The 70,798-nt window shown below is 40.7% G+C and overlaps 4 protein-coding genes across 11 annotated transcripts in view; 3 read left to right on the top strand and 1 right to left on the bottom strand.

The window, feature by feature from the left end:
• The window catches only part of LOC108439795 (MTSS I-BAR domain containing 1), a 57,172-nt gene extending 32,898 nt beyond the window's left edge, over positions 1-24,274 (top strand). Inside the window, exons 7-15 of one of the 5 annotated variants that reach the window (XM_037542871.1) lie at positions 3,545-3,702; positions 6,490-6,597; positions 8,316-8,438; positions 8,549-8,643; positions 8,774-8,987; positions 13,649-13,720; positions 18,249-18,401; positions 21,344-21,482; positions 22,919-24,274. In XM_037542871.1, coding sequence (XP_037398768.1) covers positions 3,545-3,702; positions 6,490-6,597; positions 8,316-8,438; positions 8,549-8,643; positions 8,774-8,987; positions 13,649-13,720; positions 18,249-18,401; positions 21,344-21,482; positions 22,919-23,466 — 1,610 coding nt within the window. In that variant the 3' untranslated portion in view covers positions 23,467-24,274. The remainder of the gene's footprint in view (positions 1-3,544; positions 3,703-6,489; positions 6,598-8,315; positions 8,439-8,548; positions 8,644-8,773; positions 8,988-13,648; positions 13,721-18,248; positions 18,402-21,343; positions 21,483-22,918) is intronic. The other 4 variants (XM_037542872.1, XM_037542873.1, XM_017718391.2 and 1 more) reach the window with 4 other exon arrangements.
• A 6,673-nt stretch (positions 24,275-30,947) lies between these two features.
• ndufb9 (NADH:ubiquinone oxidoreductase subunit B9) lies at positions 30,948-38,716 on the bottom strand. The gene is made up of 5 exons (XM_017718395.2): positions 38,627-38,716; positions 38,095-38,203; positions 33,037-33,229; positions 32,710-32,823; positions 30,948-31,370 (listed from the first exon to the last, which is right to left on the bottom strand). The coding sequence occupies exons 2-5, from the start codon at positions 38,178-38,180 to the stop codon at positions 31,239-31,241; spliced, it is 525 nt and encodes a 174-aa protein (XP_017573884.1). The 5' UTR covers positions 38,181-38,203; positions 38,627-38,716; the 3' UTR covers positions 30,948-31,238.
• On the top strand, positions 38,544-52,789 carry tatdn1 (TatD DNase domain containing 1). 3 transcript variants are annotated; one of them, XM_017718394.2, is made up of 12 exons: positions 38,544-38,691; positions 41,154-41,219; positions 41,310-41,359; positions 41,448-41,511; positions 42,754-42,897; positions 44,827-44,869; positions 45,934-46,019; positions 46,614-46,654; positions 46,747-46,823; positions 49,701-49,771; positions 51,511-51,637; positions 52,482-52,789. In XM_017718394.2, the coding sequence occupies exons 1-12, from the start codon at positions 38,613-38,615 to the stop codon at positions 52,582-52,584; spliced, it is 951 nt and encodes a 316-aa protein (XP_017573883.1). In that variant the 5' UTR covers positions 38,544-38,612; the 3' UTR covers positions 52,585-52,789. The 3 variants fall into 3 exon arrangements, with proteins under 3 accessions (XP_017573883.1, XP_037398860.1, XP_037398861.1); XM_037542963.1 differs by having other exon boundaries at positions 38,623-38,683; XM_037542964.1 differs by lacking the exon at positions 38,544-38,691 and having other exon boundaries at positions 41,195-41,219; positions 42,754-42,913.
• Positions 52,790-54,687: 1,898 nt separating this feature from the next.
• Positions 54,688-67,021, top strand: rnf139 (ring finger protein 139). 2 transcript variants are annotated; one of them, XM_017718397.2, is made up of 5 exons: positions 54,688-55,020; positions 56,863-57,613; positions 62,680-63,289; positions 64,921-65,436; positions 65,546-67,021. In XM_017718397.2, the coding sequence occupies exons 1-4, from the start codon at positions 54,858-54,860 to the stop codon at positions 65,425-65,427; spliced, it is 2,031 nt and encodes a 676-aa protein (XP_017573886.1). In that variant the 5' UTR covers positions 54,688-54,857; the 3' UTR covers positions 65,428-65,436; positions 65,546-67,021. The 2 variants fall into 2 exon arrangements, with proteins under 2 accessions (XP_017573886.1, XP_017573885.1); XM_017718396.2 differs by having other exon boundaries at positions 64,921-67,021.
• The last annotated feature ends 3,777 nt before the right edge of the window (positions 67,022-70,798 follow it).

The raw sequence follows: 70,798 nt of genomic DNA, 5'->3' as shown, positions 1-70,798 counted from the left end.
TACATAGTTTGTACCGTGATGAGTGAAAAATGTACCTGCGTAGAACCTTCATTTCTAACAGTGCACATTTTAGCTCTGGTTCCTTTAGCGTTCACATCTATTTGGCGTGAATCAAAAAACTAAAAGCAAACGATACACGCAAACAAAGTAATCCGGCCAAAAAAATCACAACTGATTGGGACAATATTCCAGAGCAGTGGTTCCCAGCCTGGTTCTCATGTTCCCCAGACAGTTGAGATTTTGCTCTAACCCAACTCACCACACTGACTTTTTATTGTACTGTTCTGTTTTAAAACATTCAGTAATGAAAAGGTACAAATACAAACTTTTCACCTAAAAAACTTTAAGATTCATGATCAGACCTTAAACCCACTGCTGGACCTTTGAGGGAACATTTATACTGTTTGTACCTTGATGAACGAGAAATGTACCTTCACAGAGGCTTTGTTTATAACAGTATATATACATATGTGTCACAGAAATATGGAAATATTTTACAAATGGCACATAATTTGACGTTTAAATGAAGTGGTCACAATAAAGTAGGGGGATTATCTGAAACCCAGTATAAAATGTGTTGAAATATATATTAGTAAAGCTTTTTAAATCAGCTAAACAGTTGATTTAGTTAATGACCAATTACTGCAAATATAGAATCATAAGAACAGTTTGGTCATTCCTAAATGTTAGAATGTAAAAAGAAAAATGACTGTAAAAACATACAGACTGTGCCGTATACATTATTATATCCACTTAGAACTGATGAACAGATTGAGCTTCTTTCTGGTGACATCAGTCGCTCAACATCTGCTGTGCATCTAAATTTAAACCTGTTGTGGTGTTTATAAAAGATGGCACTTGGTAAACCTGCTAACTGCTGCTGTGCTCGAAGAGGAGGAAGAAGACTGGCTTCAGCAGGATTTCAGATTGCTGTACTTCCATGTTTCATGTGCAACTTGAGTTCCTGAGATCAATAAAAACAGGAACTAAAAGCTGAATCTATGATATGGTAACTGATTACATGGCTTTTCTTGAGTTGACTCAACTTGAGGTCACCAGAGGTCACACAACTCAAACTTCTTAGTTGAGTGAAAAGTTCTCCCAGCTGCTGTTTCTAGGTCTACAGCTCAGTTAGACAAACAACTGAATCTGTGTTTTTATTTTACTCAGTCTCTCCACCAGCTGGCGCTCCTTCTATCACACAGTTCTATCTGGTATATTTTCCTCTTGGGCTTTTGGAGATGGACAGCTGTGGCATTGCTGGGATTCAAACTCACAACCTTCTGATATTGGGATGAATTATTAGACAGCTGCACCACATCAGACAACTCCTGGCCTTAAAGCTAAAACAATATTTTCTCCAGTGTATTCAACTTTTATAGACACACACAATCTGAGCTGCTTCATGTGTTCCTGAGTGGTGCCGTGGGCGAAGCCATCAGCCCAACAGGACATTGTGAGTTTGAACCCCAGCGATGCCACAGCCATCCGTAAGTGAGTACCCAAGAGGAAAAATGTCTACTAAGATTGAATATTTACTAAACTGAGAAGCAGAACTAACTAAGAGAACGTTTGACTCAGTTAAGAAGTTTGAGTTGCGTGAACTCTTGTCTCCTCAAGTTGAATGAACTCAAGAAAAGCCATATAATCCTCTACTGTATCATTTTGAGTTGAGCTGGTCTCTAATTTTTAACAGTGTATCAACATTTCTGATCAAGAAACTTTACTTTCTGATTAAAAATGAAAATCATTTTTACCAAACTATTTACTATTATTTGTCCACATGTCTTCTTTTAATAGTAGCTTTTTGAGATTTTTTTTAAATTTTATTTTGCTAGGCATCCTGAGCTTCACTTGTCATTAATATGCATGAGCTCATTTCCATGTGGATTTTGATTGGCCCTTGCACAGAACAGTGGTGACAGTGCCACGTTGATAAAAAGACACCAAGGAGCTAATCACCACCTCAGCGACTTCATGAAAGGCTCACCGTGACACATTTTGCATGATGTAGTGCTGTTACTGCTGAGTTTTATGAACCTGGTCTATTGTGTGGCTTTAAAAATTAAATAAAATAATAAAATAATCAACTATCACAGAAAAATTCATGCATAATAATAGCCCAACAAAGCAGTAGTAGCCTTCTATACCAGGTTACGCTCACTGTTCAGCCTGCTTGTGCAGTTTATTTATTTTGCATAGAATGATTTCTCCACTGCATGTGTTGTATGAAGTGATGTGATGTGGCGTTCTTGCTCTCACAAACTGACTGCAGCTGTTTTCAGCTTTTCACACCATAGAAAAGCCGACACTTTCACACCAGCTAGAAGTCTGTAAAATGGTAACAGTCGCACTGTATTTGTATTTTTCAGGCTGTACTGAGTTGTGCGTGTTGTAGGGATGTAACCACGCATGAACAGATTCGTTCTAATGCATTCCAAAAAGATGACTTTTATACTGTTATTTCAGGAACACTTTTACTAGAAGGGCGTCTACATAACACATTCATAACTGCTTACATAAACATTTAATACTATGTTCATAATACTTAAATCAACATTTATAAAGTATAAATGTTGTACATGACATTAACATCGACTACTATGTAATGAGATTTTTTTTCGAAATAAAACCGTCATTTTTTATTTTGAAAATGATAGTATTTTCAGTCAAATGCCTCATTTCTGGACAGAAAATAAAAATGACATCGTTTTATCCCTTAAGCAGTCATAAGTGTTTTGACACTCAGGCATGTTTCATGTGTACTTTCGGCTTATTAGGTATTTGTTTTTTCTTACGCATTTGTTGCTTTGAATGTCACTTTACTGTGTGGACAGTGAATTGAGTAAATATGCTATGAACAATCATTCGACCGAATCTTAGTGTGAAAGTTAAAAGTATTGGCTGAGTGCCAAAGTACTTAATTACCAAAACAAGGTCATTTCTGCATTGGCTGTCGAGAAATGAGCTGTTTCACTGAAAATTATAGTTTTCCAAAGTAAGAAATGAGGGCTTTTATTTTGAAAAAAACAAAAGTTTCTCAGTAAAATGACATCAGTCGATATTAATGTCATGTAAAATGTGTATGCTTTATGAATGTTGATTTTAACATGCATGAACATGTTATAAAGTGTTTATGTAAGATGTCATGAATGTATTATGTAAACGCCTTTGTTACTGTTATTTCTTTGTTTTAACGACAGAGGTCCTTAAAAAATGAGCTGTATTATATTATTATATTGTATTATATACCTATGCCACTTACTTGCATTTTATACTTAATTTTACTTTTATATAGCAAAAAATATTTTTTAAATAATATTTTATTCAGCAAAAATGCTTCGAACAGGAATTCTCAGGTCTTAGGGGCCTTATGGTCCGTCTTGCAAGTGTCTGTATCTGCTGCAGCAGAGATGATGAAATGACCTGGTCAGAGTGGCTTTGGGAGTGATATTGATGTTGGTGTGGGAGACTGACGTGGGGCTGAGTTGTGGCGTTGAGTGGTGGTGATAATGATGCATTTGTAAATGTGCGTATGCTGCAGGTCGTGGTGATCTACAGCCGCAGGTAGACAGCGCTCTGCAGGGAGTGACCGATAAATACGCCTCGCTGCAGGAGACGGAGAGGCAGGCGGTCAGGAAGGCCCTGATAGAGGAGAGAGCGCGATTCTGCTCTTTCGTCTCCATGCTCAGACCTGCCATAGTAAGTCAGCCCCGCCAGCCCCTCTGTCCTCCGTCTGTCTGCGATCCCGCCATCTGTTTTCTCATTACACTTTCTGTTCAGTTTCTGTTTTGTGTGAGGACAGATTCTGTCTACACTCTCGAAGAGTACAGTTCCAACAGGGGGGACGGGGAGCAACGCCATAATGGAATGTCATTTCTCCCATGTTTTAGCCTGCCCAATTAAAATTATGGTTCTTCGAGGGTTCTTTAGTAAAGAAAATTTTTCTATAGAAAGCCCTGAATAGTAAAAGAACCCTTTGCCAAATTAAAGCATTCTTTGCATCGTGAAAGGGGTTGATGGAGAACGTGCTGTAGATGGTTCTGTATAGAACCTTTTTAAAACGGGTTTCCATATAGCGCCAAATAGTTCTTCTGTGGTGTCAAGCTTGTGCTCATGTCAATATAAGAACTCTTTTGCGTGCTATATCGAACCTTTTTCAAAAAAGTTCTATATAGAACCATCTACAGCACAATCTCCATTTATCAAAAGAACCCTTTCACGGTGCAGTGAAGCCTTTAATCATGCAAAGGGTTCTTTGAGTGTTCATGGTTCTATATAGAACCACTTACTAAACTTTTTACAAATTACATTATTATTACATTATTTGTTTAGGAATTCAAAATGTCCATTACGTAACATATTAATGTTGACTGATGAGCCGAAACATTATGACCATAGATGAAATGAATAATGTTAATTACCCTTTAATCTCAGTGCATGTCATGGTCTGAGATATATTAGACTGTAAGTGAACAGTCAGTTCTTGTAGTTGGCATGTTGGATGTGGGAGAAATGGTCAGGCATAAGACCTGAGTGACTTTGACAAGGTGAGAATTGTTATGGCCAGATGAGTGGGTCAGAGTATAACTGAAACGGCAAGGCTTGTTGAGTGCTCCCTGTCAGCAGTGGTGGCCTGAGGAGGCACAATCCATGACCCAGTGACAGGGTGTTGGGCGCCAAGGGCTCATCAATGCTTGAGAGCAATGAAGGCTATCACATCTGGTCAGAACTGACAGAACAGCTACTGGGGCACAAGGAATTTTAATGGGAGGAATGTGCCTCAACACACTGTGCATTGCGCACTGATTTGTATGGGGCCAGATGGGTCAGATTGCCCATGCTGACCCCTGTCTACCATCAAAAGTGCCTAAAATAGTTATACAAGCTTTGGAACTGGATCTTGAAGCAATAGAAGAAGGTCATCTGTTGTAATGAGTCCTATTTTCTTTGACACCACGTGAACGGCTGGGTACATGTGCATCGTTTACCTCAGGAAGTGATGGCACCAGGATGCACCGTGGTAAGAAGAAGACAAGCTCTTCAAGGAGTGTGATGCTCTGGATGATGTTCTGCTGAAACACCCTGGTTCCAGGCATTCATGTGGACGTCGGTTTGACGCATCTCACTTACCTAAACATTGTCGCAGACCAGGTACACCCTTCAGTGCAAAGGCCTCTTTTAGCAGGATAATGCATCTTCCTACACTGCTACACATTGTTTAGGAATGGTTTGAGGAACATGATGAAGAGTTGTCTGTGTTGTCCTGGCCTCCAGATTCCCAAGATCACAATAGGATTGAGCACCTGTGGAACATGTTGGAACTACATGTCCGGCTCTACCATGCAGCTGATAGAACTAAAAGGATCTGCTGCAAATGTCTTGGGGCCAGATACCACAGGGTCCCTTTACTGGTCTTGCAGAGCTGTTGGAGCTGTTTTGGCGGTATTTGGGGGACCAACAGCATAATAGGCAGGTCATAATGGTCATAATGTTTTGGTTCATATGTGCATATTTTGACGTTGGCTACCAGAAAGTGCTGGAAATGTACTTGTGTGTTTCATGTGTGCATTCAGCCCAACACATTCTAAGCTTTGGTTGAAAAATGCCAGTAAAATTTAAGAAATTGCAGTCAGCTTAAAAACAGTGCAGCTCAACCAATGTTGTAACTGAGTTATATGAGTGTGAAGAACCTTTTTACAGTTTACAGAGGTTATATAATAATGCAGAGGTTCTATACCTGTAAAGATTTTGCCTAGAACCATATATCCAAGCCAAGAGCTATTTAGTTTATTCTGGCTGATAAACTCTGTAGCCTTGTTTTTGTGTATAGTCTTGCAGAGTTCATGCTTTTGTGAGTCAGAGCCATTACAAAAAGCTCAAAAAATTAATGAACGATTCAGCTGTAGAAAGATGTAATTCTTTAAAGATCCATTGTTATAAATGAGTTATATGAGTGTGAAGAACCTTTTTACAGTTATATATCATAATGCAGAGGTTCAATACCTGTCAAGGATTTTCCCTAGAACCATATATCCAAGCCAAGAACCATTCAGGATCATTGATTTTGGCTGATAAACAAGTGTAATTCTGATTCTTCTCTCTTTCAGCATCCCTTATTCTCTTACTGTACTATTTTCAAGATTGCTTCTCAACTCTATCAGTCTTTTCTCTTTTTCCTCCTCCACTCTTCTCCTCTCCTCTCACTTGCACGTATCGACCTTTTAAAGCGTGCTTGAAGAGGACTTGCTTGAAGTTACTGACTCAGTGTTTCAACATTGCAGTCTTGATGAGTTTCTGGGTCACTGGGTTTCAGATGATACACCATCTGTGGATTCAGTCTGAGCTTATATACGGTAACAAGTCGGGGTTTAGTAGAGAGGTTAAAAACTCTGGATGAAACAGCACAGAATCCACCTGAGGACGAGTTCAGAATGAAGTAATTAAAGACATTATATTACTGTATGTGTTTACCTTTCTTCTCTTTAGGAAGAAGAAGTGTGTATGTTGGGTGAAATCACTCACCTGCAGTCAATCTCTGATGATCTGAGGTCGTTGACTATGGATCCCCACAAACTGCCTCCTTCAAGCGAGCAGGTATGAACACACGCCTGCCTAAATACATCAGAAACCCCTGTGTACTAACAGAAACCCACCCCCTCACACATCTGTTCATTGGCCGCTTTATTAGAAACACCTATGTTATTGGTGCACCATGTAGGTGTACAACCCCAATTCCAATGAAGTTGAGACGTTGTGTAAAACATAAATAAAAACAGAATAAGATGATTTGCAAATCCTTTTCAACCTATATTCAATTGAATACACTACATAGACAAGATATTTAATGTTGAAACGGATAAACTTTATTGTTTTTTGCAAATATTCACTCATTTTGAATTTGATGCCTGCAACACGTTCCAAAGAAGTTGGGGCAGGGGCAACAAAAGACTGGGAAAGTTGAGGAATGCTCAAAAAACACCTGTTTGGAACATTCCACAGGTGAACAGGTTAATTGGAAACAGGTGAGTGTCATGATTGGGTATAAAGGGAGCATCCCTGAAAGGCTCAGTCGTTCACAAGCAAGGACGGGCGAGGTTCACCACTTTGTGAACAACTGCGTGAGCAAACAGTCCAACAGTTTAAGAACAATGTTTCTCAACATGCAACTGCAAGGAATTTAGGGATTTCATCATCTACAGTCCATAATATCATCAAAAGATTCAGAGAATCTGGAGAAATCTCTGCAAGTAAGCGGCAAGGCAGAAAACCAACATTGAATGCCCGTGACCGTCGATCCCTCAGACGGCACTGCATTAAAAACTGACATCATTCTGTAACGGATATTCCCACATGGGCTCAGGAACACTTCAGAAAACCACTGTCAGTGAACTCAGTTCGTCGCTCCATCTACAAGTGCAAGTTAAAACTCTGCCATGCAAAGCGAAAGCCACATATCAACAACACCCAAAAACGCCGCCGGCTTCTCTGGGCCCGAGCTCATCTGAGATGGACTGACACAAAGTGGAAAAGTGTCCTGTGGTCTGACGCGTCCACATTTCACACTGTTTTTGGAAATCATAAACGTCGTGTCCTCCGGGCCAAAGAGGAAAAGTGTGGGCACATCTGTGAAGGCACCATTAATGCTGAAAGGTACATACAGGTTTTGGAGCAACATCTGCTGCCATCCAAGCAACGTCTTTTTCAGGGACGTCCTGCTTATTTCAGCAAGACGATGCCAAGCCACATTCTGCACGTGTTACAACAGCGTGGCTTCGTAGTAAAAGAGTGTGGGTACTAGACTGGCCTGCCTGCAGTCCAGACCTGCCTCCCACTGAAAATGTGTGGCGCATTATGAAGCACAAAACACAACAACAGAGACCCCGGACTGTTGAGCAGCTGAAGCAAGAATGGGAAAGAATTCCATCTACAAAGCTCCAACAATTAGTGTCCTCAGTTCCCAAACGCTTATTGAGTGTTGTTAAAGGAAAGGTGATGTAACACAGTGGTAAACATGGCCCTGTCCCAACTTCTTTGGAACATGTTGCAGGCATCAAATTCAAAATGAGTGAATATTTGCAATTTAAGTTTATCCGTTTCAACATTAAATATCTTGTCTTTGTAGTGTGTTCAATTGAATATAGGTTGAAAATTTGCAATTCATTGTATTTTGTTTTTATTTATGTTTTACACAATGTCCCAACATCATTGGAATTAGGGTTGTACAATTATAGACCACAGCCTGTCTGTTGACCAATATTATTTTGGGTGGTAGGCCATTCTCAGCAGAGCAGTGACACTGTCATGTGGTGCAGGTACGAGTGTGTCAGACACAGCGTTGTTGCTGGGCACATACTGTGCATAACAGATGGAGCCGCAGTCTCTGTGTACACCAGCAAGGTGGAGCTACGAGGGAGGAGTTTCTAATAAAGTGGCCAGTGAGAGTATATTATAATAAGTTATTTCTTATTTTGTTTATTGAGATATTGATTTATTGTATTGATGGTTTATACTATGTTTATATTCATATTCTATGTTGTCTGTGCAGGTGATTTCTGATTTGAAGGGGTCAGAGTGCAGCTGGTCATACCAGACTCCACCTTCTTCTCCCAGCACTACGTCAAGAAAGTCCAGCATGTGTAGGTGTGTAACTACAGCAACCAGCACAGCATACACCTGTAGTGTACTGCACTTGGGCTGCTTCTGTATTTAATCTAATGATCAATCTCTCTCTCTCTCTCTCTCTCTCTCTTTCTCTCTCTCTCTCTCTCAGCAGTAGTCTGAACAGCGTGAACAGCAGTGATTCCCGTTCAAGCAGCAGTCACTCTCACTCTCCCACGTCACACTTCCGTTACCGAGGCTCCGCCCTCCCCCAGCAAGGCTCTGTCCGCCTCCCCAGCGTTTCCTCACATGATTCTGGGTTCACCTCTCAGGACACTTGTCAGTCTAAGAGCCCATCCCCCATGCCTCCAGACACCAACACACAGGTGACCAAGAAATATTATTCTGCAACCATAGCAGAGTGAAAGTTGAGCCAGTTGCTTACAGCAGACTGAGCCACACTAGCGTTTACAGTACAGCATCCTCAGTCACACTAGTGTTTACAGTACAGCAGCCTCAGTCACACTAGTGTTTACAGTACAGTAGACTCAGTCACACTAGTGTTTACAGTACAGCAGACTGAGTCACAGTAGCGTTTACAGTACAGTAGACTCAGTCACACTAGTGTTTACAGTACAGCAGACTGAGTCACAGTAGCGTTTACAGTACAGCAGACTGAGCCACACTAGTGTTTACAGTACAGCAGACTGAGCCACATTAGCGTTTACAGTACAGCAGACTGAGTCACAGTAGTGTTTACAGTACAGCAGCCTCAGTCACACTAGTGTTTACAGTACAGCAGAGTGAGTCACAGTAGCTTTTACAGTACAGCAGACTCAGTCACACTAGCTTTTACAGTACAGCAGACTGAGTCACAGTAACTTTTACAGTACAGCAGCCTCAGTCACACTAGTGTTTACAGTACAGCAGACTGAGTCACAGTAGTGTTTACAGTACAGCAGACTGAGCCACAGTAGTGTTTACAGTACAGCAGCCTCAGTCACACTAGTGTTTACAGTACAGCAGAGTGAGTCACAGTAGCTTTTACAGTACAGCAGACTCAGTCACACTAGCTTTTACAGTACAGCAGCCTCAGTCACACTAGTGTTTACAGTACAGCAGACTGAGTCACAGTAGCGTTTACAGTACAGCAGACTGAGCCACAGTAGTGTTTACAGTACAGCAGACTGAGTCACAGTAGTGTTTACAGTACAGCAGAGTGAGTCACAGTAGCTTTTACAGTACAGCAGACTCAGTCACACTAGCTTTTACAGTACAGCAGACTGAGTCACAGTAACTTTTACAGTACAGCAGCCTCAGTCACACTAGTGTTTACAGTACAGCAGACTGAGTCACAGTAGCGTTTACAGTACAGCAGACTCAGTCACAGTAGTGTTTACAGTACAGCAGCCTCAGTCACACTAGCGTTTACAGTACAGCAGACTGAGTCACAGTAGCGTTTACAGTACAGCAGACTCAGTCACAGTAGTGTTTACAGTACAGCAGACTCAGTCACACTAATGTTTACAGTATAGTACACCTACTTGCACTAGCATTTACAGTATAGCAGATTCAGTCACACTGGTGTTCACAGTACAGCGGACCCAGTCACACTAGCGTTTACAGTACAGTAGACTCAGTCACACTAGTGTTTACAGTACAGCGGACCCAGTCACACTAGCGTTTACAGTACAGTAGACTCATTCACACTAGCCTTTACAGTTAGCTAATTGGTTAACCAGTGTTTTGTTTGTTGTTGTCTTGTTTGTGTTTATAGTTAGTGAATTAGCTAGCTTGGTAAGTGAACAAACATGGAGGATTTTTTATTGCCAATCTTCTGGTCCAGTCTTGGTCAAGACTGATTATTTTGTAAGGTAATATGAATTGTAAATATCTAATGTAACAGTAGTTTGCAAAATAAATGCACATAATGGCAGCAAAGTGAAAGGAACCAGCAGAAATTGAGTCGCCAAATAATCAAATAATAGGCAGTGGAGTATAGAAATAATTAATTATTTCAACACAATAATAAAACAACTGTACTCAGACATATCCAGGTGTGGCATAATAGAGCGTTTATGTATGAGGAAGGAAGTGTGTATGCTGAGAATGTACAGAAAGGTACTGAAAAGGGGAGAAAATATCAAAATCTTTCTGTTCACTCTACTATCCTTGTGATCTGCTCCTGCTCTTATTTGATATAGAAGGTATCTGTCGCTGTAGTAAATGGCTAGGAATGAAATGGGAGGTTGAAAAAAGGTTAAATCACATCTGCTTTACATAATAAGAGTCATCACTGAGGGTCCTTGACATGTGCACAGTTAAGTCATGTTCTTGTGAATATGGATATTACTGTATGATATCCCTCATGTTTATTGCATCAGGGGCAGAGAGACCATGTCTGTATGCAGTAATGAATATGTATTATTACGGAACTCTGCCCAGACCTGCTACCATAGGAACCGTCTCCTGTTGCTAGGGAACGTTCACCATCAAGTTAGAGAGCCACACTGCTAGAGACAGTGATGAGTCATTCTGACCTGTCACAACACACACACACACACACACACACACACACACACACACACACATCCTTTTTTCTGGCTCTATTCCTCTTTCTTTCTTTAGCCTTATATCTTTGTCTTTCTTTCTTTCTTTTTGTGTCTCTTTCTCTTTTTTCTCTGTACCTCTCTTTCTCATATCTTCACTCTGCATGTTCCCATGTCCTCTCTCCGTTATGAGCAGTAGAATGTTAGTTCTAGGCTGATGTGCAGTTTAAGTGTTTAGTAATTAGGGATTTGTACTTAGTGGTTAGTGATTGGTATTTAGTGATTTGGGATTAGTGTTTAAATTGTATGATTAATGTTTAGTTTTGGGATTGTTTAGTGTTTAGGGTTTACTGTGTTTAGTGTTTAGGGTTTACTGTGTTTAGTGTTTAGGGTTTGCTGGGTTTAGTGTTTACTTTGTTTAGGGTTTACGGTGTTTTTTGTTTAGGGTTTACTGTGTTTAGTGTTTAGGGTTTACTGTGTTTAGTGTTTAGAGTTTACTGTGTTCAGTGTTTAGAGTTTACTGTGTTTAGTGTTTAGGGTTTACTGTGTTTAGTGTTTAGGGTTTACTGTGTTTAGTGTTTAAGGTTTACTGTGTTTAGTGTTTAGGGTTTACTGAGTTTAGTGTTTAGGGTTTACTGTGTTTAGTGTTTAGAGTTTACTGTGTTTAGTGTTTACTGTGTTTAGTGTTTAGAGTTTACTGAGTTTAGTGTTTAGAGTTTACTGTGTTTAGTGTTTAGGGTTTACTGTGTTTAGTGTTTACTGTGTTTAGTGTTTAGAGTTTACTGAGTTTAGTGTTTAGAGTTTACTGTGTTCAGTGTTTAGAGTTTACTGTGTTTAGAGTTTACTGTGTTTAGTGTTTAGAGTTTACTGAGTTTAGTGTTTAGAGTTTACTGTGTTCAGTGTTTAGAGTTTACTGTGTTTAGAGTTTACTGTGTTCAGTGTTTAGAGTTTACTGTGTTTAGAGTTTACTGAGTTTAGTGTTTAGAGTTTACTGTGTTTAGTGTTTAGAGTTTACTGTGTTTAGTGTTTACTGTGTTTAGTGTTTAGGGTTTACTGTGTTTAGTGTTTAGGGTTTACTGGGTTTAGTGTTTACTGTGTTTAGGGTTTACTGTGTTTAGTGTTTAGGGTTTACTGTGTTTAGGGTTTAGAGTTTACTGTGTTCAGTGTTTAGGGTTTACTGTGTTTAGTGTTTAGAGTTTACTGTGTTTAGTGTTTAGGGTTTACTGGGTTTAGTGTTTACTGTGTTTAGGGTTTACAGTGTTTAGTGTTTACTGGGTTTAGTGTTTAGGGTTTACTGGGTTTAGTGTTTACTGTGTTTAGGGTTTACAGTGTTTAGTGTTTACTGGGTTTAGTGTTTAGGGTTTACTGTGTTTAGGGTTTAGAGTTTACTGTGTTTAGTGTTTAGGGTTTACTGTGTTTAGTGTTTAGGGTTTACTGGGTTTAGTGTTTACTGTGTTTAGGGTTTAGAGTTTACTGTGTTTAGTGTTTAGGGTTTACTGTGTTTAGTGTTTAGGGTTTACTGGGTTTAGTGTTTACTATGTTTAGGGTTTACTGTGTTTAGTGTTTAGGGTTTACTGGGTTTAGTGTTTAGAGTTTACTGGGTTTAGTGTTTAGTGTTTACTGTGTTTAGGGTTTACTGTGTTTAGTGTTTAGGGTTTACTGGGTTTAGTGTTTAGTGTTTACTGTGTTTAGGGTTTACTGTGTTTAGTGTTTAGGGTTTACTGGGTTTAGTGTTTAGTGAATAAAGTTTAGTGATTAGTGACACGTTTAGGGATTATGGGTTAGTATTTTGTGATTAATATACAGTGATTCAAATGGAATGTTTAGGGATTAGGGGTTTGTGTTCAGTGATTATTGTTTATTGATTAGTGACTTATGTTTAGGGATTATGAGTTACTGTTTATTGATGAATGTTTAGTGATTTATGTTTAGAGATTATGGGTTATTGTTTAGTGATTAATATTTAATGATTAGTGATTCATGTTTAGGGATTCGTGAACTATGGTTAGGGATTATGACTTAGTGGTTAGTGATTATTGTTTAATGATTAGTGATTTATACTTAGGAATTATGGGTTAGTGTTTACTGACTGGTGATTAGTGTTTAGTGATTAATGTTTATGGATTATGTCTTAGATTATGGGTTATTCTTTAGTGATTGATGTTAAGTGATTAACATTTAGTGATTAGTATTTAGCGATTACTCTTAAGTGATTAGAGTTTAGTTTTCAGTCATGAGAGATTAGTAGCTCATGGGTAATGTGTAGTGATTAGTGATAATATAGTGATTTGTGCTTAGTGTTCATAGCTTCTCTCATATCCTCTGCTTTTCCTTTGCAAAATTCTAATATTTTGATTTCTCTGTGTTTATATGTGGTGTCCTATGGCTTTTTTGTGTCTGTGCACGGCATATACACTGCTCTGCATGGCTGTGTGTGTGCGTGTGTGTGTGTGTGTGTGTGTGTGTGTGTGTGTGTGTGTGTGTGTGTGTGTGTTTAGTGCTCTGCATCCTCCTGCCCTGATGAGTCCACTCCCACATTACCTGACTGCAACACCAACACTGAAGACAAGGTGACATACATACACACCCACACACCCATACACACACAACCAGTAGCAGTCACACATCTGATTGAATATAAATATAAATTGTGAAGATAATGCCTATATTTGAACATACTTCCAAAAAAATCGTACGTGTTGTTTTCAGCTGCCAACAAGGTCTCGACACAATGTTAGATTTTCACAGTATATTGATGATTATGCAGTTTTTTCACTGAGCTCCAGCTTCGTCAGTGCTGGACTGTAAAATAAAAGACCAAGGCTAAAGCTAAACAGTGAAGACTGATCCAGACCCAGCGATGCCATTTGACCTTCACATTTTCTTATGTAGTTGTCATGTTTTGTTGTATTTATTGCACCATGATTTATGTTATTTCTTTCACACATTATTTCTAGGGGTGTAAAATCTCTGACCTAACAATGATCCCGTTACGATTTTTTAGGAAACAATTGCATCATGAATTCTCAAATTTCACCACAATTGAATTCAGTTTGGTGAATATAATCTTAGTATTCAAATCATTTTTAATACATTGTGTACACAGACTTGACTGGACAAACTGCAGTACCTTTCAAAAGTTTGGAATCGTCATTAATGACTGTTGTCAGTAATAAAAAGACAGTTATTAAAGGTGCATTTAATGAATTATTCTAATATGACAAAAACGCTCAACAACTCCGTAGGTTTCAGCTAAATTGGAGGACACTGTAAATAATGAAGTAATGTAAGATGTGTAAGGTTTAATAAAATGAACATCCGGAATGCTGCATATTTGAAAAATGCTAAATCTCATATAGTTACTATAATTTTTTTTGCACTTATTTTGTAAAGTATTTTTATCATTGCTTATGATTGATTCCAGTGTTCTAACATACCAGTGCAGTTGATTTGTCACCTTCAACCGTATTTTAACTGTATTTTACACCCCTCGCCCATGATTCCTCGTCCATCCTGTTATTTGTTTGTTTGCTTGTTTTTATTTACCCGCTGGTTCAGTTGTTAAATGGGTGTGAATCGCTCGGCCCGTGTGCAGAGAGTTCAGTGGACTCTTCCCTCTTCATCCCTCCATCTCCTCCTCCCTCATCCCCCTCTCATGGTCATCAGTGGGCGTGGTCACACCACGGCCACGCCCTCTCGCTGGCAGATTTTGGGCTGTGTTTTCCTCTCAGCCCCAGCGCCTTCCCTCTCTCCCACAGAGTGCCCAGCTGGAAGGTCAGTGCTACTCCTTCACCATTCCACTCATCTGTTCTTTACCGCTCCTTCCATTCCTCGCCCACTGCTTAGCCTTTCTTTTCATAGATTTGCTCCCTTTTTTTATTACAATTTTTTTGTCACCCTGCATCTTTCAAAAATGAATAAATGGGCAAACGTAGGAAAAAAGACTGAAGGATAGAAAGAGCTGTAGAGTGATGACATCAGTCCATCAGTCCGCATTAGAGTCTGTATATGGTCTAATATAATTCTTACTAATCTTACTAATAATTCTTGGTAGTGTCTGAACATTTAATCGTAGTTTCTGAATATTTTATAGTATTATAATATAATTTATAATTGTCATTGAATAATTTGTAGTAGTTACTGAATAATTTATGCTAGTTACTTAATTCATAGTAGTTACTGAAAAATGTATAGTAGTTACAAAATAACATATACTAGTTCCTGAATAATTCATAGTAGTTATAATTTATAGTAGTTACTAAATAATTTTGGGTAGTAACTGAATAATTTATGGTAGTTACAGAATAGTTTAAGGTAGTTACTTAAATCATAGTAGCTACTAAATAACTTTGAGTAGTTACTGAATAATTTTGAGTAGTTACTGAATATTTTAAAGTATTTCCTGAATATTTTGTAGTACTTACAGAATGGTTTATAGTAGTTAATATATAGTAGTATAATAATTTCTATTACATTATATATATATATATATATATATAAAATTTATGGTAGTTACTAATTTTGAGTAGTCACTAAATAATTGATTTTAGTTACTGAATAATTAATGGTAGTTACTGAATCGTTTAGTTACTTAAATCATAGTAGGTACTAAATAATTTTGAGTAGTTACTGAATAATTTATAGTAGTTATTGGATCATTTGTAGTAGTTTCTTAATAAATTATAGTAGTTACTGAATAATTTATGGTAGCTACTGAATAATTTATAGTAGTTACTAAATCATTTGTAGTAGTTGAACATTTCATAGCAGTTACTAATAATTTATAGTATTTAATAAATACTGTGTAGTAGTTAATAAATAATTTATAGTAATTACTGGATATTTCACAGAGTTGACTAAATTCTAGTAGTTACTGAATAATTTATAGTAGTTACTGCATATTATATGGTATAAATATAAATATAATATACATTGTATACAAATAATTGTAGTAGCTATGTTATATTTTATAGTAGCCGTAATAGTCAATAATAATTCATAGCTGTAAATGAAAACTTGATACTATTATTTAATAAATCAAGACTCAAGAGTTTGTCATATACACAGAGAAATGGTACAATGAAATTTAAAGTAGTTCATAAATCATTACAGTGGTAACTGAATGATTAGGCCAAAATACAAAGTGTATTATTTGATTATACCAATGTTTTTTCTGTATTTTTCTTATTGCTTTTCTGAGATAGTGACAACACAAATAATTGCATAAAGTTACAGTTTAAATTCCATTAAACAGTCTTCATGCTGGTTGCTGTTGCGGTGCAATCATACAACCCCAATTCCAATGAAGTTGGGACGTTGTGTAAAACATAAATAAAAACACAATACGATGATTTGCAAATCCTTTTCAACCTATATTCAATTGAATACACTACATAGACAAGATATTTAATGTTCAAACGGACAAACTTTATTTTTTTTTGCAAATATTCACTCATTTTGAATTTGATGCCTGCAACACGTTCCAAAGATGCTGGGACGGTGGCAACAAAAGACTGGGAAAGTTGAGGAATGCTCAAAAAACCTGTTGGATGTTTGGAACATTCCACAGGTGAACAGGTTAATTGGAAACAGGTGAGTGTCATGATTGGGCATAAAGGGAGCATCCCTGAAAGGCTCAGTCGTTCACAAGCAATGACGGGGCGAGGTTCACCACTTAGTGAACAACTGCGTGAACAAATAGTCCAACAGTTTAAGAACAACGTTTCTCAACGTGCAATTGCAAGGAATTTAGGGATTTCATCATCTACAGTCCATAATATCATCAAAAGATTCAGAGAATCTGGAGAAATCTCTGCAAGTAAGCGGCAAGGCAGAAAACCAACATTGAATGCCCGTGACCTTCGATCCCTCAGGCGGCACTGCATTAAAAACCGACATCATTCTGTAACGGATATTCCCACATGGGCTCAGGAACACTTCAGAAAACCACTGTCAGTGAACTCAGTTCGTCGCTCCATCTACAAGTGCAAGTTAAAACTCTGCCATGCAAAGCGAAGCCACATATCAACACCACCCAGAAACGCCGCCGGCTTCTCTGGGCCGAGCTCATCTGAGATGGACTGACGCAAAGTGGAAAAGTGTCCTGTGGTCTGACGAGTCCACATTTCAGATTGTTTTTGGAAATCATGGACGTCGTGTCCACTGGGCCAAAGAGGAAAAGGACTGTCTGGATTGTTATCAGGGCAAAGTTCAAAAGCCAGCATCTCTGATGGTGTGGGGGTGTGTTAGTGCCCATGGCAGGGGTAACTTGCACATCTGTGAAGGCACCATTAACGCTGAAAGGTACATACAGGTTTTGGAGCAACATCTGCTGCCATCCAAGCAACGTCTTTTTCAGGGACGTCCTGCTTATTTCAGCAAGACGATGCCAAGCCACATTCTGCACGTGTTACAACAGCGTGGCTTCGTAGTAAAAGAGTGCGGGTACTAGACTGGCCTGCCTGCAGTCCAGACCTGTCTCCCATTGAAAATGTGTGGCGCATTATGAAGCACAAAATACGACAGCGGAGACCCCGGACTGTTGAGCAACTGAAGTTGTACATCAAGCAAGAATGGGAAAGAATTCCACCTACAAAGCTTCAACAATTAGTGTCCTCAGTTCCCAAACTCTTATTGAGTGTTGTTAAAAGGAAAGGTGATGTAACACAGTGGGAAACACGCCCCTGTCCCAACTTCTTTGGAATGTGTTGCAGGCATTAAATTCAAAAAGACGTGAATTTTTGCAAAAAACAATAAAGTTTATCCGTTTGAACATTAAATATCTCGTCTTTGTAGTGTATTCAATTGAATATCGGTTGAAAAGGATTTGCAAATCATCGTATTCTGCTTTTAGTTATGTTTTACACAACGTCCCAACTTCATTGGAATTGGGGTTGTAGAATCCCTATCAGCCAATCACAGTGCGAGGTTGGGACTAACTGTGGGACGGTTCATTGGCATGAAAAATAAGTGTTTGGATTAATAACTGATTAATAAGCCTGCAGTTTAAGAGGTTAACCCCTAATTTACTGAATACATATTTCAGATTCTCTGTTTTTGTCTCATTTTGTGCATCTCTCTCTCATTCTCTCCCTGAAGGACTGGGCCAGGCCGGGCCCATACGACCAGCCGATGGTGAACACTCTGCGCAGGATAAAGGAGAGAGAGAGGGTGAGAGAGAGCTGTGAGTCCAGCAGCTCCAGAGATGAAGTGCACAAAACCAGCCCCAACTCAGAGCACAGCAAATCCAGGGTGAGGAGCACAACACCTGTATTAGGGTGTACAAGACAATGAAACCGGGTTCATCTCACCCACTTCACAACAACTCTCTAGAACAAGTAGAACACAAGAAACAACAGATGATCATATACATACCTTACTAGAGGAGCAATTTTCTGAGCAGGCCACTTTTCTCTGCAACCTCATCGATGATTGTTTCTGCATCTAAGGACATCAAAATGTCTCTCTCTGTGGCCATCAGCATAAAAGCCTCCAAATGATCTTGCGACAACTTGCTCCTGAGTCTGTTCTTGATGAACTTGAGTGTTGAAAATGTGCGTTCACAGGCCACTAGAGATATAGAAAGTGTGAGCAGAAACTTGTATGCCAGGCCAGGAATATGGTAGGCATCTGTCAGCAAGCTAAACCTTCTCAGGACCTGATAACAACAAAGTGGGCAATTTTTGCAGGAGGAATTGTTCACAATTTCAGCATCCCCTTCTTTAACTCCTACAACTTCCTCCACTGTTCTGGACTTGTATTCGTTCACTGGAGACAGTTTCAACCTATCCCACTGAACAGCCAGAGTTTTCAGTTCACTCTGCAGGTTTTCAACAGTTGCCTGTGTGTTAAAAGGGAGTAAACACTTGCTGAGTTCCTGTAGGGCTGATTCCAGAAGAGGAGTGGAAGTGACCTGGGAAAAATTCCCAGAGTGTAGGAGAGAGGTCAACATAAAACGTTCCATGTGTGAGAAATCTTCTCTGGATTGCTTCAACTACTGTGTCCATGATTTAATTATGCACCATAACCTCATACTCTTTGTGTGGATCTCTCACTCTCTCATCGTCAGTCATTTCTCCAGACATTTTTGTTCTCTTTCTTGCTCTCTTCTGTGGCAGTGCAATTTCTGCTACAACATCAGTCTCGTTGTCCTCCTGTTGTATCTTATCATTTGCGCACTGGACAAATCTGTCTGTAGCTGCTTTGAAAGGAGCGAAATCTCTGGCCATACCTTGCAGGTTTTTCTGTGTTGCCACAACCATTCTGTGGACTGACAGAATGTCCATGCCTTCTGTTTGCAGGTATTTTGACAATGGTGAGGTCTGCTCAAAAATCCTGAGGTAAACTTGAGCAGTTATTGTTGTTTCATACATCAGCAATGCCTCTCCGAATGATCTCGCTCTTACTCGAACTCTGGTCTTCATGCTGGCCCGATCTTGGATGACAGACAATGCAAGAAGAAGATCAACATACAGACCCTTTTCAGGGTGGCCGAATGATCCATAGACCTTCTTAAGAGCATCATGTTTAGCCCACCAGCATGTCTCTCCAATGGGAGATGTCTGATTTGGTAGTCTGTAAAAAAAATGCTTCAGCACAGTTTTTATGTGAGAAGCTTTTTTCATGCTCTTCTATGCGCTGATGTACATCACTGTTGTCGGAAGAAAACCTTGTATCTCCAAAACTGTAACTTTACAGGAGAAGGAAAAAACATACTTTATTTTTAACGTAATTACATGGAACCAGAATATTTTCCAAGTCATTTTGGGCTGTTTCTTTTAGTCTATTCATCATGAACTTTACAGACAATATAAAGAACAACAGGCACTTTCAAAATATCTCCAAAACTGAAAAATGTCAAAAATAAGAGATTTAAGGTTTTCTTCCGACAACTGCGACATGTTTCCAATCTGTCACACCAGTAATGGATGAGCTGTTGTCAGTGGACTTTCAAAATGCCATGCAAACAAAGCAATACAGCGCATGCTTCTGTGGGCAAGCTGCTTTTTGTTGAGGATGATACCTAATGAACAACTTCAAATTATCCAGTGTGGGTCGAGTATAGTAGTTAATCTCTTTTTCACTCTCATGTACACTGTCATGTGTATCATCTTTTTCCTTCTCACTGACTGGCTCTTCTGTTGCCCTCTCCGCTTGTGTATCTCTCTCCTCAACCTCACTAACTGGCTCCTCTCCTGCAGTTCTCTCTTCACTTTGCCTGTGAGAGCTGATTCCTCTGAACTGTCCTGAACCTAAGGAACAATGTAGATGTCAACATATTATATTTCAATATTTTTTTCTGTTGATAGTTTCCATGTAACTTATTACTGAAGTTAATTAGAATAACCATCCAACCAACCAACCAACAAATAAGCCTGCCATCAGTTACTATGGACAAATATTTCTGAACGACAATAAGCACTGCTTAATCTCCTAAATGAGCTTTCTGCGCAGGGTCGCCGGGCTCTCTCTTAGAGATAGGGTGAGAAGCTTGGCAATTTGGGAGAGGCTTGGAGTAGAGCTGCTGCTCCTCCATGTTGAGAGAAGCCATTTGAGGTGGTTGGGCATCTAGTAAGGATGGCCTATGGATGCCTCCCTAGGGAGGTGTTCCAGACATGTCCGACGGGGAGGAGACCCCGGGGAAGACCCAGGACACGTTGGAGGGATTATATCTCTCGACTGTCTTAGGAACACCTCGGTATCCCTCCAGAAGAGCTGGAGGAGGTGGCAGGGGAGAAGGAGGCCTGGGCCTCTTTGCTTAATCTCCTAAATTAAACTCTCCGTGTCCACCTTGAGGATCAGAGACTAATGGTACCGTCTCAAACGATTTCCTTCGCCCTATGAAGTGAACAATGTTGGACATGAAATGGCAGAATCTCCACCCAAACAGTGCCAAATGCGTCTGATCAAAAGCCACTTACATTCAGGAATAGTTTATATAACCCCTTATTTCACATTTAATGATGGTTTATTGAGACGTTTTTTATTTTTAAGTAGTGCTCTAGGTAGGGTACAGGCGTCATTTGAGACAGGACCTTCTCATGCGTGACCAATGCACAGTTCAATATTAGAATACTTAAATCGGGTTCTATTTTTAGCTCTCCACACACAGAGCGGCCCACCGGGAATTGTCCCGGTACTCCCTATGGCCAGTCCATCCCTGAGAGTCACAGATGTGTTTGTTTGTGAGGCAGGATGAAGCTCATGAGGAGCTGGCCGTGTGTCTGTCTCGTGGTCTGTCGTTGGAGATCCCACGCAGCAGAGACTCTGTTCAAGGTTCCAGCGGCTACAGTACTCAGACCAACACACCGTGCTGCAGCGAGGACGCTCACGGTAAGGAGCGAGTCAGTTTCACTCTGCTTGATGCATTGTTTTCATGTTTGTACAAAATCCTCATGATTTAAGGACATTTATACTCAAATCTTACATATCTAGAACTCGTATGCGTGTAGGGCTCGGGCTGAACACGCATAAAACAGATGGTTCTTCACGGGTTCTTCAGTCAAGAAAATGATGTTTTTGGGGTGATTACATAATTGGTAAATTATTCTAATATTAGGTTCTACGCTCTTAAAAAGATGGTACTTTAAGGGTTATATCATAGAAGATGGTTATATATAAAATAATGAACACTCCAATAACATTTTACATGATGAAAGGTTCTTCAGATGGATTGAGAATGTGCTGTAGACGGTTCTATTCAGAACTTATTTGAAGGGTTCTGTATAGCACCTAAAAGTGTTCTTGTGTTAAAACGTTCATACATTCTTAAAAATATGGTGCTTCCATGGTTCTTTAGTAAAGAAAATGGTTCCATATAAAACCATGAACACTCAAAGCACCCTTGGCATAATTAAAGGTTTCTTTGCGTCATGAAATGGTTCTTCAGACTGATGGAGAACGGGCTGTATATGGAACCTTTTTGAAAATTAAACCATATTATACCAAATTATACCTTTAATCATGCAAAAGGTTCTTTGAGTATTCATGGTTCTATATAGAACCACTTTCTTTACTAAACAACCCTTGAAGGACTATCTCTTTTGTAAGTGTAGTAATAGAAAAACACTTATTGGTGCTATGTAGAACCATTTTCAAAAAAGGTTCTGTATAGAACCATCTACAGCACATTCTCCATCAATCTGAAGAACAATTTCATGATGCAAAGAACCCTTTTATCATGCAAACAGTTCTTGAGTATTCATGGTTCTATAAAGATCCATTTTCTTTACTAAAGAATCCTTGAAGAACCATCTTTTTAAGAGAACCCAGTATTGCAAGGACTTACCAATAATGTAATAACCCCAATAAAAATTGCACTTACAAATGTCATAAAACCCAATAATGTAATAACAAATGTCATAAAACCCAGTAATGTAATAACAACTGTAATAAAACCCAATAATGTAATAACAAATGTCATAAAACCCAGTAATGTAATAACAACTGTAATAAAACCCAATAATGTAATAACAACTGTAATAAAACCCAATAATGTAATGCAGTCTCTTCACAATAATTTATAAACACCATCTAATCATTGTTCAAAGAAAGAATTTAGCTCCATAACAGTAACTTTAAAGGAGAAAACAAACACATTCTTAAATTTTAATGTACATTAATATAAAGACACATTTCTGTTGGTCCATTCATCATAAAATCACAGACATATTAGGAGGAACTATTCAGTTTACCACACTTACAAGCTACTTATAAGCTGGGTGTTCAGTATAAAACTGTATGAAGTTGTATTCTTCCTCTCTCTGCAGTATTTGATTATGACTATTTGCCAGTGAGTGGAGACCACGATGTGGAGCATCCCGACTGCGATGGGACCACTTCTGTTCCGCGGAACACAGAAATCAGCCAATCGTATCGCCGCATGTTACCAGCCAAGCGCCCCACCTCCACCCCTGGACTGCCCTGCAGCTCCGTTATCCCCACACCTGGCATAGCCACCATCCGCCGTGCTCCCTCATCAAAGCCCAGTCTGTGGCGCGGTTCCAGTGGTCAGGGCCCGATCCCGATCAGAACCCCCGTAATCCCTGTTAAGACCCCCACCGTCCCGGAGCCGCCGGCTACCACAGACAGCGAAACTCCACAGAGTCCTACATCTTCCAGCACAGGAAACAGCAGCAATGCTTCACCTTCAGCCTCCCAAGAGACGCCCACCTCCATCGGGCAATCAGATGCTCTGCAGGAGGAGGATGAAGAAGAGCTGGACGTGCAGGAAGATGATGTGCTGCTGGCCATTCGGCGTGGCGTGAGGCTCAAAAAGACGATGACCAATGACCGGTCCGCCCCACTCTTCGAATAAGAGGGCATTCCTGAGCTCAAGTGTAGCAGGAATGCTTCAGTTAGCGACACTGCTAACATGCTGTCAGGTGTAGGATGGGTGAAGGAGTGTGGTGTCATGGTGTGTTCAGATGGTCCTCATGAACTCGGAACATTGTCATGTGACCAAATTACATTGTTATGTGACCACTTGTTTTTCGTTGGGGTGATCATGGGCATCTAGAAAATGCATCACATGATCAATATGGAAACCTGCTCAGACGGACCAATAATAAACGTGAAGTTATATCGATTTTTAAAAATAATCTCAAAGGGCTTAACAATAGTGTTGTAGTCAAGACCAAGGCCCAATCCCATTTCACCCCTACCACCTAGCCCTTAGCACGTTCACGCCTAGGGGGTAGGGTGTCCCGATTTTTTTAGTTGAGATAGGGCGAAGTGGATAGGGCGAGGTATTAGGGCTACATGGCCCTCCATATGGAGGTTTTTCAGACTCCAAACAGAGTTTTATGTGAAAAGAAGAAAAATCGGCAAGATGGCTATACAAACGACCAAAGAACCCCAAAAATGTGAGAATTTTCTCAATTAAAAAATTACGATAAATATTGTATTACCTACGTTTAATGTCATTTCAATGTATTATGCTCCTTTGCTTCATAACAAGCACAAAAATGCTGATGTTTCAGAAGCTAGCCAGCAAAATTTAATTTCACCTTAAATAGTCCAGCAGTTCTGGTGCCTGAAGTGCCAGAATGTAACTGCTGCTCAGTTTAAGGTGGAATGGGAGAATTTGAACAAGAATTCAGCTTCATATCACTGAAGAATTAGGGGTGGGCAAAAGTAACTAATTGTTGTATCCCCCTCTTTGAAGGCATATGATTCCCTAAATGCCCAGCAGTGAGCAGCTGAACTTTACCCTCCTCTGCTGTCACTGCAGACTGGCAGGGTCGCCTACAGAGCAGCGCTAGTAGCTGCTAATGAAGTGATGTTCTTCTTTATTTGAGGGTCCCGTTTCTCATTCAACCACTGAGCCTTCTAACTCAGATCCAAGGAACCAGGTGACCCTCAAAAACAAGAGGTAAAAATAAGAAATGGGATTGGGCCCAAGTCAAGACCGAGACTTTGTAGTAGTGAGTCCGAGTCAACAGCGAGACCAGATTAAGATTAAGAAAGAGAAAGAAGGTTTGTAGAAGGTCCCATCTCCTCTAAAATTTATTCAGAATCAGCACCTAAGAGCAAGCGGCCAGGAGCATGTTGCAGTAGTCTGGTCTGAATGCATGAACTAACCTCGCAGCATCTTTTAGGGTTAGCGTGTCTTATTTTCGACATGTTTGGGTCTTATATGGTTATGGATAATAGAGAATGTTCTGGCCAGGGATATGTCACTACTCATGAAGCTGCCCAAGTTTACCACTTGCATTTATGACTTTGTCAATGGTTCATGTGCAACACGTGGAAAATTCCCAAGTTTACGACTGTCTGAACACACCATTATTATATATAGTGGCATCTACTGTGGAGATAAATTATTAATGCTATAATTTTCTGTTCTGTTGTACCTGTAATACCTTTTGTTTGACATGATTCTCTTTGACTGTTGATGCTGTCAGTTTTTTCTCTCCTACCAGCCCATCCTTTTATAGGTGCCAAAACTTTGTGCCTCATTGTGTATTTCCTTTGTAGTTTTATCTCAGTGAAATCAGGAATTGCAGAAGCGCAATCATGGCTGACCCAGGACAAGCTCAAAGAGGGAAGAGTGCATTGTGCATTTTGTTGGGTTTAGCCTTGAAGTAACGGTGGTGAAGAGAGTGCAATAGTTGACATTTCTTTCCATGCTGGTTACCATTTCGTTCAAGTTCAGACGAGTTGTTTTTTACTCTGAAACAGTTGTAGACGTAACAACTGTCTGAGACCTGTTTAACCTGCAGGTGGACCTGCAGGTGTGGGGTCAATGTTCATGAACTAGGCTACGATTCATGCTTAAACTAGAATGTATTATCAGCTTAAAAAGAGAGTTCCCGTTTCCACTGCCCAGAAAATCTTCTGTTTTATGTTCTTGTCAATTGATCCATTGAAACCAATGGTTTGAAAGTGTTCTGCTTGATGTGATCACATGATGTGCTATTGCCATTGTAATTGGCTTGTTTTACAAAGTTGACACTGTTACCCCTCTCTTAGTTTCAAATGAGCTTTATGCTTTACATCATGCGACTCAAGTGCAATTTCATTTCATGTAGGTTTCAAGCAACGAAAGCAGCTGAACCCTCCCAACATCTTGGTGTTCCACGTGTGAAAAACCTGAGGGCCAGAGTCCTGCATAGTTTGCTGTTTTCCCTGTTCAAACACCAATGAGTTGAATCAGGTGGTTGAGCAGAAACATCACCAAACTGTGCTGGAATCTGGCCTCCCAAGACAGTAGTTCCCCACCCCTGCTGCATGCTAAATTCAAGGCCATTGTTTAATGCAGCCCTGGAGGCCCACTGCTTAGTGCTTTCCCTCCTTCAACATGCCAAATTGCACTTGGATCATGTGTGATGGGAGCAGGGAAAGCAGGTAAATGTGGAGAGCAGTGGGCCTCTGGGATCAGAGCTGGGAAACTGATTTAATACAGGAGGTTCAGTCCATGTTTCTGTTGTATTCCTGATTCACTTTTCAGGTAGGAAACTGGGTGGCACTTTATTTTGAGTGGTCCTTTTAGAAACAAACACTCAGTGACATCAAAAACATATGAGGTTTAAGATTAGGAGCAGGGTTATGATTAGGGCCAGGGTTAGGGTTAGGTTTTGGGCAGGCTTGAGTGAGGTTAGGTTTTGTGTAATTAACAGATTGACAGCACATGTACTTAATGTAAGTAATGTTTCAACAGAACATCTACAGCCGGCTTTCTCAACCACAGAGTTAAGGACCACAAGTGGGCCGCGAAACACCCCTTGGTGGACCCCTTTTGGACCTAAGTGGTCTGTAATGGGCCTGTGATGGCACTTTGTCATAATTATCAGTCAAAGAATCAAAGAATTCACTTAACAATAAGAAAGAAATACGCTTAACAGTTAACAACATTGATACAAGCCGGACAATAAAGAAGCTTTGTCAGGTTTTTTTTAGCCCTTAGCCCCAAGAATCACCTGAACTTAGTTGTCCACACACAACAATATTCTGCTGAAATTTCATGTTCACCGAAACACATCACATATCACTGTGTGAACATTTTCCCAAAAATGACACTGTGGGCCTTTTTGCTTTCTAGTGATAAACGGGTGGGCCCTGAGGTGGAAAAGGTTGAGAACCACTGATCTACAAGATATTCATTTCAGCGTATTCTGATGCTTTTACAACTGCTACTTCACCGACATCTTGTTGATGTATTACTGATAATCTATTAAGAGTTTATTACTCATCTACAAAGGACCACTCCAAATCAAGTGTTACTCTAACTAGCAGCCCTTTGACTATTTGGAGTTACAACAGAATATACTGTGGTCTGGTTGAGGCTCCACAAGGACTTTAATGCTGCAGATGTTGCTGTTGGATTTTACCAGGTGTCACCAGCTTTAGCACCTGCCAGGTTTCTTTCCAATCACCCAGACACACACACACACACACACACACACACCTGATTTCACTTGTTTAATCAGTTTAATTATCTGGTCTTCAAAGCGTTTAGTTATATGAGGTGTCCTCGTGCTGGTTGGAATGAAAACCTGGAGCCTCACCAGCCCAATGTAGGTAAGACAGGTGACCCATGGACTGGAGTGATATTCAATATGGTGTCATCTCTGAAGGGAACCATTTTAAAATAAGACGACCCTTATAAAGTGTTTATAAATAGTTTAAAATGTGTTTGTCCACGGTTATTAGTTAGGTCATAAACGATTTATAAAGCATTAATAAGTGGCTATAGCACATTAATTAAAGTGAGCTGTTATACCTGATGAATGTAAATGTGATTACGCTGACAGGTTTAATGCTGACTGTACAAAGTAAGACAAAGTAAGATCAGTAAACATCATAATCTTAAGTTTAACAGGATAAATTAATGAAGGTTCACTATTAACCAAACAACAGGCCACTGTGGCCCTTTTTATTTTGGGTTGTAAAAGCTTATTAATGATTTTAAGGTCTTCCTGACATAATTACAAGCCATTAATAAACTTATTTTAAACCAATCATGAGCATTTATGATAGCAGTCTTATGATACATTTATGATCGTGGCGCCAAAGGAAAAAACACTCTTAAACTCAATGTACATCAATGTAATGAGATTTTAATCCAGGTCATTTTGGACCCTGTATATTGGCCAAGTCATCGTGGCATGTAAAGGGCAACTGCTGCTTTCAGAAGATGGAAAGGAGGGATACATAATTGGGGGGAAAAGCAGCTTTTGATATGACTGCCGTGATCTGGAGCCCAATATTTCTGCCGTTTAAATTACAGTAAACAGAAACAGGTGCCCGGGTCTGCCTCACAAAGGCCCTGCGAAGGGAATTCACATCCCTAAAAAACAGTGGGAACAACACACTCATTCTTGGGGGTCCTGCTTCTGTTCCACCCCTCTGAAGATGTCAGAATTCCCCTTTCCTTAGCAAAAAACTGTTTGCTCATCTTTAAAAAACTGCAAGAGTTTCACTTTTATTTGTTCTCTGTATGAACTTCAGTAACATTCATCAACATGTAAGGACAGGAAACTCCTGCAGTACTGGTGACTGTTTATTCCTCCCTGCCTGTATCTCTGAGTCTGACTCTCTTCTCTCCTTTATCACTGGTGGTTTAATACATGCTGTGTGCTCTGTACTCTATGGTGACTTTAGGCCTGTGTGAAGCTCAGGCAGAAAGGGTCTAATACATCCTAGAAGGTTCCTCTTAGCTGATGCTACATGCATATGACGCTGACCGTGTGTGTAGTTGAACATGTGTCTGCTGACCTGCTATCCTGCGTCTTCTCCAATGATTTTGCTACTAAAGAGGAACGTAGCTGCTCTGATACTGTTAAGGAGAAGTTGCTGAAACGTATGAATGTAAAGAGTAGTGCAGGAGTTTGGGTGGAGGAGCATAAGTTGATAAAGCTAAACTTGTATGTGTGAAGACCACAGCTTTCCTGAGTGCTTTACCTCTGTTTATTTCCTGTGTCAAAGTGCTGTTTTCACTAATAAAAATATGAACTGAAATACCTCAGGCTTTGAGCATGTATATTTATATACATGTATGTTTATATGAATGCGTACATTGTGTGTGTGTGTATATATATACACTGCTCAAAAAAATAAAGGGAACACTCAAATAACACATCCTAGATCTGAATGAATGAAATATTCTCATTGAATACTTTGTTCTGTACAAAGTTGAATGTGCTGACAACAAAATCACACAAAAATCATCAATGGAAATCAGTTATTAACCAGTGGAGGCCTGGATTTGGAGTCACACACAAAATTAAAGTGGAAAAACACACGACAGGCTGATCCAACTTTGATGTAATGTCCTTAAAACAAGTCAAAATGAGGCTCAGTATTGTGTGTGGCCTCCACGTGCCTGTATGACCTCCCTACAACGCCTGGGCAGCTCCTGATGAGGTGGCGGATGGTCTCCTGAGGGATCTCCTCCCAGACCTGGACTAAAGCATCCGCCAACTCCTGGACAGTCTGTGGTGTAACATGACGTTGGTGGATGGAGCGAGACATGATGTCCCAGATGTGCTCAATCAGATTCAGGTCTGGGGAACGGACGGGCCAGTCCATAGCTTCAGTGCCTTCATCTTGCAGGAACTGCTGACACACTCCAGCCACATGAGGTCTAGCACTGTCCTGCATTAGGAGGAACCCAGGGCCAACCGCACCAGCATATGGTCTCACAAGGGGTCTGAGGATCTCATCTCGGTACCTAATGGCAGTCAGGCTACCTCTGGCGAGCACATGGAGGGCTGTGCGGCCCTCCAAAGAAATGCCACCCCACACCATTACTGACCCACTGCCAAACCGGTCATGCTGAAGGATGTTGCAGGCAGCAGATCGCTCTCCACGGCGTCTCCAGACTCTGTCACGTCTGTCACATGTGCTCAGTGTGAACCTGCTTTCATCTGTGAAGATCACAGGGCGCCAGTGGTGAATTTGCCAATCCTGATGTTCTCTGGCAAATGCCAAGCATCCTGCACGGTGTTGGGCTGTGAGCACAAACCCCCATCTGTGGACGTTGGGCCCTCATACCATCCTCATGGAGTCGGTTTCTAACCGTTTGTGCAGACACATGCACATTTGTGGCCTGCTGGAGGTCATTCTGCAGGGCTCTGGCAGCTCCTCCTGTTCCTCCTTGCACAAAGGCAGAGGTAGCGGTCCTGTTGCTGGGTTGTTGCCCTCCTACGGCCTCCTCCACGTCTCCTGGTGTACTGGCCTGTCTCCTGGTAGTGCCTCCAGTCTCTGGACTCTACGCTGACAGACACAGCAAACCTTCTTGCCACAGCTCGCATTGATGTGCCATCCTGGATGAGCTGCACTACCTGAGCCACTTGTGTGGATTGTAGAGTCCGTCTTCTGCTACCACGAGTGTGAAAGACCACCAACATTCAAAAGTGACCAAAACATCAGCCAGCAGAAAGGTACTGAGAAGTGGTCTGTGGTCCCACCTGCAGAACCACTCCTTTATTGAGTGTGTCTTGCTAATTGCCAATAATTTCCACCTGTTGTCTGTTCCATTTGCACAACAGCTGTGAAATTGATTGTCAATCAGTGTTGCTTCCTGTGGACAGTTTGATTTCACAGAAGTTTGATTTACTTGGAGTTATATTGTGTTGTTTAAGTGTTCCCTTTATTTTTTTGAGCAGTGTACATTGTAAGATCACCAAGATGCAGTTCAATCTTCATCCACAAGATGGTGCTGTTTCTCTCTTATGAAACAGGTTCCTGCCAGTGGAGTCATTGGTTTAAGTATATATGAAAAGATTTTTACCAATCTGGCTACATTCCGATTACAGATGAAGACTGAGGTGTTTATACGTTCACTCTACTCAACAATCGGATGGAAAACCTCCACGTACATGCGCACTACAGTAAATGGATCCAAAGTCACACGTATTCATCAGTTTTCAAATTCTGTACATGTAATGCAATTTTTCCAACCAAAAAAGCAAACATAGCAGATTTAAGATCACAATATAGAACACGGTGGGGCCTCATCTCACTCCTATTAGGCAGTATGGGATTTCTGCAAAGCGTCTCCAATCCAGCAACACTTGCTAGGAAAGAAACAATTTGTGAACCAGCCTGTGCGCTCACCCATTAGTCCAATGGTTCTCAACCCTCACTTAGCCCTGCAGTACACCTCCCTGCACATTTTAGAGTGTCCTCAGCTCCCAACACTCACTGATCTGACTAATAAACTAAACAAACCCTTCCTGAGGTGAACTGGGTGCGTCACTGCAGGGAGAGCCTAAGGACATAGAACCACTACACTAATCCATTCCACTGATTTAGTCCGTTTTAATTGAGAGCCATGAAAGAAAGACAAGCAAATCAATGATTTACATCAAACATTTATTAGTTATTTATCTCTGTACAGTTATAGTTCAGCCACACACTGACACGTACCTCAATCACACATGACTACTTCACTCAGCGTCTAAGACTAACATACTAAGCTGATTTCTTCATGACTGATGTTGTGCACCCACTCTCACACTCAGAGGACACGAGTACAAGGTTTCAGGTGAGAGGACTGAGGAGTAGACAGTGTACAGTAATGCAGTGTGTGTCTGTGTGGTTTGCAATGCATCCATCTGATGTGCTGGTGCACCGCAAGGTCGCTCACATGGGGCGCTCTCTAGGGCGGGTAACGTACTGCCACCACAGTGGGGGAAGGTCGCCCTCCTTCCGGGCTGGGGGAAGAGCCTCCGTTTTGGGCCCATCGGCTGGAGTCTCCTCTTGCAGCTGCTGGACCTACAGCACAAACCAATCCATGTTAGAGCACAGACACAAACTGAGGGCTGCTGCACATCAGCCAAGAAGAGACGCGCAACAAAGAAAAGGGACAAAGCAGATATACCACACAGAAAATGTCAACAATGAATAACCTATACAAGTCATTTTACACGGAGCTGTAGTCCCACAGATTTAATTAACTAAAAAGTTTTTAAATTAAAAAAGGAAATGAAATAAGTTATTACGTAACTAGGCTAGTACCTAAAAGTTAGCTCAGGTGTCGGCAACCCAAATGTCAAGAAGGGCCATTTTGTCCTTTTAACAGAAACCAAACCACCTTGGGAGCCACAACCGTTTATTTTCATTTTACCATCTTGGCTGTAAACATGTCTCAGTATGTGCTGATGTCCTAGCATAGGCTAAAAAAAATATTAACCAACATTTTTTGCTCTGCTTTAAGCTTTAGCTCAGATATAACTGCTTTTCTCACATCTCTGGAAGGAAACTTTTCCTCAAAAGTAGAAAAGTTGGTTGTAAAATGTCTTGGCTTTTTATTCATTCTCCCGCTTCTTGCTCAAATTTTCCCGTTCCACCTTAAATGGTGCTTGAGGCGCCAGAACGTAACTGCCTCACCATTTAAGTTGGATGGGAGAATCAAAGGAGTCGCTGACAACAGCTTTGCAACGGTTTAGTGTTCGACAGTTTCTCGATGCAGATTAACCGTATCAGGAAACCAGCTGGAGTGACTAAACGCAAATAGGTCTCCAAATTATTGGTGCTTGTCTTAAATCTTTCTTTATGTTGTTCTATTAGCTAGCCAGGCGAAATTGAAGTCGTTGCTATGGTGCTCAGCACTCTGCTCAGGGTTGAACGGTGAATTAGCAGTTATGCATTAACTGCAGTGTTGAAGACCGTGGCACTCTCCAGACCCACTCATCCATGTTCAAAGCAGTCTCAAGCAATTTGGGTATGAATCCATCTCTGAAGATCACATAAACCCATACGTGCCGACTGTCTTCCAGCAAGATAATGCAACACGGCACAAGGCTAGAAATGTCCGACACTGGTTGGAAGAGCATGACCAAGGCTTCCAAGTATTACGCTGGAGCCCCGATTCCCTAGACTTGAACCCAATTGAGCATCTGTGGGACCACCTCGACCACCGCGTTCACTCTATTTATCCTCCCCCTCACGCCCTCCAGCAGCCGTGGGATGCACCTTACCGAGTCACTGCCAGCCTGTCTAGCTGCTGCCCGTGCTGCATACGGCGGTTACTCTGGATATCAGCTGGTGGTCATAGTAATGTGACTCGACTGTTTACAAGCAATCAAAATCCCCGTTAAGAGCACATACACACCTCCCTGTCCCAGCTCTGGGCTCTCAGCTTCTTCCACTGCTCTCTCTTGGAGAAGTAATCAGGGAACATGGCCTTCTCAGAGGGGTGCCAATGATCCAGGCACCACTCAGGAACCTGACAAAACAAGCAAACACGGTCAAAGACCTGCATTTAACCACCATTAACTGCATTAACACCATTAAAGTGCTGTCTCCTGTGTCCGGTCCTCTTTGAAGGGAGCTTCCATTCTGCTTTATAGCAAATGAAGTGGCATTGCTAGACAGGAATGAAATCACGGTGTGATCTAATGTTTACGTCACTCATGCAGGAGCAGTCTGGTGTTTGTACCTTGTAGCACTCGTATCTCTCATAGGAGGTTCCACCAGGTGAATCAGGGAAGAGGTAGGGCTGGGGATGCTGGTTAGCCCAGAACTCCTCTTCTGCAGCTCTGAGTAGCTTGGTGGCCTTCACCATGTCCTTCTCATTCTTATTCTCGTCAAACCGTGCCCTCAGCAGGCAGGCGTAGAAACGATACTTATCCCTGTAACAAGAAGAACAGATATGGGGGATACAGAAAGTGCCTTTCAGAGCAGCTCAAACCTTTTTTCATGTTCGTGTAATGATAAGCAGCAGAACAATATCATTATAAATGTTTACATTAGGCTGTTATTTGATGACGTGTTTACTGAAAACTGGAAAAGCAGGACATTTAGCGAATGATGGACTGAATTGCTACAACATCAGCATTTTAAACCCCTAAAGACATCAATGTGATATTTTGCCGTAATGCTAATCCAAGTAGATGTAGTCTCAAATTCTACAACTCAGAAATGGTTTTGTGTCAGCATGTATCTATACATGCATTAAAAATACTGTATATTGTCACTGGCCTTCAGCTCCCATATAAGTCCATCCGTAGAACTACATTATTCTTCTAGAAGAGCCACACACTTAACTCTAAAGTTTCTGAAGAGGGGCAGATCCAACAAAAAGGGATTTATTGAAAAATTCAATTTATAATTTTAGTCTATTTTAGGTTCACAAGCACCAAACGTCTCACTGTTGAGTATGACCTGGACATCTTCGAAAAATGACCAATAACACATTAACTCTCTTTTATACATCTAAACTGAAAACTACTGCAGGCAACAAGTGCTCAATATCTAATTGTGATATCTTATTATTATGCTGATATCTTATCAGCCCCACTTCATAAGCTTCAGCAATGGATTTATTAAATAAAACACACACACACACACACACACACACACACACACTTAAATTCCCATTTAGACTTACGTTTGCTCGATGTTTGTTTTGGCAATAATAAATATGTTTATTCTCTCAACATTCTGGAAAAAAATAATCAGCTATACATACGAAATTTCATGTGTGTAACAGATTTGACTGAACAAATGTGGACACTAAATGTCTTTTTCTACTATCTTATTAAGTCAAAATCTAAAGTTTATGAAATGGGGCTGATCTGTAAAACAGTCTTAAAGCTGTAAAACAGTCTTAAAGCTGTAAAACAGTCTTAAAGCTGTAAAACAGTCTTAAAGCTGTAAAACAGTACTAAAGCTGTATTAAAGCTGTAAAACAGTATTAAAGCTGTATTAAAGCTGTAAAACAGTACTAAAGCTGTATTAAAGCTGTAAAACAGTATTAAAGCTGTATTAGAGCTGTAAAACAGTATTAAAGCTGTACTAAAGCTGTAAAACAGTACTAAAGCTGTATTAAAGCTGTAAAACAGTATTAAAGCTGTATTAAAGCTGTAAAACAGTACTAAAGCTGTATTAAAGCTGTAAAACAGTATTAAAGCTGTATTAGAGCTGTAAAACAGTATTAAGGCTGTAAAACAGTATTAAAGCTGTACTAAAGCTGTAAAACAGTATTAAAGCTGTACTAAAGCTGTAAAACAGTATTAAAGCTGTATTAAAGCTGTAAAACAGTACTAAAGCTGTAAAACAGTATTAAAGCTGTACTAAAGCTGTAAAACAGTATTAAAGCTGTATTAAAGCTGTAAAACAGTATTAAAGCTGTATTAAAGCTGTAAAACAGTACTAAAGCTGTACTAAAGCTGTAAAACAGTATTAAAGCTGTACTAAAGCTGTAAAACAGTATTAAGGCTGTAAAACAGTATTAAAGCTGTACTAAAGCTGTAAAACAGTATTAAAGCTGTACTAAAGCTGTAAAACAGTATTAAAGCTGTATTAAAGCTGTAAAACAGTATTAAAGCTGTACTAAAGCTGTAAAACAGTATTAAGGCTGTATTAAAGCTGTCAAACAGTATTAAAGCTGTACTAAAGCTGTCAAACAGTATTAAAGCTGTATTAAAGCTGTAAAACAGTATTAAAGCTGTACTAAAGCTGTAAAACAGTATTAAAGCTGTACTAAAGCTGTAAAACAGTATTAAAGCCGTACTAAAGCTGTAAAACAGTATTAAAGCCGTACTAAAGCTGTAAAACAGTATTAAAGCTGTATTAGAGCTGTAAAACAGTATTAAAGCTGTACTAAAGCTGTAAAACAGTATTAAAGCCGTATTAAAGCTGTAAAACAGTATTAAAGCTGTATTAAAGCTGTAAAACAGTATTAAAGCTGTACTAAAGCTGTAAAACAGTATTAAAGCTGTATTAGAGCTGTAAAACAGTATTAAAGCTGTACTAAAGCTGTAAAACAGTATTAAAGCTGTATTAAAGCTGTAAAACAGTATTAAAGCTGTATTAAAGCTGTAAAACAGTATTAAAGCTGTATTAAAGCTGTAAAACAGTATTAAAGCTGTATTAAAGCTGTAAAACAGTATTAAAGCTGTATTAAAGCTGTAAAACAGTATTAAAGCTGTACTAAAGCTGTAAAACAGTATTAAGGCTGTATTAAAGCTGTAAAACAGTATTAAAGCTGTACTAAAGCTATCAAACAGTATTAAAGCTGTATTAAAGCTGTAAAACAGTATTAAAGCTGTACTAAAGCTGTAAAACAGTATTAAAGCTGTATTAAAGCTGTAAAACAGTATTAAAGCTGTACTAAAGCTGTAAAACAGTATTAAGGCTGTATTAAAGCTGTAAAACAGTATTAAAGCTGTACTAAAGCTATCAAACAGTATTAAAGCTGTATTAAAGCTGTAAAACAGTATTAAAGCTGTACTAAAGCTGTAAAACAGTATTAAAGCTGTATTAAAGCTGTAAAACAGTATTAAAGCTGTACTAAAGCTATCAAACAGTATTAAAGCTGTATTAAAGCTGTAAAACAGTATTAAAGCTGTATTAAAGCTGTAAAACAGTATTAAAGCTGTATTAAAGCTGTAAAACAGTATTAAAGCTGTACTAAAGCTGTAAAACAGTATTAAGGCTGTATTAAAGCTGTAAAACAGTATTAAAGCTGTACTAAACCTATCAAACAGTATTAAAGCTGTATTAAAGCTGTAAAACAGTATTAAAGCTGTACTAAAGCTGTAAAACAGTATTAAAGCTGTATTAAAGCTGTAAAACAGTATTAAAGCTGTACTAAAGCTGTAAAACAGTATTAAGGCTGTATTAAAGCTGTAAAACAGTATTAAATCTGTATTAAAGCTGTAAAACAGTATTAAAGCTGTATTAAAGCTGTAAAACAGTACTAAAGCTGTAAAACAGTATTAAAGCTGTACTACTAAAGCTGTAAAACAGTATTAAAGCTGTATTAAAGCTGTAAAACAGTATTAAAGCTGTACTAAAGCTGTAAAACAGTATTAAAGCTGTACTAAAGCTGTAAAACAGTATTAAGGCTGTATTAAAGCTGTAAAACAGTATTAAAGCTGTATTAAAGCTGTAAAACAGTATTAAAGCTGTATTAAAGCTGTAAAACAGTATTAAAGCTGTATTAAAGCTGTAAAACAGTATTAAAGCTGTATTAAAGCTGTAAAACAGTATTAAAGCTGTATTAAAGCTGTAAAACAGTACTAAAGCTGTACTAAAGCTGTAAAACAGTATTAAAGCTGTACTAAAGCTGTAAAACAGTATTAAAGCTGTAAAACAGTATTAAAGCTGTACTAAAGCTGTAAAACAGTATTAAAGCTGTACTAAAGCTGTAAAACAGTATTAAAGCTGTACTAAAGCTGTAAAACAGTATTAAAGCTGTACTAAAGCTGTAAAACAGTATTAAAGCTGTATTAAAGCTGTAAAACAGTATTAAAGCTGTATTAAAGCTGTAAAACAGTACTAAAGCTGTACTAAAGCTGTAAAACAGTATTAAAGCTGTACTAAAGCTGTAAAACAGTATTAAAGCTGTAAAACAGTATTAAAGCTGTACTAAAGCTGTAAAACAGTATTAAAGCTGTACTAAAGCTGTAAAACAGTATTAAAGCTGTAAAACAGTATTAAAGCTGTACTAAAGCTGTAAAACAGTATTAAAGCTGTACTAAAGCTGTAAAACAGTATTAAAGCTGTATTAAAGCTGTAAAACAGTATTAAAGCTGTACTAAAGCTGTAAAACAGTATTAAAGCTGTATTAAAGCTGTAAAACAGTATTAAAGCTGTACTAAAGCTGTAAAACAGTATTAAAGCTGTACTAAAGCTGTAAAACAGTATTAAGGCTGTATTAAAGCTGTCAAACAGTATTAAAGATGTACTAAAGCTGTCAAACAGTATTAAAGCTGTATTAAAGCTGTAAAACAGTATTAAAGCTGTACTAAAGCTGTAAAACAGTATTAAAGCTGTATTAAAGCTGTAAAACAGTATTAAAGCTGTATTAAAGCTGTAAAACAGTATTAAAGCTGTACTAAAGCTGTAAAACAGTATTAAGGCTGTATTAAAGCTGTAAAACAGTATTAAAGCTGTACTAAAGCTATCAAACAGTATTAAAGCTGTATTAAAGCTGTAAAACAGTATTAAAGCTGTACTAAAGCTGTCAAACAGTATTAAAGCTGTATTAAAGCTGTAAAACAGTATTAAAGCTGTATTAAAGCTGTAAAACATTATTAAAGCTGTACTAAAGCTGTAAAACAGTATTAAGGCTGTATTAAAGCTGTAAAACAGTATTAAGGCTGTATTAAAGCTGTAAAACAGTATTAAAGCTTTATTAAAGCTGTAAACAGGTGAATGTCATTGCTGTGATGTTATGCAGGTTAGCTTAGCTACCCAGGCTAACCTGCTAACGCTGCCCAGCTAACCTGTCCAGCACCCTTATCCAGCTGGCCGAGCGGGCCGAGCGTTATGGTGGCCGTTGTGGCCGCAGCGGTTAAATCTCCTGTCCAGAGCTGAAACCGATCGTTGGTATAAATGTGTCTGTGAGCGCCGGCCGTCCAGCTCGGGGAGGTTTAGCGGGCACAGCTAACGCTGACAGCGAATGACCTGAACGTCCGGACGGTCCGGGTTCACACCACAATCACCTGAGGATCACTTTCACACCGAACCAGGCTGAAAACAGAAGTACCTGAAAATGCACCACGACTCCAGGTGCCTCAGAGACTTCTTATAGAGCCGCAGGACTTTCTGTTGGTGAGTTAGAAAAGCAGCCATGATCCCCGCGCTGGAGGGCCTGACTGTAGCAGGCAGGCAGCAGCGGGCGATGTAGCGGGCCGCAGTAATAACGGTAGAAAAGGAGAAAGAGAAAAAGATGAGCCGCTCTAATCTCAGCTCCAGTCCACAGCCTGACACTGGGCTCGTTTTAACAATAGGATATATTAATTTGTGGCCTCAATATAGTCGTTTGTGCCTAATTCATAGTCTCAATGAAGTTATTCATGGCCTCAGTATAGTTTGTGGCCTCATAATAGTAACTTCTGCCCTGAATTTATTATTTTTTGGCGCTAATGTATAAATGTGTGACTAAGTCATAGCATCAGTGTAGTAGCTCTCTTGCCTTTACAACGCGCGGTGTGTGTGCGCGCTGATGGTCCTCGGGACTGTCGTGCTTGTCATTTAGGGTTATTACGGTAGCGCCTTGTGGAAATGGTGAGACTCACTGCTGCCTTCAGGTTCGGTGTCCGTGCTGCTGCTCCCTCCACCATGTCTAAGTTCAGGTTCGTAGGTAAGTTCTGCTCCAGGGATTCGCCTCTACCTTCATTCACGGGTTTATAAAAGGCCCTAAACCCGAACCAGGAGGCGCAGAGACTCTCAGCTGCGTCCATTCATTCACAAGAGGGAAACACATTAAACCACGACAGCTTCGTGTCCTGTTCCACCTTAAATGGTGCAGCATTAACATTCTCAGGCCTCGGGGGCCAGACTGTAGCTGCTGGACCATTTAAGGTGGACCGGGAAAATTCGAAAAAGTAGCGAGTATGAAGCCAATATTAGCCTCGTTCACTCTTCTGCATTTAAAGGGGAATTCAGGCCTAAAACGAGCACGCAGTGTGGTGTTAGTCGTGCTTTGCTGTGTCCTGTGGAGCAGCAGCCTCGGCGCTTTGGTATACTTACTGTTTTCATCATCGAGGGTCTGGAACTACAATACCCAGCATGCACCGCGAAGATTCGTCGCAAGATTTGTTCCGAGTATTTTTCCAAATACAGTATAGATATGAAACTTAAATCTGTGATTGTTGGCTTTTATACAACGGTTAGCTCCGGCCACGCCACCTGACTGGTTGAGAGACTGTCTAACTGCGCTGTTATTTCACCATAACGTCGCGGGTTTTCCACAAACGTTGCATCACTCCGCTGAGACGCCGTTGCTAAGCAACGAGTTTGCCAGTTGTAGGAGACGCTCAAGCCATTTGAGCGTTTTTACGTTTTACTTTGCCACTGTTAAGATCACATTTGACCGACAGCCGATTTGGTCCGACTCTGAAGATGAAGCGACACTAAATTCCCAAACTGTCGTCACCACTGAGCAGCTTTTCCGTCGGCAGCTGTGACAGAAGAACAGCTGAACAACCTGGAATCAGCCAGAATTGAACCCAACACCATTCGCCAAACGTGTGGTCTGATCTTCAGTGTCTGACCAAATCAGACTGAGCCATAAAACCGACGGGATAAAACACATAAAAGCCGCTCAGTGGTGACGACAGTTTGGGACTTTGGTGTAAGGAGCTGGAGAACGAACTGCCGGCTGAGCAGCGAGTGGGCGGAGCTCATTACTCTGACGTATCAAGCTGCTTGTTAAGGAGCTATAATCTGGAAAAGGAACTGAACATTAAAACCTTAAACGCCGCGTTCGCGGCCCGGTTTATTCCTTTCTTACTGTATTTATTTAACTGCTGTATTAAAGCAGTAGAAACACTCAAGGTCGTGTGTTATCGCTATAACATCACGGCTGTGATGACCCACAGTGACTGAATCACAGCCATGATGTTATTTCGTCATAACACTCCCTCACATGTTCTGCTGCTTAAACATCGTCGTCTGTGTTCGGTAAATGTTATTTTAAATCTGATTATCTTTTTTGGGACGTACTGCTTACACAGGGTAAAGTATGGTAAATGTAAGCCACGCCTCCGGACCCTTTTGGTCAATTAGTTTATTTAGTCTCTTAATGTCTTCGCACTACGCAGCTATGTCTGCTTTTAGGTGTACGAAGGATTTAAGTTTTCTGGAAGATTGAATTTTTGAATTTTTTTTTTTGTTGATGTTGATGACATATCTGTAGTTCTGTCTGGAGATATATACATGTCACTGTTGTCAGAACAAAACCTTGTATCTCCAAAATGATAACTTTATATATTTAATGATAATGACTTTTAATGTAAGTCAATGGAAGCTGAATTTTTTTCCAAGTCATTTTGGGCCGGTTCTTTTGGTCCAATCATCATGAAATTTATACACAATATAAAGGCAACAAGCATTTTCAAATATATGTCAAAAACTGAAAAGCGTCTAATTTTTTTTGTCTGTGTGTGTGTGTGTGTGTGTGTGTGTATTTGAGTATTTATAAAGGCTGATAAATACTTCCTAGCAGTAATGTTTTCTCTCTGGCTTTAAGTATTCTTACACATAAAAGGACAAAAATATACCAATAAACAAGGTATGAGTGTATTTTTTCACTAAAATAATTCAAAAACACAATTTAAAAGGAAAATATGAAAGTAAAACAAATATGATCGATATAAAGACAGACAGACAGACAGATACTTTATTGATCCCAAAGGAAATATATAAAGAACATAAAAAGAAGAATAAATACAAAAAAAAACTATCTACAGCTACCGCTAACCGCTGAAGATAAAAGACAATAAGATCGAAAATAAGGGGTTAAAAGAAATATAAACAGTGCTGAGTTAAAGTGCAGTGCTAAACAAAGGCACAAGAAAATGAGAATGTCTTTAAACCGGGTTTAAAATGCCTAATTTGGTTAATCGGGCCGTTTTCAGCCGTTTGTAGCAGTAGTTGTATTTCTCACTTTGGGTGGAGTGGCCCTTTAGGAGACCTTATAGTTTCAGTTTATTTACACACAAAAGTTTCTATCAGACCTGCTCCACATGTGCGGTTAAATGCTGTTCAGAGGCTGCCGACTGAGATATTCCACAGTTACTTCCACTCTTCTCCTCTCTGCAGATATAGGCATAAACCTCACTGACCCCATGTTCAGGGGCGTGTACAGAGGAAATCAAAAGCACGAAGGTAATGACCCATCAGCTCGTTGTACTTCAATGATCACTCCAGGTCAGAATGACATCCAGAACTTCCTAAAGTGTCCCTTTTATTTCCTAGATGACTTCCATCAAATCATCGAGAGAGCTCTTAATGTTGGGGTTCAGAAGGTACAGTTCCCCTTAATCATTATTGCCAGGTATTCTTGCCCTGTGTGACCCTAAAACTTTCTAAATAAGGTCCTGTGTGTTTCTCCAGTTCATGATCACTGGAGGAAACCTGGAGGACAGCGCAGAAGCTCTGAAACTGGCACACACCAGAGGTAAGGAACAATGCATGCTGCATACTAAGATTAATAATTGACTTATTTTGATCATAGAATCAGTACCCAGAGTGACGAGCAGCGCTGGAAATGATAATAAAATGACTTTGAGAGAGGTTGTTTTTGATCGTTAGTTGTTTGGTTAGAGGCTTTGCACGTCTGAGTCCCTGCTTCAGAAGTGAAGTTGTAGTAGGTTTTATTGGCCAGATGTAAATAGTCTAATTCAATATAAATAAAATAATAAAATCCCCGTGTCTGCGTGGGTTTCCTCCGGGTTCTCCGGTTTCCTCCCACAGTCCAAAGACATGCAGTCAGGCCAATTGGACATGCTACATTACCCCTGGGTGTGAATGTGTGAGTGACTGTCTGTGTCTGTCTGTCTGCCCTGCGATGGACTGGCGACCTGTCCAGGGTGTATCCTGCCTTCCGCCCGAAGACTGCTGGGATAGGCTCCAGCATCCCCCCGCGACCCTGACGGAGAAGCGGCTTAGAAGATGGATGGATGGATGGATGGATGGATGGATAAAATAATAAAATATATCTAATAAAAATATTATGTATGGAAGGAGATTGAGACCCCTGAGCAGAAAGCGTATGACTTATTTTACTTATTACTGACTTATTTTATATTGATATATAGATAGATAAATAGCAATAGAACATCCACATTTGTGATATTAATAAGAAAAATATATAGTAATATGAAAATCGCATGTAACCAAAAAGAGCAGGGTGATTCAAAAAGTTTCATCCAGTTTCAAAATGATTCATTTCACATGTAAATCATTACAGAACAGTGCAGTAAACTGTAAACTGGTTTAAATGAGCATAAAGTTTATTATGTAATTGTTTAAGTGCTCAGGATGAACCTCCTCCAGCTGTACGGACGACATCAACACCAGAGTCAAACTCATCCCATGCTGGATTGAGCATGTCGGGTGTCGCTGCACTCGCAGCTCTTTCAGTGCGATTTTGGAGATCATCCAGTTTATGTAACCAACAACAAACACTCTTGAGTTATTCACTCTTATTGAAGTGGAGAACGTAGAATGCTTTCTTCTCAGGGGTCTCCCATGGCAGCCGTCTTCCACTGAGTCAGAAACTCTATGACCCCCTCTTCAAGCTGGTTCCTCAGCACCTAACAGTTGTAAAAACATGTTGTTTTGAAATCAGATGAACCTTTTTTGAATCACTCTGTACTTCATGTTCCTAAATATGCATGCATGCTGTCTGTCTCTCTAGATGAGTTCTACAGCACTGTTGGCTGCCATCCGACGCGCTGTGCCGAGTTTGAACATAAGGGGGCAGAAGAGTACTTGTCTGCGCTCAGAGAGCTGGCCGTCAACAACAGAGGAAAAGTGGTGGCTATCGGAGAGTGTGGCCTGGGTAAAGCACACGACACGTCAGTTCACTTACAGTCACTGGACAGACCTTTATACACATATGAGACTGATGTGTGTATTCATACACATTAAAAAAGGTGGTTCTTCAGTAAAGAAAGTGGTTCTTTAAAGAACCATGAGCACTCAAAGAACCCTTTCCATAATGAAATGGTTTTTTTGCATTGTGAAAGGGTTCTTCAGACTGATGGAGAATATGCTGTAGATGGTCCTATGAAGAACCTTGTTGAAAATGGTTCTGTATAGCACTGAAACGTGTTTTTCTGTTGTTACACGTTCGACATTGAAACACTAGCAGAACCATTTCACAATGCAAAGAATCATTTAATCATGCAAAGGGGTCTTTTGAGTGTTCATGGTTCTATCTATAACCATTTTCTTTGCAAAAGAACCCTCGAAGAACCATCTTTTGTAGAGTGTAGAGAATTTTATTTTAAGTTTATTACGCTGTCAAATGGGAAATTCCACCAATTTTTTCAACGTTTATGCATCATTTCACAATTGAGATGTAAACAGAGCCATTGAGAGCGGTTTGGTGTGAAATGGTTCACTAGAGAAACTTTCTGACTCAGTTTTCTTTACAGTGGTGCTGATAGGAACCAGACGTCACAATGTCCACGACACAAATACAGCCATTTTATTTACTGTCCAAAATGACCAGTAAACCTCTAAATGTCTTTTGAGATGTAATATGTTACGCTGTTTATTTTAAAATGGTGGTAAATGTGAAAATATCAGCTTCCTTGAAGGCTTCCTATTGAAAAAAGGTGCTCATGCTGGTTGACCAGCACCCAAAACACTCGTTTTGGTGGTGACCTGTATAACAGCCTCGATTGTTGCTCCTGACCAGGAAACTAGCATCCAAAACACAATGTATGGTGGTTTGTTGGGGTCCAGCTATGCTGGTCTGTGCTGTTTTCTTTAGCATTGTCTTAAAGCAGTGGCCTATATTACCTTACAATGATCTGCATGTATCTGTCTGTCATGAATTCATTTTGAATGTACATTTTAGACCAAATAAACATAAAGCTAAGCTTTAATACCGTGTCTCAGACATCAGGCAGTGCATTCATAACCATTTCATATCATATATATATAATAAAAAAAATATAATAGCTTTCTGTGAGGGAACTCTTCAGACATTTGGTGCCTGTCACCATCATTGTGAACGATTCTGACTTCATAATGTTCACATTACCAGGTTGAAGTGGCACAATTCAGATTTTTTGCCCTAATGTGACTCAGATTTGATGTTTTCATGGCTGTGTGGACAGAAATCTGATCGGTCCTAGATCGGATGCGGATCTGATCAGAATTCATGTGCTTCCAACGTTCAGCGTTACCATGGCAGCAGCGCCGAACAGAAGTTAAAGCCTGTAAACGGTGGAGAAGCAGCTCATCTCACCTTTTCTCCTTCATCTCGCTCTAATAATGAAGCTGAGAGCTGATCAGAGTTAATGATCTTCTGCGAAGCTCGTTCTGCTCGTTAGCTTGTGCTGATGATGCAGTGAGCAGCGAGGCTTGTAATGTGAACGTAGCCTGAGTTTCTCTAGAACAGAGCATTTCACACCAAACTGAATTATCTTTTGTACATCTTATGCAGAAATTTCGAAAAGTTGGTGGAATTTCCCTTTGAATGTACATGCATACATAGATATGTATGTATGTATATTCAAAGGGGAATTCCACCAAATTTCTGCATAAGATATATATATATATATATATATATATATATATATATATAATATATATATATATATATGTGTGTGTGTGTGTGTGTGTGTGTGTATATATATATATATATATATATATATATATATATAACACAAAATTGTTCTGCATGGAGTTCACTATAGAGACTGTGACTCAGAAAGCATGTGGTGTTTACTCTCACTCTTTTTCTTACATCTTTCAGACTTTGACAGGTTGGAATTCTGTCCGAAGGACACCCAGCTAAAGTGAGCAGTTCACTTCTTATCACTCAGTGGTTACTAAAGCATGACTGATGTACGAATGTGTGACTGATACAGATTACAGTAACTGTTAGTATCAGCCAATATAATTTAATACAGTAGAAAAAACATCCATCCATGCTCCAGTAGATTTGTTCACCTGCGTGTTATTCATGGATGTGATTGTCATTTGTCAACTGTGGATCGCCATATACACTGTATGCCTAAAAGTATCCAGACGTGCTTCTAATTACTGAATTCAGCTACTTTATTTCATTGTACACAACTGTCAAAAGGTAGAACTTGTGTTATTTTAATAATTATGGGTATTTTATTCAATAATAAGTTATACAGTGTATTTCATTACTGTAAGCTGAACATGACAATATTCGATTTTTTTCATGTTTTAAATAAATAGGAGCATTTTAACTGCAACAAAATTGTTTTGAATGAATGATTACAGAACCGTTTGATCGATAATAGTTTATTATTAATGTGAAATGCGAAAGTTTGAATACCTCCTGTACAATTACATGTTTTGTTGATTCTTCCTATAAAATAAGTTAACACATGGTCCACAGAGAGCACATATTTCAGCATATTTTAGTGCACAATTTTAGTTTTTTGGATAAATTGGCATGTGTCATAACTTTTGCACAGGCCACAATTCATGTTAGTCATCAAATACACAGTGTGTGTGTGTGTGTGTGTGTGTGTGTGTGTGTGTGTGTGTGTGTGTGTGTGTGTGTGTGTATAATATTATTTTCACTCAGAAAATGAACAAAACCTGTCATTTGACCGGGGTGCCCAAATTATTGCATACATCTGTATTATTGGCCAACCGGTATATCAGTCAGAGGAATTCTTCAATTTGTCATTGAATAATGAGTCATTTGTGATGTAGTGATTAAAAAGGTTCTTTATGCTCCCACATTTACGGAAGCAGTTCTTTGAAGACCAGTCCGTTGAAAGGTTCTTTAGAGAACCAGTAGGAGTCCATCGGTGGTCTCGCTCTCAAACCCCTTATGCACATTTTAAGCCTTACTGCTGTCTGCTTTATGTGCGCACAGATACTTTGAGAAGCAGTTTGATTTGGCAGAAGAGACCAAACTGCCAATGTTCCTCCACTGCAGAAGCTCTCATACGGAATTCCTGGGTAGGTCCAGCCCTGGATGGGATGGGATGGGATGAGATGGGATAAGATGAGATGAGATGATCCCACAGTTTGTTACTTGTTACTGTATAGACAATAATATATATATATTTAGTATATATGATTCAGATTCCTTTATTGATCCCAGGGGGAAATTGCAGTTGTTACAGTTTCAGCCACTCATGTAAAAATAAACACTTTACTAATAATTTAAGACAATATAGAGAAATTTACAGTATGTACACCAGATTTAAGTACTTAAGAAAATAGTAAGGTGGCGGTGATTGTGATAGTAATATGAAACATCAGGTATAGTTTTATTTATAGGTTTAGTATCATATAATGCTAAATATATATATATATATATATATATATATATATATATATATATATATATATATATATAATGTATATATACTGATTTCACATTGATTATTGCACATGAAGTACTGATTTATATTATACATGAGATGGTGAGGAATTAACAATATAAACATTATAAATAGAAAAGCAAAAACGAGAAAAGCCTTAATGTAATGACTGCAGCTTCCTCAAGCTGAGGGTGATCTGTGATCTCACTCTCTCTAATGTCCACAGATATTATGAAGAGAAACAGAGACAGGTGTGTAGGAGGGGTGGTAAGTGTAATATTTCTTTGTTGTTAGCCATTTTTCTGTTGCATGCTGGTGTTTTGCCCTCAACGCTGTACCTAAGCAGTCCTGTTTTGTAGGTTCACTCCTTTGATGGGACCAAAGAGGACGCTGCTGCTCTTATAGACCTGGATCTTTATATTGGCATCAATGGCTGGTAAGCAGATGAGTTTAACTTCACATGCAAAGCCTCAGAACACAAATCTGATTGGCTGAGCCGCATTTTATGCCATTGTAAACAAATCCAGTACACACACACACACACACACACACATACACACATGACCGTACACATGCGATGAATTCTGTATTAATGCATCAAGTTACAAATGCCATTGTACTTTGACTGTGATGTTGCCTGGTAATCATTAACTTACTGTTAATGAACTATTTTGCTTAGCAAGAATTGTTAAAGGGCCCATATCTGCCACATTTCTTGCATTGTATTATTTCCCCTGAGGTCCATGTAAGATGTTTTAGTGGTTTTACATACTAAAACCAGTCATAATCAATTTTACATGACCGTTTTCCAACGTCTCAAAAATGAGTTTTTATATTCATATGGGCTGTTTAATTGTTGTTGTTGTTGTTGTTGTTGTTGTTATTATACATTATAAATTTAATTACTTATTGAAGACTAGAGCAGTTTATCATATTTCAATTTGCCACTGTTTTATAAAAGCAGTAAGTCATTCAAGGCTGTTTCAGAGGTTTGATCCCAGTTTACTCCACTTAACAACACTCCATAACCAAACACCTTTGGGATGAACTCGAACGGAGACTGTGAGCCAGGCCCTCTCGTCCATCATCAGTGTCTGACCTCACAGATGCTCTTCTGGATGAACGGGCAAAAATTCTCACAGACACTCTCCAAAGTCTTGCAGAAAGCTTCCCAGAAGAGTGGAAGCTGTAATATCTGTAAAGGGGGACCAACTCCATATTAATGCCTATGGATTTAGAATGGGAGTTATGAAAGCTCCTGTAGGTCCATCCATCCATCCATCCATCCATCCATCCATCCATCCATCCATCCATCCATCATCTTCCGCTTCTCCAGGGTTCGGGTCGCGGGGGCAGCATCCTGAGCAATGAAGCCTAGACCTCCCTTTCCCCAGCCACTTCCACTAGCTCCCTGGGAGGGATTCCCTGTCGGTGTAATGTGTAAATGTCCCGATCCTTTTGTCCATATAATGTATCTGGTGGGAATTTTATGAATGCACAATCTTTGCCTTTGACTTGGAACTTGGGAGTGACTGCACTATCCTGCTTATTTAGAATAATTGGCAAACATATCACCGGGTAATTGAGCTCTGATCCCCTCTAACGATCCCAGTAGTGACTCAGCGCAGTCTATTCAATGTGCCTTTGTATGTAATTGGGGCTCAGCTCATCCACAGCTAGAGGCATAAAGGAGGAGTGTGAGAAAGAGCATGACGTACTCTAGATGAGCGAAGTAGCAAGGTGGTTCAGACGACATGGAATTATTCCAGGTCAGACTTAGTTGCTGCAGCTTGCCGTGTGGAGGCTGTGCTTTAGCCTGAATGGGTCTCACTGTGAGTTGTTTGTATTCTGCAAAATGATGCAGCGCTACAAAGACCAATAGGGTGATTCAAATAGTATAGCTGTAAGCTCTAAGCTCAGTAAATGACAACAATTATGATCAAAAAGTTCGTTATATGACGTTTAAGGGTGAATCCCAGCAAATGTTGGCCAGATAGCTGTCAAAATTCATGTATAATGAAAACAGAAAATGCACAAAATTAATCAGAAGGCAGATTAGCGATCATTAGGAGAACATAAGTGGATTCTGGTATAAGTAGCTATAAGACTACCATAAAATTATAATAGGTTTGGTTCCAGGTACAATGTTATGGTCTCTCTAACCCAACGTTGCTTCAGAGATAGCTTTAATTCCCTTTTTCCTTTTGCCATGGATTCTCAACCACTGGGCTATGGAATACAAAGCTAATTCTGGTGGTTCTTGGGCTGGTGCTGAAGAGGGGCCAGAGGTCCATAGTGGGCCAGTGGCGCCACAAGCCATGCAATAAGCAGGTTGTTTTTTTTTTCATTTTTTTACTCCTCAAGAAACGAAATGTACAGCTCCAAAGTTTAAACTTTTGAGTGAAAACTGTTGCTTTGCTTGCCACCATTCTGCCTGATTTCAGGTATAGAACAAGCTTATGCTGGCATCATCTGCTGATATTTTATATTCAGTGGCACACATCACATGTGGCACCCAAACGTTGCTGTGTTGAAACTTTTTCATTTATTTATTTAATTCGTTTCAGAAGGTTGTTTTTTTTTTTTATGTGAGCCTTTATGCTTTCTAGTAATAAATAGGTGGATCTTGAGGTGGAAGAGGTTGAAAAGCCCTGTCGCACATTGTATGACAAACGCTCTTGAATTTTTAAATCAGTTGTTTGGCCCACAAATCAGTTTTACAGTATGTTCTCTTTAGCCCAGCCAAGACGTTGTCTGAATTTTCCTTCTGTAGATTTGTGCTGGGGCCACAAGGCTAATGTAGCCAAAATGTAAAGTATATACAGTACAATAGCCACCAGGTTGGCATCACATTAATTTCATGCGTAAACCATCCTATATTTGCCTCAAACCATGTTGAGTTGTTAAGTAGTCGGAAATAGACACGATTCCGACACTATGACATTGTTATCTATAAAAATGGACAAAAGTACAGATAAAGTTAAGGCCTCAGCATTTGCTGCTACTACTGTTTTAGCTATCCAGTGTGCTTCACCCATTTTTCTACCTTATCTGTCAAATTCAATATAAAAATGAATGCATGTTCAAATGTAAGTCCATTTGAATCTGTTGTACTTTTGCCCAGTTTCCTACATTGGCCTTTTATCTCCAGTGCAAAACTAAAGTTCAAACACCAAACATAAAGGTGGAGAGGACAGTTCAGTAAATTTCATTTGTAAATGTAACCATCATTTTAATGACCACAGAGAGTCAGCAGTTCAACTCAGGGCAATGACCAGTGTCACTAATATTTCAGCTTTCTTTCTCATTCCAGCTCTTTGAAGACTGAGGCAAATCTCGAGGCTATGAATTCGATCCCCACAGAGAGACTTATGATCGAGACAGGTTTGATAACACAGCATTATGTTTTATGAGCATGTATTAACAGCTAAAGCATGTAAGCTAGCACAAACTGGCTAGCTGTGTAGAGAGTAATGGAGTTAGCAGGAGAGAGCTGCACACAACTTGGTACATTTTGCTTTTTTGCTAAATCATTTTTTCAGCAAAATTAATCATCTTTTTAATCTAAGCTATGCACCCATACATTATATGAAGTGCTGTGACACACCTCTTTATCATTGAATTCAGGTGTTGTCTTCAGTGTGTAGGTGTATATACAGGTGTATAAAATCAAGCAGCTAGCCACGCAGCCTGCCTTTACAAGCACATGTGAAACAATGTGTCGCTCTAAAGAGCGAAATGAAGTAGAGCATGGTGCTGTAATAGGAGGGCACCATTGCAACGTCAGTTTGCAGCATTTCATCCCTCCTAGATATTTCACCATCAGCTGTGAGTTCTATTATTGAAAACTGAAAGCATTTAGGATCCACAGCAGCTCAGCTGCGAAGTGTCAGACCATGTAAAGTTACAGAACAGGTCTCAGAGTGCTGAGGACCATAGTGCCTCAAGTCACCAATGCTCTGCTGATCAAGAACTGCAGATTTTAAACCTCTGACATCAACATCAGCACAAAAAACTATGATAAGCTTCATGTCATGTGTTTCCATGGCTGAGCAGCGGCATGCAAACCTTGCATCACCAAGCACAGCGCGAAGCGTTGGATGGAGTGGTGTAAAGTGCCGCCACCAGTGGAGTGTATTCTGTGGAGTGATTAATCGCGTTTCTCTGGCAGTCTGATGGACGAGTAGAACGTTACCTGCCTGACTGCAATGCATGAGCTGTAAAGTTTGGTGGAGGAGGGATAAGGATCTGGGGTTGTTTTTCAGGGGTTGGTCTAGAACCCTTAGCTCCAGTGAAGGGAAATCTTAGTGCTTCAGCACCAAGACATTTTGGAGAATTCTATGCTTCCAACTTTGTGGGAACAGTTTGAGGAAGAACCTTTCCTGTTCCAGCATGACTGAGCCCCAGCACACAAAGCAAGGTCCATAAAGGCCTGGCTGGGTGAGTTTGGTGTGGGAGAACCTGACTGGCCCTCACAGAGCCCTGACCTCAACCCCATTGGACTCCTTTGCGATAAACTAGAACAGAGATTGAGAGTGAGGCCCTCTCATCTAACATCAATGTCTGACCTCACAAATGCTCAAAAATTCCCACAGACACTCTCAAAAACCTTGTGGGAAGCTTCCCAGAAGAGTGGAAGCTATTATAGCTCTCTATATTAATGCCTATGGATTTAGAATGGGATTCATAAAAGCTCTCGTAGGTGTAATGTGTTGGTGTCTCAATACTGCCATATAGTTTATGTGCAGCAACCCTAGTTTCCAACACCTACTGTTTATGAACAGTCCTCATTAAGCTGAATCCCTGCAAATGTTGGGTGTCTAAATTAATTGATCACATTGCTGTGAGAGTTCATGAGTGATCAGAAGCACTTGAGTCTGTTTAACTGCCTAAAAAAGCTGTTAGATTATGTTGTACTTCACTCTCCAATACTGTTAAACTGTGCTTAACAGCACTTTGGGCACTAGGCCTTTGTAAAACTTCTATACCTGATCATTTTCAGTCTAACAGCTGAACCCTATTGCCATTCTGTTCCTCTCTCTCTCTCTCTCTCTCTGTCTCTGTCTCTGTCTCTCTCTCTCTCTCTCTGTCTCTCTCTCTCTCTGTCTCTGTCTCTCTCCCAGATGCTCCGTGGTGTGGTATCAAAAACTCTCATGCGGGATCCAAGTTCATAAAAACTACATTTCCCACCAAGAAAAAGTGGGAGGCAGGCCACTGCCTGAAGGACAGGAACGAACCCTGCCATATCATGTAGGTCACCGAGCAGCATCGCAACATCAGAACAAGTAACACCACATTATACTGGACACCAAATGTTCAGGTTGTCTAGTCCAGAATATTTATCAGTGGAACAGATTCTCAGACACTCAGTTTCTCAGTTAATCTTTAAATATGATTACATATTTCTTTACAAGGTATGTTCCACAGTTTTATTCTGTTTGTTTAAATACTAAGAAATTATAAAAACATGAACAAAATATAACGGATGTTTTCTTCTGCACAAGTCAAAGTCAATATGTGATAATATCTGCTCGTCTACTTACAGACCACAAATGTGGCATCACCTGAAAGATTAGAATCAGCACTTTTAGCACAATTTCGCCGCTTATTACAATGTGACTTATTACAAGTGAGCAATAATTTAAGAGACATTATAAATGTAACCATATCTACATCATGCCCACTTGCCTCTTATAGTGGTGCCACAGTGGTCTCTAGAGGGACAATTTCCAGTTTATACACAAGAAGAATCCCCTTTTCATGTTGTATCTTGAAACAGCAAGAGATTTGAGGCAGATACCTGGATAGGCTGTTTGAATTGTTTGGGGGTTTTTTTTAATTAATTTATTTTTTTACTCTGCCTGGTTACTGCAGAGTTGTCATATGGCTAGCATTACTGTTGGTAAGCCGAATATCATGTGTTTATTTAACCTCTAAATTAGTGGCAATGATAAAGATCAGTAATATCACTCTTTCCACACTCGATTCTGCAGTGCTGGGGATCTACAGGTTGAATAGCCTGGGAATGGCATGGTATCTTTAGGACTGCAGGTACGCATTCATCAGTGTAATAAAAAATGCATGTCTTTTTCAGACAAGTGCTGGAGGTGATGGCAGCAGCGAGGAATGAGGACCCTGCAGAGCTGGCCAGCACCATCTACAACAACACCCTGAAAGTGTTCTTCACTGGAAGCTGATACATCTGGTCTTACCTAAATCTATAATGATTAAAAATGAGGCCGTGTGAGAGCTGAGAGCTCACTGAGTCAGTGGACCTTCTGGCTGATTCCCAGATTCAGTCACATTTTGCTGATGCATGGAAACCATGCACTGAACTGTTCAAACAGCTGATGGAAAAGACCTCAGTGCTGATGTATAATAAACATGTATAAAGGTTTAGAATTGATTGTGTTGAGTGATGGAAATGACGGTACTGATCAGCACAGCACGGTAAATACACAAAGGCCCAATCCCATTTCACCACTTAGCCCTTAACCCTGTTTTGCGTGTTCACGTCTAGGGTTAGGGTGTCCCGATTTTTGTTGGGATAGAGGGGTAGGGTGAAGTGTTAGGGCTGCATGGCCCTCCAAACAGAGGTTTTTCAGTGGCACGCTCCAAACGGAGTGTTATAGAAAAAAAAAGAAGAAAGAAAAACCGGCAAGATTGCTGCGCGAGCGACCAAAGAAACCCACAAATCGAAGTATTTTCTCTGTTAAAAAATTACAATAACCACAGTATTATCTTAGTTTAATGTCGTTTCAATTCATTCATAGCGTGCTAATGTTTCTGAAGTCTGACCGGGTAGCCTACAAAGCAGCACCAATAGCTGTTAATGAAGTAATGTTTTTTTTGAGGGTTGCCCCATTTCGTAGGGCAAGATATCAACCACCACCCCTTGGGTTAGGGGGGCCCTCGAAAATAAGGGGTAGGGGTTAAAAGAAGAAATGGGATTGGGCCTAAATGGCCTAATGTCTCTGTACATGTTCATCCAGCATTTCATCTGAAGTTAATGAACAATAGGGAGTTTGTCCCCTTTTTGCTGCAGTAACAGCCTCTACTCCTCTGGGTAGGCTTTGCAGAGTGGTTTCCAACTCTGGTTCTAGAGTCCTCCCTGCTTTGCACTGTTTAGTGATTTTCCTGCTTACAACAGATCTGATCTACAATACCTGATCCAGTTAAGCAGCTAATTGGCAAGCCCTGTTTTATGTTTTATGGATCGGTCCAACTCATCCCAAAGGTGTTGGAATGGAGCTCCATCTCTCCAGAGAGCACAATTCTACTGTTCCACAGCTCAATGCTGGGGGTACTTGGCATCGAACATGGCATTGGGCATGGTGACTTTGGGCTTATGTGCGGCTGCTCCAGAGCATCCCAATCCATTGCTAAGTGCTTTTCTGTGGAGATTATCCAAGCTGCCAGTGCACAATTGAGCATTTGTTAAAATAACTGAACTTATTCATTAGAAGAGTTGTCTGGATACGTATGGACATTTAAATGATGATAATGTCAAACATGCAGCAGCAAAACAGAATGGTATCGATAAAATCAGCTTTATGCTGACCAGTATAGTGTTTTATTTTGTTTAGCACTGCATGCGTCTTAAAATTTTACTTTGGCTTTGGTACAAAAAAACGTTATTTAAACTAGCAACACATCTCTACGATATTTTTCCAGATAGGTCTAAAAAACTTGGTGATATGCATACAAATGCGCATAGTTCTTAACAGAAAGTGGGCATTTAATTTTATAATTAAGCATTATCTAACAATAATTGTATTAATTAAGAACAATTTTATGTATTTTAAAATATTAAATATTTATAATTTAAAATAATAAGCTTTCCTTTTTAGCACCTGGGATACATAACATACACACACACACACTCCTGCCTTTTTATTAGGTACACCAGTTCAGTTGCAACAGGAACTCAAATAACCAACCAAAATCTCTGAGGAACGTTTCCAACACCTTGTTTAAAGTCTACCATGAAGAATTAAGGCAGTTCTGAAGGCAAAAGGGGGTCCAGCCTTTTACGAGTGTACCTAATAAAGTGGCTGGTGATTGTATATGCGGATTTCACATAAACACGCACGTAAATCTATATATGTAGATATATATTCGTTGTTAAAAAGTTAATGTTGAGTAATGTGGACACATCAACCATCTATATTGTGTTTGTTCCGTTATTTATTTAGTTAAGTTGGTTTCATTTGTGTTTGACTTCGTTTAGCTGGTTAGCTAACGCTAACTGATCGATCTAGCTAGCTAGTTCGCTCCGTTGCGTCGTTGCTACGCGATGACATCAGAGCGGTGACGCGCTCCGCTTCCGCGTTCTTCGCATAGCAACAGTGAGCGGAGGGAGCGGAGATGGCGGCTCAGACACAGCGGCGGCGCTGAGACCGCGACGGACAGACGGAGACGACGAGGGCCGGCAGGGGAGGAGGGCTTTAACGGCACCGACGACACGGACATGGCCTCCGCCGGCGCTCGGATCAGCCAGCAGGCCCTGGCCGTGCTGGACGTGGCTCTGCGGGTGCCCTGTATCTTTATAATCGACGCCATTTTTAACTCTTACCCCGACCCCGGAGCGGGCTGGGCCGGCACAGCCGGCAGGGTTGTGGGGCGAGTGCTGGGTAAGACACCGGCCAAACTACCCCCACCCTTCCGCTCATTTCTCCACAGGTTCTCCAGCGGCCGGCTGACAGCGCGGACAGCGTGTCTCCTGGTCAGAAGGAGCAGCACTCCGGGCCTCCCTGCTCTCCGCACAAAGCCGATTTAGTGGAGCAAACAACCTTGGCCTCTTTGCTCAGCTCGCACTTATCTCATCTCAACTCCTGCCCTGCTGCCAGAAAACCCCCTGCTCGATTGTTTTTGGCTTCTGTCAGCTTACCGAACCTAAACCGGGCAAGCTGCACTCACAGCAGAGGCCTCACTTCTTGTTTTTGTGGACTGTTGTGGTTGACATGTAGCCCAGGCCTTAACATGCGATCTTATGTTGTTACTATATTTACCATCTCCAAGCTTTATTTTTAGTGGGATCTTAAGCAAGTTATGGATCATACCTGCTTGTTTTGTAGCATATGGAGAATGTGGTGGCTTCACACTGTTTACTTTTTGAAGGGCGGAGGATATGTTGGGTTGTTTTGACTGTTGTGGTTGACATGTAGCTTAGGCCTTAACATGCAACCTTATGTTAGTATATCTACCTTCTCCAAGGTTTATTTTTCGTACAGTTAGATGGGATCTTAAGCAAGTTATGGCTCATACTTGCTTGCTTTTGTAGAATATGGAGAATACGACGCTTCACATAGTTTACCGTTTGAAGTGGGGAGGCTGTGTTGGGTTGTTTGGACTGTTGTGGCTGACCTGCAGCAGAGGCCTTAACATGGCAATATATTTACCTTCTCCAAGGTTTATTTTTAGTACAGCTAGATCTGATCTTAAGAGCATGGCGAACATGATGGCTTCAAACTGTTTCCTGTTTGAAGTGGGGAGCACATGATGGCTGCAAACTAGTGTGAATGTAATGGGAACGAACTAGTAGGGATACACTGATGTGTGAAGTGTGGCTCGATAATCAGTCATATCTACCAATACTGACATGTAGAGGTAGGCGATATGGCAAATATCTACTGTCTTGCTACTGTAAGAGGTTTTTGCGATACATGGCGTGTCCTATTTGTTCTTTCTGGCATCGGTAAAGTTGGAACAAAGTGGTGCCGTGTTTAAAATACTTAACTCTGGAAACAAAAGCTACGAAAACAATTATTCGTATTTAACGTTTCACATACTGACCTGCACTAAATGACCTAAGCAGGACTAATGACGATTTCTTTGTCTTCAAACATGCAGTTGGGGATTGTTTTCAGTACCAACCGTATCCACTGTATGCTCAGAAAAGCATATCGTCACATGTGGTGATGTAGTTTATCACGATAACAATAATTGTCATATTGCCCAACTCTACTGACACATAAACATTAATTCAATGCATTTGGGCTTAATCTGGATTAGCATTGTGGAGAGAGATGTCATTTATTTCTGTGGTAAAATGAATAAAATGCAAGCACCTTAGTACAGTAGCCTGGTATTGCCTAAACATTCTGCCCTACTGGAGTACAATGAATTTGTCATCAGATATCAGTTTGTTATATGTATCAAATCTACACATTTGTCCAATGCTGATCATTTTTAAACTGTTATTTGTTGATAATGATTTGTTTACAGTACATTACACATCCCTACCAACTAGTTCATTTGAAAGAGAATATGACGGCCTCAAACTGGCTTCTTTCCTGAAGTACAGTGGATTATAGTGACTCCATACTAGTACATTTATCTGAATATTGGTGAATATGCTAGTCTTCCAGCTCGCTAAAAATATGGTGAATCAAGAGAAACATCAAATGCCTTCCTACACGTAAATAGTGTGTATTACTTACCATGTTGAGCCGTGTTCCTCTTGTGTTTTTCAGGTATTGTGGTCTGCAGTGTAGTGCTGGTGCTGTCTCAGAAGTCCCTCTTTAAGTTCTACGCCCTGTTCTGTGCCGTGCTGCTGGGCGCCGTTGCAGTGTTGATAAACTACTATGCCACGTCCCATATAGACTTCTATAGCGCCTACTACAAGGCAGCACTGGGCTTTCGGGTGCTGCCCCGAAACGGGCCCACGCTGTGGCTGGGCATGGCGGTGCTGCAGCTGCTGTTTGGCACGGGATACGTGGTCCTGCTGAACGTGCGCTCGCTGTGCGCTGCCCTAGTGGTGTTGGACATCCTGCTGCCTCTGTCAGGCCTGGTCATGGAGCTGCCGCTGGACGTGCGGCAGCTGGTGGCCGTGGCCTCGGGCCTGATGCTGGCCCTGAACACGGCCGTGTGCCTGCTGCTGCGGCTCAAGTGGTTCTACTACTCCTGCCGCTATGTGTACCTGCTGGTGCGCCACATGTACCGCATCTATGGCCTACAGCTGCTGCTGGAGGACACGTGGAAGAGGATCCGCTTCCCCGACGTGCTGCGAGTCTTCTGGCTGACCCGCATGACGGCACAGGCCGTGGTGCTGGTGTATGTGGTGAAGGCGGCCCGGCTGGAGAGCGGCGGGGAGCAGCCCTACCTGACGTGGGACGTCTTCTGGGACCTGTGTAGCAACCTGATCATCAGTGGCTGCGACTCCACACTGACGGTTCTGGGCATGAGCGCAGTCATCTCCTCCATTGCCCACTACCTGGGCCTCAGGTTGTTATTATTATTATTATTATTAGTAGTAGTAGTAGTAGTAGTAGTAGTACAATTTTGACCTCATAATGATGCAATTACAATTGTTTATGTAACTGTTGATCATAGGGATGCACTGATATGGGAATTATGGGCTGATATTTAATTTACATCCACCTGGATTAATATTATAGTGAAATATAACACTAACTGCTCTGCTTCTTAATACAGTAAATGCATCATGAAATATCGATTAGCACTGTTGGTCAAGTCTAAACATCTGTCCAATACTGATTTTATTCTTCCTCAGATTTGCTCAAATGGATGTGATTTCATCGTCCTGCATTTCTAGCTCAATGCAAAAATGTAGCCATGATTCAACTTGATTTAATAAGTACAAGGCAGTAATTCTGAATACACAAATATGAGAAACTACTTATATTCCATGGTTGGACATTTAAGCAATAGAACACTCGAGAGTGTGTTATTGTGATTTGGTTGCCGTAGATCATCACAGCCGTGATGTTATAGCGATAACACATGATCTTGAGTGTTTCTACTGCTTTAATACAGCAGTTAAATAAATACAGTAAGAAGTTAATAAACTGGGTTGTGAACGCTGCGTTTAATATGTTTTAATGTTCAGTTCCTTCCCCAGATTATAGCTCCTTAACAAGCAGCTTATTGCTACGTCAGAGTAACGAGCTCCGCCCACTTGCTGCTCAGCCGGCAGTTCGTTCTCCAGCTCCTCACAGAACTACTAACAGTTTGGGAATTTAGTGTCGCCTCATCTTCAGAGTCGGACCAAATCAGCCGTCGGTCAAATGTGATCTTAACGGTGTCCATCTTCTGTTTGTGGCGAAGTCAGAAGTAAAAACGTCCAAATGGCTTGAGCGCCTCCTACAGCTGTCAAAGTCGTTGCTTAGCAACAGCGCCTCAGCGGAGTGATAGGGTGTTTGTGAAAAACCTGTGATGTTATGGTGAAATATCAGCGCAGTTAGAACGTCTCTCAACCAATCAGCTTGCGTGGCCGGAACCAACTGTTGTATAAATACACATATCGCTGCTGTCAGAACAAAACCTCGTATTTTCAAATTTGTAACTTTACAGGAGAGGCAAAAAACATATTTCACCTTAATGTAAGTCAATGGAACCAGAGTTTTTTCTAAATAATTAATTTTGGGCCATTTCTTTTGGACGGTTCATCATGAAATTAGAGACAATGTAAAGGACAGCAGACACTTTCAAACTATGTCAGAAAAAACCAAGAGAGAGAAATGAGATTTTCGTCTGACAGCAGTCATAATGCGCTCCATTAAAACACAACAACGACCTTTTTTTGGTCCAAGCAGAAACTTTACAACACGGGTGCAAAACTTTGAAACCTCTCTGGCGAAGCACGGTTTGCCTACAGGACAATAGGACCCTTATATAACACATTTTAAGTTTAACATATCGGAAAAAAGGCTCCCAGCTTGGTAACACCGTGTGACTGGGGGAGATCTAGCTGTCAATGACTAAATTAGGGAGAAAATGGGGAAAAAAACCAAAACTTTTGCACATGCCACATTTTATGTTTCATTTTTTCTTTTAAAAATGTTAAATCCAGCAAATAAACTGTAATTGTGCAGAAAAATCAGCAGAAGTTTGTTCCCAGATTTTCGCTTGTAAAATAAACAAAACGTGTCGTTTGACCGGGGTGCTCAAACTTCTGCACACAGCTGCATGTGTGCATTCAGTAAAAATTCAGTAGGGTTTGTAGTGTTCCCTCTAGTAGTGGGTTTGTAGTGATCTTCTAATCTCTGTGTGATTAGAAGATCAGAAGAGACACTTCAGACTGGTGCTGAGTGATATAATACAATTCAGTATTATATTTCAGCAGGAGATCAAATTTAATGAAACTGTGCAAAAACAAGATCTTAACACCTGACCCAGCTTGTTTCAGTGCGTCTGTTTTGTTCTCTCTCTTTTTTTTTTTTTTAAATGACCCCAATAAATTAGCTATTATTAAGTGCCATCCAGTCTGTTCCAGCCCCTGGTGACCAAATGGACAGAGTTTCTTCAGAATGTTCTGTCTTCTGTTTGGCTCCTCCGGCTTCTTATTGATTCATGGTTCTTCTGATTGTCTCTATCCATCTTATTGCCAGTCGTCCTTTACCTCTTATACTTTCAACCGTTCCAAGCTTAATTATTTTTTTTTTTACAGTGAATTGATTCTAAACATTGAGACAGAGGGCAAATCTGCAAAGTTAATATACCTATTTAGTGTTCTTGTATTTTGAACTGACCATTTTAAAAATTCCGATGCGCACATGCAGATTGACTGTACCTGTACTGTCCAGCAGCGATCTCGCCGCTTTCCTTACATCCTATCAAGCTTTAGCAGCGTTGAGTCATGTCTGCTTCCCACGACTACAGCTCTGTTACAGCGCTCAGTCATATTTTAGTATTCATGCATTCCCAAGAAACAGAAGTGAGCGAGAGAGCACTGCACGGATTTAAAGGAAAGCTATCTTTCCAGGCTAGCTGTTTTTAGAAGCTGGCTAACGTGACGCAGCGCTCCGTCCACTGTGAACAGCTGTGGTAGGAGTGATGGCAGCAAGGCGCTGTGATCCATCACTGACCTGCCGAGCCAGCTAATGTTTTCTATTCGTGTTAAGCTAACGTTGCTGAGAAACTAAACTGTTTAGCACCTGCAAACTAGGACTCGTCACCATGTTTTTGGCCATAGCGCTCAGCCCTGCACCAAGCACTACTTTTTTGCCTTATATTTACCCTTTAGGTCCACATATGTGGACATTTCTGTGAATTATTATTATTATTTTTTAACCAAAAACATTTTTACATAAGATTTCCAACCTGTTAGATGTGAAGACGGTGCTTTTCAAACTGATGCAAATGATCTCTGATTAGCGCCTCATTCATTTATTGCTAAAAAATGATCAATTGAGATATATTAACAGATATTTAATGGAGAAATTAAACTGTTATGCCCGTATTTCCTCTCACATCGCCCCCCCATCACAGCACATTATTTGAAGTTCTGTCTGTGCTGCAGGTGAACAGAATAGAATCTGTCATTATATTAAGATTAAGAGACCCTTATTAGTCCCACAACGGGGAAATTTCACCTCCGCGTTTAACCCATCCGTGAAGTGAAACACCACATACACACTAGTAAGCGCACACACACTAGGGGGCAGTGAGCACACTTGCCCGGAGCGGTGGGCAGCCCAATCCGCGGCGCCCGGGGAGCAGTTGGGGGTTAGGTGTCTTGCTCAAGGACACCTCAGTCATGTGCTATCGGCTCTGGGGATCGAACCGGCGACCTTCCGGTCACGAGGCTGGATCCCTAACCTCCAGCCCACGACTGCCCCAAGTGCTGCGTTGGCCAGTAAATATATTCAATAATATATTCAAGTACAGTGAAATTTTGTGTGGCATCTCTCCTACAGAGGTCACGAGATCCAGAATAATAAAAAGATTAAATGAAATGAAATAAACTACAAAGTGGCTCTGTGCAAAACTACAAAAACAATTTGCATCCCAGTGCGTGTAGCTACATTTACATATTTACAGAGGACTGGGTGGACAGAGGTGTTTCTTTCTTCATTGATTTTCTTCTTTTATGATTTCGGCAAAGTAACAGAAGCTATATTGGCTGTTTGAGTCAGTTTGAATGACAGTTTGCGCCGTATGAACATTAAAACAAAAGCACTCTATAATGCACTATAAAGTAAAGAGTAGGCCTCCAGGATACAGACGTAAAATATGCCCTTTGTTGAAGGTATTGAATATCATGATGACAGTATGAGAAGCGATAAATATTGTGCTTCTAGTGCGTAAAATCAAGCACCAGCAAGCTGACACCTAATTTACGTATCATTTACACTTATGGCATTTGGCTGACGCTCTTATCCAGAGCGACTTACAATTTGATCGTTTTACACAGGTAGGCCAAGGTGGTGTTAGGAGTCTTGCCCAAGGACTCTTATTGGTATAGTGTAGGGTGTTTGCCCTGGTCGGGGATTGAACCCCAGTCTACAGTGTAGAAGGCCAAGGTGTTACCCACTATACTAACCAACCACCACATTTACATGATGTACACCCTACTTGAAGCAGCTGGTAGAGAGCAAATGAAAGCAACGACAGTATTGAGTGGCTCCTGAGCTAATAGCTGTGCTTGTAGGTGTTTGTGGTCGAGCAGGTGTCCGCATTGCTCCCCTACTGACCAAACTTTATATTGTTAATATTACTATGATTAGAATATGAAAATAAACAAAATGTCTTGTTTTCAAAGGTGGTGGAGAGCTGGCTTGTATTTTTTGGGTGGAGTCTGCAGTGTAAAACAACCACAGTGTAACGTGCCTTAAAATGGGATGAGTTACAGAATTTGTTTATACTAGTGTGCATGTTGAATACATGGGTCTACTTTGGACTGGGTTACCATATGCACAAATGATCAGTGTTTATTGTTTTCTACTTTTCTTGTTGTTATCTGTATTATAGATGGTACTGTAATAGCTTCGGTTAGTTAACCACAAATCTAGCGCTCGGATGTCCACACGCTCCGACCATACGTAGGTTTGGTTGTACAGATGCTCCAAATACGAAACTGATAAATAACAAAACAGTTGGTAAAATTTGCTCATTTTGCAATCGGATTTGACTGTACGCACCTTTGATGAAGGGCCAATGTCGCTGAAGTGAAGTACTGCTCATTATGAAACATCAAAAGCAGTTTGGCTGCTAACGTGTCCCCTTGTGGAGAACTTGTATCCTGTGAAATGTGAATTTAACGAGACGCTTCAGTCAGGATTCCCTGAAGAGTTTTTCTGTGTTTGTTTGCATTCAGGCTAAAAATATTTCAAAAGTGTTTTTATTTTCAGTGTACATATATAAATATTATATATGTTAATTACTTAAAAAGGATTTATTGAAACAGATAAAGTTACGTTTAGCATGCACCCCTTATCACTGGGTTTTGTGGACTAATCATCGCAACCCTAGCTTTGGGCTTTGCACACAAAAACTACTCACCTGTGATATGACAGTAAATTTCATGTGATCTGATCTCATTTAATCAGCATCTTGGCCTTCATCGGCTCCACGGAGGAGGAGGACAAGCGGCTTGGTTTTGTGGCACCCGTGCTCTTCTTCATCCTTGCGCTGCAGACGGGACTGAGCGGTCTGGATCCCGAAGAGCGGCTGGTGCGCCTCAGCAGGAACATGTGCCTCCTGCTCACGGCCGTCCTGCACTTCATCCACGGCATGACGGACCCAGTGCTGATGTCCCTGAGCGCCTCACACGTCCCGTCCGCCCGCCGCCACCTGCCCGTGCTGCTGGTGTCGCTGGGTCTCCTGGTGCTGCCTGTGCTGCTCAGTCGCCTGCTATGGCGACACTACGCCCTCAACACCTGGCTGTTTGCCGTCACTGCCTTCTGTGTGGAGCTGTGCCTGAAGGTGCTGGTCTCGTTGACTGTGTATGGCCTGTTCATGATCGATGGCTACTACAACGTACTCTGGGAGAAGCTGGATGACTACGTCTACTACGTGCGCTCCACGGGCAACGTTATCGAATTTGTCTTCGGCGTGGTCATGTTCGGCAACGGCGCCTACACCATGATGTTCGAGTCGGGCAGCAAGATACGGGCCTGTATGATGTGCCTCCATGCGTACTTCAACATTTACCTGCAGGTAAGGGTTAGGGGTGGTTTTGGATTCATGTATGGATTTCTAAATTCACCTTAGTGTTCATCTACTTAATGAGATTCAAATAAGCTTTGTGTAGTTTGCAATAGAGATCTGCACTTTAGGGACCCGCCACAGCATCTTGTGATAACTTTCAGTATTGTGTGCGGGAGCAGGCGAAATGCCAGCCCACCGCAGGGGTGAGCAGGCCAAAGCACACGTGAAGGCAAATCTCACAAATAAATAAATAGTCTAAATAAAGTAGAATCATAGCAGTAAAACAGTTCAAATAAATGAAGTTGTTCTAAAGGCTTGCAAAGCAACGTTTATGTGAAAAACGTGCAACTTCTCGTAGCCTACAGAGATGGTGGAGCCTTCTGTCTGATTGCCACAGCTGCCGAGCCCAAACAATAACTGTTCTGTGGTTTAATTACTTGCTTGGTGATATTTTATCACTGGAAACATTGGTGTCTGTATATGGTTGTAATATATTTAGTCCAGATTCTTCCATCTCCAGCAGCCTTTTGGAATTGGTAGTATGTTTAACTCTAATAATCCTGTGATTTGTGTTTTATACAAAGTATCAAGGACCGCCCCAATTTTTTGAGACGTTTTGGTGTTCGGTAGTACCAAGATGCTTTGGTTGGTGCTTTTTTGGTATCAAATTACGGCACACAGGCCTAGTCTCAAGAGTTTAGTCTTCCCCTATTCAGAAAGATAGGAGCCTGATCTTGTATGGCCTGGAACAACTGGCCAGCGGTGCTGCAAATATAGCTCCCAGGTGGACAGACTTTCCCAAACGGACCTTGGAAGTTAGGATTGCTGCAGCCCTGCATGAACCCCTTGGTCACAGGACCCTGCAGCTCCTTGTTCAAATGTTGGAAATACAAACCTCTTGGCTACTATGGGCCGTGCACAGGGCTGCGGAAACCCTACCTGGAGTTTAGCGCAATAATGCACAAAAACACTTTTCAGCTCTGCAATTGAGCCCAAACAGGGTAAGGATTGTTCCCGCTTGCATCTTTACCAGCAAGCCGATCGGCTCTCTTTATTGAGGGGCTGGACTTTCTCTGTAAACAGCACCATGTTGAGCGTTAGGAGTTCTTCCATTCATTTCCAACCCAGCCAGTCTCCTTTCTCCCCTTTTATATCGTCTCTGGCTGCCATTGTACTTAGTTTTTCTAAGGTTTTTCCTGGCTCTGTTTATTTCCTCCTCTCTATCAGCACCACCTATCAGTGAGGTCTCACAGCCAATCAGCCCCTCTAAAATATAAATGTGTGGAATGTTTATTTGGCTGTTTGACACATCATACTTCTGAAATACTCTCAACATACTCACACTATTTTTAAATACCACGGTATACCGTTATACCACCCAACAGTAAGGTGAACTGATAAGCCGTAATACTCACTGAAACCATTTCATATTTCTGGTTTAGATTTTTATTTTATGCATGCACTTATTATTGCCATTGTTATAACTAGAAGTCTAACATTGTAATAAAAGCACATTATTATTTATAAAATAATAAATAATAATACAAATGATGATCACTTTTTTAGATATACATCATGATGATTATCATTGTGGATAGCCAAAAAATATACATTCAGTTTCCCTCATCACTTCTTTGCAGGCGAAGAATGGTTGGAAGACCTTCATCAACCGCCGCACGGCCGTGAAAAAGATCAACTCCCTTCCGGAGGTGAAGGGCACCGAGCTGCGGGACGTGGAGGATGTGTGCGCCATCTGCTACCAGGAGTTTACAGCCTCGGCCCGAATCACGCCCTGCCGCCACTACTTCCACGCCCTCTGCCTCCGCAAGTGGCTCTACATCCAGGACACCTGCCCCATGTGCCATCAGAAAGTGTACGTTGAGGAGGACACCCGCGAGCGTGCCCCGTTCTCCAACAACAATGGCTACGCGCCAGCTGGAGAGGAGCGGGGGGCGGAGTTTGACGGAGGAGGTGGAGCGGAAGCGGGGCCGGCAGCAGCAGCAGCAGAGAGGGCGGAGCCTGATAACGAGCTGCTGGAGGATAATGACAGTATAGAATACGATGAGGACGAGTGGGGCACCCAGAGCGCGGCGACCCCTGTAGAGGAGGACTACATTAATGATGACACAGACTCGAACACGGACTGAAGGAAACAGGTGTTTTTAGTTTAAGACAAAACAAGCATCTTAATTTTTGAGATCAGGGAAAGTTCTTTTTTCCTCTTGCTCCTTTAGGATTTGTTTTGTATGTCTGTGTCTCTCAAAGGGCTGAGTGGAGTTAAAAGAATAACATTGGAGAGAGTGAGTGCCTAAGCAAGGGGTCAGAGGTCAGAGAGACGCACGCAAGTGGTCCTCCGGAGTGTTTAGTAACGGCATCTATGGAGTGTTCGCTACTTTAGAGTCGAAGATCGAGGGAGATCTTCGCATCTCGCGCTGCCCCGCTTACGGAAGGAGAGGTAAAAGGCGACGTGCTACTGCAACCACACAGATATACCTCTTTATGGCTACTACTGGTCTCTTGTGTGACCTTGCTTCAAATTTGTGTACATTGTTGTACATGTAATAAAAGAATGACGCTCTTTCCCGTGCGAAAAAGAGAGAAGTGTTTGTGCTGTGTTCTCAGAGGTGGCTGGAGAAGGACTGAGTGAAACTCTGACTGCGCCATGTCTCAGTAAATAAGACGTTTTCAGACCACGTCTGTGTTAGTCTCCACATTTCGTTCAGACTCGGCTCAGTTGCTTTCGTTGTTTTGAACATGACACTTTTTTTTTTTTTTTTGGTGTCTCTGTTCCCGTTCTGCACTACAACTAACACAATTCTCCTGTTCTGGGTTTCAGTTAACGTTTCAGCTGGAGCAATAAGCCCGTCAGTGATGATTATGTTGATGAGAGTCCAGTGACTGTTTTTGTAAAGCTTTAAAGAGAGAATGCTGAGCCAGCATCAGGTATTGCCTTCCCCCAATCATCAACAGTAAATTATAGCTCGCTTCGGAGTCATTAGGGATAAATGACTGACTGTATTTGAAACGTGTTCGTTCTCCACTCCAAACGGGACTTGTTCACGTTTGGTGGGGCAAATTTTGAAATTCAAGCTTTTCCGTATTGTAATTAGCAACATTTTGTGGACACGTTGCTCAAGAGTTTTCTAAAACAAATAAATAAATATATAGGAAAAAAAAAATCTGGGGGTGGGCAATATGGCCAAAGGCTAACTTTTTTTTTTTTTCCCTCCTCGATACACATCACTGCATTACAATATTTATTTTTTCTGAGGTCATGGAGCAGTAAATTCCCTTCTCACCATGTCTGAGAATTTCCCTATGTACCAATTAAGTGTGTTATGTCCAGATGATAAAATGATCTGGAAATCAAGGCCATGTGGAGACAGAATTCCCACCCTGTATTGTCACGGTCAGATCAAAACCTTATCAGTTAAATCTTTTTATTGCATCTAAACGTTGCCATTTTGGAGATTTGAGGTTTTGTTCAGACAGCGGCAATCCATCGATCATGTGAAATCGGAGTATTGAGTAATGACTGATCTGAGATCAGCAGAAACTGGACTAATTTGTTTTCTTCTTCATGCTCAGTGGTCACTGCGCTCTCAGTTTCTTTGAGAAGTGTATGAAGGATTTTCATGATTTGGACATGATTTGTTTTGCTCAGTGGGACTTCAGGTGGATCTATTGATTTTGCCGTTTGCTCAGAAGAGTTAATAAAATCATATTTAATAGTGCGTTGCATCATATGTCCACAAGAAGATATTTTCGAGGTGCCTGCTTGTGTTCTCAGTCAAGAGTGTCCACGATAGGGCTGGAGGTTTTATTCCAGTCAAGCAGAAGCACTTCTGATTCTACTTGATTGATCAGCTTATTGTTAAATTCTTTATAATATCTAAGGACGCTTTCTCACTTTGTTTAGTGTAGACCCTCTGAACCTTTCTTTCTTTAGCTTAGCCCAGTTTAACAGGTGTGAACGCTCCATCTGTACTCAGGGTTGCACTGCACAACAGAGCGGTGGTCCAGCCAAAATCGTAGGTCTCGGCCCTCTTCCGGATGAATGCTGGTTCCGTTTGCTGCTGTTTGAGATTAATTTTCATGATGCCACGCACTAAACAAGAGAATTCAACATCAGAGCATGCTATCTAGCTCTTTTAGCGGCACGTCAGTGCTGTGCTGTCCACGTAACCTGCCTGTTTTAGTATCGTTCTTCGCTCATATCGCTCTTGCAGCATGAGCCTGCTGTTAATAACGGCAGATGAGCAAAATGAGGTGGTTCAAAAAGATTCATCTGATTTCAAACTGATTTTATTTCACTTTTAAGTGAGAATCAAGTTTATGTCATTTTACAAGTGCTCAATATGAACCTCCTCCAGCTGTACAGACATCATTAACGCTGTGGTCAAATTCATGCCATACTCCATTTGGCACGTCAGGTGTCGCTGTACTCGCGGCTCTTTCGGTGTGATTGTGGAGATTGTCCAGTGCTGTGGAACCAACGATGAAAGCTCTGAGCTGTTGGAGGTTCACAGATGACAAAAATCATGCTGCACGGTTATGACAGATTCACTGTTATTGAAGTGGAGAATGCAAAACGCTTTCTGCTCAGGGGTCTCATCTCCTCACAGACTGAAGGGGGCCGTCTTCCAATGACGGTCAGAAACTCTAACGTTCCCCCTTACGATTGGAATGTGATTGTTTCCTCGGCCGCCTCACCGTTGTAAAATATGCTGCTTTACAGTCAGATGAATCTTTTTGAATCACTCCATATAATAAGATATACATTTGATTTTAGCACTTTGATCATTGAATGTATTTTTGACCAAATATCAGAGACCCTAAATTCAAATCGATAAACCAATCATAAAGACGCAAATCTCAAGTAGGGATTATTAATATTGCTTTGAGTGGGATACACATCACATTACAAGCCTCATTGCTCAAATGTGATTTTTCGCTCAAATCCGATCTCTTTGACTCGATGGTTCGCACTCGTTTAGGTAAGTGACTCAAATCTGTCATTAATGTGATGACCCGGCGTCCAGAAATGACCCTCATGAGCTCATCGTACTCAATAACGTCATGTGACTGAATCACTGCATCATCATCAGCTAACAAGCAGAACGAGCTTCTCTGAGAAGATCATTAACTCTGATCAGCTCTCAGCTTCATTATTAGAGCCAGACGGAGGAGCTGCTTTTCCACCATTTACAGGCTTTAACTTCTGTTTGGCGCTGCTGCCATGGTAACTGAATGATGGTGCACAGGGTGGAAAAAGCGCACATGAATTCCGATCTGAGCGTCACGTTAAGGCCATGAATTGACGCATGGCCACGCATTGCATACGTATCTAGGACCACATGTGAAAGTGGCTTAGATCGGATTTGCGTGTCTGCACAGCCCTGAAAACATCAGATCTGAGTCACATTAGGGCAAAAAATCTGATTTGTGCCACTTCAACCTGGTAATGTGAACGTAGCCATAGATGTTAAGTGCCTCTTTTTTCTATGTTTCTTTTTTCATGGTTGCAAGTGAGAGTAACAGGGGGCTTGTATCCTTGCAAGATTTCTGATGAATAAACAAACAGCGTGTGTAATTTAAACCTTGCATCGTGAGCCCAGGCCTCCTGGTGGTGCAGCAGGTAGTGCTGTCGCCTTACAGCAAGAAGGGCCTGGGTTCGATTCCCCGGTCAGGCAACTAGAGTCCTTTCTGTGTTGAGTTTACATGTGGGTTTCGTCCCACAGTCCAAACACACACAGCCAGGTCAATTGGAGATACTGAATTGCCCCTAGTTGTGAAAGTGTGTGCCTGCCCTGTGACTGGCGACTTGTCCAGAGTGTTTCCTGCCTTTTGCCCAATGGCCCATATGTGTCAAACTGATGTTGGGTCCGTTTACAGCTTTTATATAACACTGAATAGAATTACATGAACTGATGAAGCCTGATCTTAGGTCAGTGGTCTTACTTTGAAACGCTTGATAAACATGGGCCAGCGAACGCTGGGACTGGCTCCAGCACCCCTGCGACCCAAGAGGATAAGTGGCATAGATGACGAGTGAGTATCTAAAATACACCATGTCACAAAACTGGCGTGGACTTCAGCAAATGAACTAAGTGTGAAAACAACCTAAAAGGTCATCGCAGTTGGCCCTCTTGGCAGGGCTTTACCTCTTCATCCAGGCGTTCATTCTTCAGTTAGATTGAGTGACAATATTGTACGGTATACAGGATATATATATATATATAGCTTGGTCACCCAAGCTTATCTTGATATTCTCATTCTGTATTTGAGTTAAGGGAATATTATCTATGGTGGGGGTCACTAGTCTTATACACAAAACTGCGGATTTTCATTCCAGTCAAGCATTATATAGCAATACATACATTTCCAAAAGTCTGTAGACATCTGCCTGTCCACCGTTTCTTCTCAAATCAAGGATATTAATAGAGAGTTTGTTCCTTCTTTGCTGCAGTCACAAGCTCTACTCTTCTGGGAAGGCTTTACGCTAGATGGTGGAACACTGCTGTGAGGATTTAATTGCATACAGCCATGAACGCATCCGTGAGGTCAGGTACTGATGTTCGACGATCAGTTCTGGACACTCCAACTCATCAAAGGTACTGGATGGAGCCCAATGCCCTCCAGCTGACAACTGGACATGGTGACCATCAGCTCATGTTGCTCCAAGCATCCCATTCTATCGATAAGTGCTTTTCTGTGGAGATTCTGTAGAGTACGTTCTGTTCTCCATAAACATTTTGACCCCATCTCTCATATTTAAATACAAACCGTGCAGAAACAAATGGGCAGAGATGTGGTGTTACAAGGGGCTGAATTCCACGTTTCTCACAATTTCTGCATAATTAAATAGTGAAGATGTAAACAGGGCCATTCAGAGTGGTTTGGTGTTAAGTGCTCTGTTCTAGAGGAACGTAGAGTCAGAATTGTTCACAGTGGTGGTGATAGGAACCAGACATCTGATGAGTTCAATGCTTCTAAAAGCTCCATCATACATTTTTGAGAAAAGCTTTTGGTCAAAAATATTTCATTTTTTTCATACATTGTGGTGGACATGTAAACATATTTAAATTTTGTATACTAAAAACTCAGACATGCATAATACATAGTAAATAAAATGTCCATATTTGTGTTGCAGACATTGTGACGTCTGGTTCCTATCAGCACCACTGGGTAAGTTTCTCTGTAATGAACCACTTCACACCAAACCACTATGGATGACTCTTTACATCTTATCGGTTACATTATGCAGAGATTTTGTAAATTTGGTGGAATAGCCCTTTTAGTGTTAAAAACGATGGTTCTTCAAAGGTGCAGTGGCTCTGTTCAGAACCATGAGTTCTTTATAGAGCCGTTTGCATGTTTAAATAGCTCTCTCTCTTTTGATTATGATTCCTTGTAGTACCAAAAAAGGGCTCTTCTATTACAAGCTCGACATGGTGAACAAGGGCGACACCCCTATTTGGTGCTATGTAGAACCAACGCATTTTCCATCAGTCCGAT

Source organism: Pygocentrus nattereri, chromosome 11 (genome assembly GCF_015220715.1).
Source record: "Pygocentrus nattereri isolate fPygNat1 chromosome 11, fPygNat1.pri, whole genome shotgun sequence".
NCBI lineage: Eukaryota > Metazoa > Chordata > Actinopteri > Characiformes > Serrasalmidae > Pygocentrus > Pygocentrus nattereri.
Note: the sequence above shows the minus strand (reverse complement) of the source record. Positions and strands in the feature narration are given on the sequence as shown.

What these genes read in the sequence shown, in the direction of transcription:
- ndufb9 (XM_017718395.2), bottom strand. Translation starts at nt 38,180, where the DNA reads ATGGCTGCTTTTCTAACTCACCAACAGAAAGTCCTGCGGCTCTATAAG. An exon ending in GAGTCGTGGTGCATTTTCAG is followed by an intron (nt 33,230 to 38,094) that starts GTACTTCTGTTT and finishes TTCTTGTTACAG; the next exon opens with GGATAAGTATCGTTTCTACG. An exon ending in AGAGATACGAGTGCTACAAG is followed by an intron (nt 32,824 to 33,036) that starts GTACAAACACCA and finishes TTGTTTTGTCAG; the next exon opens with GTTCCTGAGTGGTGCCTGGA.
- tatdn1 (XM_017718394.2), top strand. Translation starts at nt 38,613, where the DNA reads ATGGTGAGACTCACTGCTGCCTTCAGGTTCGGTGTCCGTGCTGCTGCT. An exon ending in CCGAAGGACACCCAGCTAAA is followed by an intron (nt 44,870 to 45,933) that starts GTGAGCAGTTCA and finishes ATGTGCGCACAG; the next exon opens with ATACTTTGAGAAGCAGTTTG. An exon ending in CTCTCATACGGAATTCCTGG is followed by an intron (nt 46,020 to 46,613) that starts GTAGGTCCAGCC and finishes TAATGTCCACAG; the next exon opens with ATATTATGAAGAGAAACAGA.
- rnf139 (XM_017718397.2), top strand. Translation starts at nt 54,858, where the DNA reads ATGGCCTCCGCCGGCGCTCGGATCAGCCAGCAGGCCCTGGCCGTGCTG. An exon ending in GGTTGTGGGGCGAGTGCTGG is followed by an intron (nt 55,021 to 56,862) that starts GTAAGACACCGG and finishes TGTGTTTTTCAG; the next exon opens with GTATTGTGGTCTGCAGTGTA. An exon ending in GCCCACTACCTGGGCCTCAG is followed by an intron (nt 57,614 to 62,679) that starts GTTGTTATTATT and finishes TCATTTAATCAG; the next exon opens with CATCTTGGCCTTCATCGGCT.